The sequence below is a fragment of the Anomaloglossus baeobatrachus genome, chromosome 5, assembly GCF_048569485.1.
Source record: "Anomaloglossus baeobatrachus isolate aAnoBae1 chromosome 5, aAnoBae1.hap1, whole genome shotgun sequence".
NCBI lineage: Eukaryota > Metazoa > Chordata > Amphibia > Anura > Aromobatidae > Anomaloglossus > Anomaloglossus baeobatrachus.
Genome location: NC_134357.1, coordinates 63,674,597 through 63,746,685, shown reverse-complemented (window position 1 = coordinate 63,746,685; position 72,089 = coordinate 63,674,597). Strand labels below are relative to the sequence as shown.

Below are 72,089 nucleotides of genomic sequence, written 5' to 3'. Positions count from 1 at the left end.
ATAATAAATGAAGCGGGGTAATAAATAATAATAATCTTTATATAGCGCCAATATATTCCATAGTGCTTTACATATATCAGCAACACTGTCCTCAATGAGGCTCACAATCTAAATTCCCTATCTGTATGTCTTTGGAGTGTGAGAGGAACCTGGAGAACCCGGAGCAAAGCCACGCAAACACAAGGAGAACATACAAACTCCTTGCAGATGTTGTCCTTGGTGGGATTTGAAAACAGGACCCCAGCGCTGCAAGACTGCAGTGCTAACCACTGAGCCACCGTGCCACTCATGTCTTGCTGCCCGTTGGTGCAATGTCTGACCATAATTCTATTCAGACGGGGCTTTACAGAGCCTAATTTTCAGGATTGGTAGGTGCCCAACGGTTGACCCCCACAAGGAGGAAGTTATCAATCATCTGTCCAATGGATAGGTGATAGCTTCTTAAAATGAGAATAATCATTTAAACTGGACAAAGCCTTTGAAAAAAAAAAAAATTTCCTTTTTAAAGAAGTACAACAGACCTATCAGGTCAAAGTGATCTACCATATTTAATAAATCCGGCAGTATTTATTGTGAAATCTGGTGACAGATCTGCTTTAATCCATCCCTATTGTAAAAGTATGTTGTGGGATTAAAGTTCTTGCCTCTGCAATGTAGCGGGAGAAAGATAAATTCCTGGACTTTCCAGCCTATAAAACAATCCGGCTATGTAGTAAACAGGAAACGGCAATGCCCAGAGGCCAAACGCTGCAGATTACTTAAATCCTGAAATGATCATTTTTCCCCTTAAACTCTTTGCCCACTGGATGCCTTAGTTTCAGTGGAATGTCACCAAAGGTCTTTTGTAACCTCTTTAAGGAATAATATGTTAAAAAAGATACACAAAAACATGTACAAAAATAAGATAAAGTAAAGCTAGCAAATACCCACTCTGACAAAAACCATAAAGTAGTTACCCTGTAATGTGAAACTATTAAAACAATATATATAAAATAAATAAAATAGAAATAAAATAAAGAATTTATTGCCACCGGAAAAAAAGATGTTGTGTGCACATACCTTAGCAGTCAGTTATCTTGAATTATAGTAATGATATATTAGAAAACGGCATAAATAACAATTCCCTATTATATTGTTTTACGTTATATTAAATTACATTAGAGAAATTGTGCTTATGTGATTCTTCTTTAATACTTTCTCAAATATAATCCTGGTTTTTTTTTTTAATATCCAGTTATTAAAAAAAAATAAAGCCCCGATACCCTGCAAAAGGGGCTCATGGTATTATAATTCCTATAATAAAGTTTTTATAGGTTTTTTTTTCTTTATATGTGTTGCTAATTACTACTGTCTCTGAGTCCCCTTAAGGGTTAATTCTTCCTCCTTGAAACTTGGCGGCAAATGCTGGTTACTGGGCAGATTAGGACCCCTGCAGATACATCCCCCTTTTTAGTTTGATCATCTGATTGGAGGAGCAATGAAAGAGAAGGTTGTGGGCAGCTGATATTTAAACTTCCCCCTCTTTTGTGTTTGAGAAGAAAGTTTGTTTACCTGGAACTGAAGAACCCCCATCCAGCCCCCTTTTATCAATTTGTCACATGCTTTTTTTTTTAGAGGGAAGTAACACTCAACTACTGGTTGAGGTAGTTTATGTAGTAAAATGGAAGTTTTCTGAAAGCCCGAGTCATTTCAGGACTTATTGATTACTTCAATTTGTAAAAGTTTATTTTAATATTATTGGTTTTATTTAGTTATTTTATTCATTAATTGTAATATGGTAATCCCTTATTAAAGCACTGCGGCCTAGTTCATCCAGAACTCTTGTCATTATTTACTTTTATAGAGTGTTAGGTTGGCATCTATAATCCCATGCATTGAACTTCTGAAGTGACAATTAGGGTTGAGCGAGTACTTAAGTATTCGTACTCACTATACTCATAACGAGTACTGTCTAATACTCACGTATTCATTCCGAATAGTATGTGCAATGCAAGTCAATGGGGAAAACTCGCCTAAGTAACGAGTAACCCGAATGCCTTACTATTGGCTAGTCGCACGAATAGTACGGCATTCAGGTTACTGTTACTTTGCAAGTTTTTCCCCATTGACTTGCATTGGACATGCTATTCGGAATGAATACACGAGTATAAGGCCAACTTCTCACTTGCGATTTTCTTGCAGTAGTGCAATGCGAGAAATTCTCGCATTGCACTCGGACTCATGTTAATCAATGAGGCAGCTCCCATCTGCTATTTTTTTCTCAGTCCAAATCGGACTGAGAAAAAAATGGCAGCATGTTGTGTCTTGGAGAGTTTCTCGCACGAGTCTCTCCAATGCAAGTCTAAGGCTATGTGTCCACGGTAGAATGTACCTGCGGATTTTTCTGCATGAAAATCCGCGACTTTCGCGGCAAATCCGCACCCGCAGATTTGCCGCGGATTTACCGCGGATTTGCCGCGGATTTTGATGCAGATTTTTTTATTTTTTCCCCATTCTATACCCAAAATCCGCACCAAAATCCGCAAGAATAATTGACATGCTGCAGATTTTTCCGGATCAAAATCCGCGGCAAATCCGCAGCGTGGGCACATAGCCTAAGGCTATGTGCCCACGCTGCGGATTTACCGCAGATTTGCCGCGGATTTACCTCGGATTTCCCGAAAATCTGCAGCAGCGGCACTTCCAAGCCATTTCAATGGCATTTTGGAAATGCTGTGTCCATGCTGCGGATTTTTCCGCTGCGGATTTGCCGCGGATTTTGATGCGGAAAAATCTGCAGCATGTCAATTATTTGTTGCGGATTTTGGTGCGGATTTGGGTATAGAATGGGGAAAAAAAAAATCCGCATCAAAATCCGCGGCAAATCCGCGGTAAATCCGCCGTAAATCCGCGGCAAATCCGCTGGTGCGGATTTGCCGCGAAAGTCGCGGATTTTCATGCAGAAAAATCCGCAGGTACATTCTACCGTGGACACATAGCCTAAGGCTATGTGCCCACGCTGCGGATTTACCGCGGATTTTGCCGCGGATTTGCCGCGGATTTGCCGCGGATTTCCCGAAAATCTGCAGCAGCGGCACTTCCAAGCCATTTCAATGGCATTTTGGAAATGCTGTGTCCATGCTGCGGATTTTTCCGCTGCGGATTTGCCGCGGATTTTGATCCGGAAAAATCTGCAGCATGTCAATTGTTTGGTGCAGATTTGGTGCGGATTTTTGTTTTTGAATGGGGAAAAAAAAAAAAAAATCTGCATCAAAATCCGCGGCAAATCCGCGGTAAATCCGCGGCAAATCCGCGGGTGCGGATTTGTCGCGAAAGTCGCGGATTTTCAGGCAGAAAAATCCGCAGGTACATTCTACCGTGGACACATTATTATTATTATTATTATTATTATTATTTATTATTATAGCGCCATTTATTCCATGGCGCTTTACAAGTGAAAGGGTATACGTACAACAATTTTTTATTAGCTACTGGTAATGTACCACACTGGTGAAATAGTAAAAGCAGCAAGGACGGGGTACAGAGTATTAAAATTTAACTTTTAATAAATCCTATTAAAACGGAAGAGGTATAGCCTTCCTCCACATATGTTATCTTAAAACCAAAACACAAAGATCCCCTTCAGCATGTATAGGGGTACCATCAGGCCCAGGACAACGCCTGTGCAGATAACGACAATAGGTAAGCTGACCCGTGCCAGAAGATACACTGGGACAGCCCGACCCTTTAGGGCCCGAACCAATACGGTATCAAGACAGGTCCAGAGACCCTTAAATGAGATAGAGGAGGATGGAACGATCTCACCACATCAGACGACGATCCAACCCCTATCAAAGATCCTCAAATCCTCCTGGGCGTCCCGGTGGTCCTATTCAGTGGACTTAACACCTGGTCCCCTTAAGGAGATAGAGGTCCTGATGTCCTTGTTCTCCCAACGCGTTTCATATACAAAGATAATCGTCAGGGGAGTATCGAGAGTCAGTCCTTATATCAGAAGGACAGGACAGGACATGCTGTGAAACAAACATATAAACCATCAGATACCTATATCCAGAAGCAAACTCTCCGTACAAACAATAGGAAAAGAGTACTGGCAGGATCTTACCGGACGGCAAACAGCGGGGCTCCTATAATGCTGCGCACCGCTGTATTGCGTCCGCCATCTTTTTAAACCCTGCTCAGCTGCCCACGTGTGGCGCCGCGTCAGTGCCGACCCTCCCACACTTCCGGGTCGCACTGTGGAACGCAGGCCTGAACCGCAAACGTCACACATCAGTGACGTAGCCGGCGCATGCGCAAATCACGCTGCCAGGAAAAGGCAGCGCGCATCATCCACGGCGTCACGCCCCCTCATACCGAACACATTCAATTCACTGGGCGGGCAGAGGAACGTAGCACCAGCACAACAAAATTGTGCCAGCGGCTAATTGGCTCATACGGCCACAGGGTGAGGAGGCCGCACACATCCCTCACCCACTACCAGATGTATGGCTAGAGACCTGGCTCACAGATCACAACATGGTTTCACCTTAAGCACAAAGGAGGAAACCCAAAATCAGAAAAAATAAGAAAAAATACATAATGGAAGATCCCCATATGGCAGAAGGAGGCAAAAAAGGTCCACTTGAAAAACAGGCCTAGTGGGACATGGACTGAACTAGTGGAACATGGATTGAAAAAGGTCTTTTAGGGCAAGGCTTAGTAAGGTTAGAAAGGTGAAACATAGTTACTACCTACACCTCCACCACTACACCTATCTCCGGAATGCAGGCCCTACCTATCAGCGGAGGTTGGCACCCTAGGAGATACGGTGAGAGGCGCCCCCGCTCGTCCGACAACTGACCCTCCTGTCTAATTCTCAGCCTATTCTCACAAAAAGGGTGCAAAGGACAGGATTTCATTGAGACCAGATGGGGTAACCGTTCTCAGCCTGAAGATCCACTCAGCCTCCCGCTGAAGGATCCTCTTGTTCCAGTTCCCCCCCCGCTTAGGAGGAAAAACCATGTCAATGCCCTGAAAGGAAACCCACCCAGGGTCACCATTATGCATTGTGTTAACATGCTTCGCTAGGGGGGTATCATTCTTCAGCCTGAGATCCCTCAGGTGCTCCCCCACCCTCCTCCTCAGCTCCCTCTTTGTCTTTCCTACATATTCAAGACCGCAGCGGCAAGTCACCTTATATATAACACCCTTAGTACGACAATTAATAAAGTGTCGGATCTCATACTCTTTTCCTGTGACATTACTGGAAAATTTCTTTCCTGTTTTTAATGCGTTGCAGGCCACACAACCACTACAACGGAAGCATCCTTTGGTGTTACTCCTAAGCCATCCGCTGCCAGATTCCCTGTTGTCAGTAAAGTGGCTGTGTACCAATCGGTCCTGTAGGGACCTAGCCCTCCTGTAGGTAATGCATGGTTTATTAGAAACAAAAGTCCCAATGTCCACATCCATCATTAGGATAGGCCAATGTTTTTCAAGCACCTTCCTCACCTCCTTCGCCCCGTTGTTATAGGTAGTGATAAACCTGATCACCTCATTGGTTTTGACATCTTCTTTCTCTTTTTTTGGTGGATACAATAATTTAGTTCTCTCAATTCGACCAGTCACCTTGCGAGCCTCATTGATGACCTTACGTGGATAACCCCTTTCTAAAAAACGGGCTTCAAGGTCGTTAGACTGCACGACACAACTCCCTTCACTGGAGCAATTTCTCCTAATCCTAGAAAACTGTCCTCGAGGAATACCCTTTTTTAATGCCAGAGGGTGCCCGCTCTCCCACCTTAATAGCGAGTTGGTCGCTGTAGGTTTACGGTAGGTGCTCGTGGCCATACCCCCCTCTGCAGTTTTTTCTACCAGGACGTCCAAAAAAGGAAGACTAGAGAAATTGCTCTCATAAGTAAAGCGGAGACCAGGGCTATTGGTGTTCAATTCAGCAACAAAAGCAGAGAGTTCAGATTCAGTGCCCTTCCACAAAAGGAACACATCATAAATAAACCTACTCCACAGCACGATCCTGTCCGTGGGTAACGCTGACTCATCCCCGAATACTACAGTCTCCTCCCACCAGCCCAGGAGCAAATTTGCGTACGATGGCGCACAAGGGCTGCCCATCGCAGTGCCCCTGAGCTGGTGGTAAAGCCGGTCCCCAAACAGGAAGATGTTGTGCGTGAGACAAAATTCCAAGATCTGTAATAAAAAAGAGTTGTGTTCCTCAAATTGTCTCCCTCTACTGTTGAGGAAGTATCGTACAGCCTTCAGACCTGCTTCATGTTCGATGGACGAGTATAATGACTCCACATCGATACTCGCTAGTATGACATCATCATCCACCGAGACACCTTCGAGTTTTCTGAGTAAATCAGTGGTGTCTCTAAGGTAAGAGTTTAGAGAGACGACATACGGCCTCAGGAGCCTATCGATATAAATTCCTAGGTTCTGGGTCAAACTGCCCACACCAGACACAATTGGTCTACCCTTAAGCGGATCCAACCCCTTGTGTACCTTCGGTAGACAATAGAAAGTAGGCGTGACCGGGAAACTAGGAAAAAGAAACTCAAACTCCTTTTTGTCAATCAGGCCTTTCTCTTTAGCAGTCACCAAAATGTCCTTCAGTTCATTGGTGAATGACTCAGTAGGATTAACCATGAGCCTGCCGTAACTCCTCCTGTCATCAAGGATGCTAAGACACATCCTCCTGTAACCATCGATGTCCATCACAACAACATTCCCCCCTTTATCTGATTTCTTCACTATCAGATCAGGAGAAAGGTGAAACCATGTTGTGATCTGTGAGCCAGGTCTCTAGCCATACATCTGGTAGTGGGTGAGGGATGTGTGCGGCCTCCTCACCCTGTGGCCGTATGAGCCAATTAGCCGCTGGCACAATTTTGTTGTGCTGGTGCTACGTTCCTCTGCCCGCCCAGTGAATTGAATGTGTTCGGTATGAGGGGGCGTGACGCCGTGGATGATGCGCGCTGCCTTTTCCTGGCAGCGTGATTTGCGCATGCGCCGGCTACGTCACTGATGTGTGACGTTTGCGGTTCAGGCCTGCGTTCCACAGTGCGACCCGGAAGTGTGGGAGGGTCGGCACTGACGCGGCGCCACACGTGGGCAGCTGAGCAGGGTTTAAAAAGATGGCGGACGCAATACAGCGGTGCGCAGCATTATAGGAGCCCCGCTGTTTGCCGTCCGGTAAGATCCTGCCAGTACTCTTTTCCTATTGTTTGTACGGAGAGTTTGCTTCTGGATATAGGTATCTGATGGTTTATATGTTTGTTTCACAGCATGTCCTGTCCTGTCCTTCTGATATAAGGACTGACTCTCGATACTCCCCTGACGATTATCTTTGTATATGAAACGCGTTGGGAGAACAAGGACATCAGGACCTCTATCTCCTTAAGGGGACCAGGTGTTAAGTCCACTGAATAGGACCACCGGGACGCCCAGGAGGATTTGAGGATCTTTGATAGGGGTTGGATCGTCGTCTGATGTGGTGAGATCGTTCCATCCTCCTCTATCTCATTTAAGGGTCTCTGGACCTGTCTTGATACCGTATTGGTTCGGGCCCTAAAGGGTCGGGCTGTCCCAGTGTATCTTCTGGCACGGGTCAGCTTACCTATTGTCGTTATCTGCACAGGCGTTGTCCTGGGCCTGATGGTACCCCTATACATGCTGAAGGGGATCTTTGTGTTTTGGTTTTAAGATAACATATGTGGAGGAAGGCTATACCTCTTCCGTTTTAATAGGATTTATTAAAAGTTAAATTTTAATACTCTGTACCCCGTCCTTGCTGCTTTTACTATTTCACCAGTGTGGTACATTACCAGTAGCTAATAAAATATTTGATTGTTATGGCCGGTTTCCTGGCATCAGGAATTGACACAAATAACTGGTTTTCTGAGGCGAAGGAGGTGTTCTCTGAAAGAGAGCTTGTCCAGAAAAAATATACCCCTACCCTCAATAGTGCCTTTAGTGATTTAACAAAGGTTTATAAAGAACGAACCACCTCTTGGTGGGAAGTTCAGTCCCTGGAGGTATATCTGAAAGATAAAATTGTACCCCGCTATCTGCGGATTTCATTAACACCTGGATACAGGTATAGAGGAACTGAGTTGGCATCTAGATGGGAGAAGGAGGTTACTGACTGTTCTCTAAAGCTTATGACCTTATTGTTGGACGAAGAACGTAAACGGCTGGCGGGCCTTGAGGTGACTCTCAAGGAGCAAATTGATATCACTAAGAGATTTTCTGCGGAGGGTGAGTTTACTGCTAAAGAAACCATTCTGCAGAATACTATAGAGAAATTTCAATACCACCTCAAAGAGAAAAAACACCGTTTTTACGTACGAGACCTTCAGGACTTTAGAGACAATAAGGCATATAGTTTTTTTCTATCCAGACCCCCTAGGCCCAACGAGATTGACAGTACCTCTACGGATACTGAGGCATCTGACATCGAGGGGCGTGGTGGAACACCGAAAGGTAGGGGTAGGAATAAAGGGAAAAATAGAGGTAACAATCGTTTTTTAGAACAAACAGGTTACGCTCTGAGGAACAGACAGAAGCCTGCGGGCACCTCTCTCCCTCCGGTCCAACTCAGGTGATAAATCTTTCAAAAAGGGAACTGACAAGTGGTGAACTGTCGGTCTTGAATAAAGGCCTTACCTTTGTGCCCACCTCTGACTTTAACACATTTGAAGGGATTAAGGATCTTAATCTCATCGTTCGAAAATTAAGGTGGAAAAAACACTTTGTTAGGGAAGATAAAAGGCAGTGTTTGGAGTTGGGTATTCCGGGTGACATTTTGGAGGACGTGAGGTTACTATTTAATATTGGTGAGACTGATCCTAACCTTAGTGGCTTGGGACCCTTCACGGACCTTAAGCTAGGTAGTGAGAAAATGCCCCCGGTTGGTAGTGACGTGGGCTCCATTGACATTTTTTTGAATTTAGTAACCAAGGATCTTGAACAGCTGAATACGGCACATTCCTGTAAATTCAATCTTACAAAACAGGAGATGGCAGGCCTGCTATCCCTTGAAAAATCTCCTGATCTGATAGTGAAGAAATCAGATAAAGGGGGGAATGTTGTTGTGATGGACATCGATGGTTACAGGAGGATGTGTCTTAGCATCCTTGATGACAGGAGGAGTTACGGCAGGCTCATGGTTAATCCTACTGAGTCATTCACCAATGAACTGAAGGACATTTTGGTGACTGCTAAAGAGAAAGGCCTGATTGACAAAAAGGAGTTTGAGTTTCTTTTTCCTAGTTTCCCGGTCACGCCTACTTTCTATTGTCTACCGAAGGTACACAAGGGGTTGGATCCGCTTAAGGGTAGACCAATTGTGTCTGGTGTGGGCAGTTTGACCCAGAACCTAGGAATTTATATCGATAGGCTCCTGAGGCCGTATGTCGTCTCTCTAAACTCTTACCTTAGAGACACCACTGATTTACTCAGAAAACTCGAAGGTGTCTCGGTGGATGATGATGTCATACTAGCGAGTATCGATGTGGAGTCATTATACTCGTCCATCGAACATGAAGCAGGTCTGAAGGCTGTACGATACTTCCTCAACAGTAGAGGGAGACAATTTGAGGAACACAACTCTTTTTTATTACAGATCTTGGAATTTTGTCTCACGCACAACATCTTCCTGTTTGGGGACCGGCTTTACCACCAGCTCAGGGGCACTGCGATGGGCAGCCCTTGTGCGCCATCGTACGCAAATTTGCTCCTGGGCTGGTGGGAGGAGACTGTAGTATTCGGGGATGAGTCAGCGTTACCCACGGACAGGATCGTGCTGTGGAGTAGGTTTATTGATGATGTGTTCCTTTTGTGGAAGGGCACTGAATCTGAACTCTCTGCTTTTGTTGCTGAATTGAACACCAATAGCCCTGGTCTCCGCTTTACTTATGAGAGCAATTTCTCTAGTCTTCCTTTTTTGGACGTCCTGGTAGAAAAAACTGCAGAGGGGGGTATGGCCACGAGCACCTACCGTAAACCTACAGTGACCAACTCGCTATTAAGGTGGGAGAGCGGGCACCCTCTGGCATTAAAAAAGGGTATTCCTCGAGGACAGTTTTCTAGGATTAGGAGAAATTGCTCCAGTGAAGGGAGTTGTGTCGTGCAGTCTAACGACCTTGAAGCCCGTTTTTTAGAAAGGGGTTATCCACGTAAGGTCATCAATGAGGCTCGCAAGGTGACTGGTCGAATTGAGAGAACTAAATTATTGTATCCACCAAAAAAAGAGAAAGAAGATGTCAAAACCAATGAGGTGATCAGGTTTATCACTACCTATAACAACGGGGCGAAGGAGGTGAGGAAGGTGCTTGAAAAACATTGGCCTATCCTAATGATGGATGTGGACATTGGGACTTTTGTTTCTAATAAACCATGCATTACCTACAGGAGGGCTAGGTCCCTACAGGACCGATTGGTACACAGCCACTTTACTGACAACAGGGAATCTGGCAGCGGATGGCTTAGGAGTAACACCAAAGGATGCTTCCGTTGTAGTGGTTGTGTGGCCTGCAACGCATTAAAAACAGGAAAGAAATTTTCCAGTAATGTCACAGGAAAAGAGTATGAGATCCAACACTTTATTAATTGTCGTACTAAGGGTGTTATATATAAGGTGACTTGCCGCTGCGGTCTTGAATATGTAGGAAAGACAAAGAGGGAGCTGAGGAGGAGGGTGGGGGAGCACCTGAGGGATCTCAGGCTGAAGAATGATACCCCCCTAGCGAAGCATGTTAACACAATGCATAATGGTGACCCTGGGTGGGTTTCCTTTCAGGGCATTGACATGGTTTTTCCTCCTAAGCGGGGGGGGAACTGGAACAAGAGGATCCTTCAGCGGGAGGCTGAGTGGATCTTCAGGCTGAGAACGGTTACCCCATCTGGTCTCAATGAAATCCTGTCCTTTGCACCCTTTTTGTGAGAATAGGCTGAGAATTAGACAGGAGGGTCAGTTGTCGGACGAGCGGGGGCGCCTCTCACCGTATCTCCTAGGGTGCCAACCTCCGCTGATAGGTAGGGCCTGCATTCCGGAGATAGGTGTAGTGGTGGAGGTGTAGGTAGTAACTATGTTTCACCTTTCTAACCTTACTAAGCCTTGCCCTAAAAGACCTTTTTCAATCCATGTTCCACTAGTTCAGTCCATGTCCCACTAGGCCTGTTTTTCAAGTGGACCTTTTTTGCCTCCTTCTGCCATATGGGGATCTTCCATTATGTATTTTTTCTTATTTTTTCTGATTTTGGGTTTCCTCCTTTGTGCTTAAGGTGAAACCATGTTGTGATCTGTGAGCCAGGTCTCTAGCCATACATCTGGTAGTGGGTGAGGGATGTGTGCGGCCTCCTCACCCTGTGGCCGTATGAGCCAATTAGCCGCTGGCACAATTTTGTTGTGCTGGTGCTACGTTCCTCTGCCCGCCCAGTGAATTGAATGTGTTCGGTATGAGGGGGCGTGACGCCGTGGATGATGCGCGCTGCCTTTTCCTGGCAGCGTGATTTGCGCATGCGCCGGCTACGTCACTGATGTGTGACGTTTGCGGTTCAGGCCTGCGTTCCACAGTGCGACCCGGAAGTGTGGGAGGGTCGGCACTGACGCGGCGCCACACGTGGGCAGCTGAGCAGGGTTTAAAAAGATGGCGGACGCAATACAGCGGTGCGCAGCATTATAGGAGCCCCGCTGTTTGCCGTCCGGTAAGATCCTGCCAGTACTCTTTTCCTATTGTTTGTACGGAGAGTTTGCTTCTGGATATAGGTATCTGATGGTTTATATGTTTGTTTCACAGCATGTCCTGTCCTGTCCTTCTGATATAAGGACTGACTCTCGATACTCCCCTGACGATTATCTTTGTATATGAAACGCGTTGGGAGAACAAGGACATCAGGACCTCTATCTCCTTAAGGGGACCAGGTGTTAAGTCCACTGAATAGGACCACCGGGACGCCCAGGAGGATTTGAGGATCTTTGATAGGGGTTGGATCGTCGTCTGATGTGGTGAGATCGTTCCATCCTCCTCTATCTCATTTAAGGGTCTCTGGACCTGTCTTGATACCGTATTGGTTCGGGCCCTAAAGGGTCGGGCTGTCCCAGTGTATCTTCTGGCACGGGTCAGCTTACCTATTGTCGTTATCTGCACAGGCGTTGTCCTGGGCCTGATGGTACCCCTATACATGCTGAAGGGGATCTTTGTGTTTTGGTTTTAAGATAACATATGTGGAGGAAGGCTATACCTCTTCCGTTTTAATAGGATTTATTAAAAGTTAAATTTTAATACTCTGTACCCCGTCCTTGCTGCTTTTACTATACGTACAACAATCATTAACAGTACATAACAGACTGGTACAGGAGGAGAGAGGACCCTGCCCGCGAGGGCTTACAGTCTACAGGGAATGGGTGATGGTACAATAGGTGAGGACAGAGCTGGTTGCGCAGTGGTCTACTGGACTGAGGGCTGTTGTAGGTTGTAGGCTTGTTGGAAGAGGTGGGTCTTGAGGTTCCTCTTGAAGCTTTCCACGGTAGGGGAGAGTCTGATGTGCTGAGGTAGAGCGTTCCAGAGTATGGGGGATGCACGGGAGAAATCTTGTACGCGATTGTGGGAAGAGGAGATAAGGGAGGAGCAGAGAAGGAGATCTTGTGAGGATCTGAGGTTGCGTGCAGGTAGGTACCGGGAGACTAGGTCACAGATGTAGGGAGGAGACAGGTTGTGCATGGCTTTGTATGTCATGGTTAATGTTTTGAACTGGAGTCGTTGGGCGATGGGAAGCCAGTGAAGGGATTGGCAGAGTGGCGAGGCTGGGGAGTAGCGAGGGGAGAGGTGGATTAAGCGGGCCGCAGAGTTTAGGATAGATTGGAGGGGTGCAAGAGTGTTGGAAGGGAGGCCAGAGAGCAGGAGGTTGCAGTAGTCGAGGCGGGAGATGATGAGGGCATGCACTAATGTTTTTGCTGATTCTTGGTTAAGGAAAGCACGGATCCGGGAGATGTTTTTGAGTTGTAATCGGCATGAGGTGAAGAGGGCTTGGATGTGTGGCTTGAAGGATAGAGCAGAGTCGAGGGTCACTCCAAGGCAACGAGCTTGTGAGACTGGGGAGAGTAAGCAACCATCGAGTTTGATGGAAAGGCTTGTTGGAGGAGATGAGTGAGGAGGAAAGACAATGAATATAGCCTAAGGGTGCATAAGGAACAACCTAGTGACATGCGTTTTTCACAATAGATTTCATGCATGTAGCAGAGAACAATGTAAATGCTTCTGTACATAACATTACATGAGTAGCAGCTGCTGAGGGTAAAAACTGATTGCACACTGACAGCATACTGAGAGCACACTGATGACTAGTGCACTAAAATCGGTCGACTTTTTTTCCTGCTACTCGACCGATTTTACACGCATAAATGTGATTCCAGCCTTAGACGGTGCTCGTTATGAGTATAGCGAGTATGAATAGATAGGTACTCGCTCAACTCTAGTGACAATAGTTAGTATGGACCATGGAACGGTAGTGTGGTAACTGAATGCTGGCCCACAATCAAGATAGATAGATAGTAAAACCCCTTAGCAATGACTACTGAAAATTGCAGTGAAAAGTGGTCTTTCCCTGGGTGGTCTTCTCAAAAAATATGAAGATTAGCATAATATGTGCCAACAATTTGTAAAAAGACATCTGGTGCGGATAAGCAGTGGTCTTCTCAAAGAGGTGGTCTCCAGGGGAGCTTTCATTATTTATATGCCTGTATATGTATATGTGTATGTATAAATCGAGAAATAGTACATCCAATATTAGAATATATATATATTTTTTTTTATATATATATTTTATATATATATATATATATATATATTATATATATATATATATATATATATATATATATATATATATATATATATGTATATATACAGTGCCTACAAGTAGTCTTCAACCCCCTGCAGATTTAGCAGATTTGATAAGATGCAAATAAGTTAGAGCCAGCAAACTTCAAACAAGAGCAGGATTTATTAACAGATGCATAAATCTTACAAACCAACAAGTTATGCTGCTCAGTTAAATTTTAATAAATTTTCAACATAAAAGTGTGGGTCAATTATTATTCAACCCCTAGGCTTAATATTTTGTGGAATAACCCTTGTTTGCAATTACAGCTAATAATCATCTTTTATAAGACCTGATCAGGCCGGCACAGGTCTCTGGAGTTATCTTGGCCCACTCCTCCATGCAAATCTTCTCCAAGTTATCTAGGTTCTTTGGGTGTCTCATGTGGACTTTAATCTTGAGCTCCTTCCCCAAGTTTTCAATTGGGTTAAGGTCAGGAGACTGACTAGGCCACTGCAACACCTTGATTTTTTCCCTCTTGAACCAGGCCTTGGTTTTCTTGGCTGTGTGCTTTGGGTCGTTGTCTTGTTGGAAGATGAAATGACGACCCATCTTAAGATCCTTGATGGAGGAGCGGAGGTTCTTGGCCAAAATCTCCAGGTAGGCCGTGCTATCCATCTTCCCATGGATGCGGAACAGATGGCCAGGCCCCTTGGCTGAGAAACAGCCCCACAGCATGATGCTGCCACCACCATGCTTGACTGTAGGGATGGTATTCTTGGGGTCATATGCAGTGCCATCCAGTCTCCAAACTGGTTGGCACCAAAGATCTCGATCTTGGTCTCATCAGACCAGAGAACCTTGAACCAGTCTGTCTCAGAGTCCTCCAAGTGATCATGAGCAAACTGTAGACGAGCCTTGACATGACGCTTTGAAAGTAAAGGTACCTTACGGGCTCATCTGGAACGGAGACCATTGCGGTGGAGTACGTTACTTATGGTATTGACTGAAACCAATGTCCCCACTGCCATGAGATCTTCCCGGAGCTCCTTCCTTGTTGTCCTTGGGTTAGCCTTGACTCTTCGGACAAGCCTGGCCTCAGCACGGGTGGAAACTTTCAAAGGCTGTCCAGGCCGTGGAAGGCTAACAGTAGTTCCATAAGCCTTCCACTTCCGGATGATGCTCCCAACAGTGGAGACAGGTAGGCCCAACTCCTTGGAAAGGGTTTTGTACCCCTTGCCAGCCTTGTGACCCTCCACGATCTTGTCTCTGATGGCCTTGGAATACTCCTTTGTCTTTCCCATGTTGACCAAGTATGAGTGCTGTTCACAAGTTTGGGGAGGGTCTTAATTAGTCAGAAAAGGCTGGAAAAAGAGATAATTAATCCAAACATGTGAAGCTCATTGTTCTTTGTGCCTGAAATACTTCTTAATACTTTAGGGGAAACAGAATTCTGGTGGTTTGAGGGGTTGAATAATAAATGACCCTCTGAATAAACTTTTCACAATTTAAAAAAAAAAAAAAAAAAAAGAAATACCATTCTTTTTTGCTGCGGTGCATTTCACACTTCCAGGCTGATCTACAGTCCAAATGTCGCAATGCCAAGTTAATTCCGAATGTGTAAACCTGCAGGGGCCTGAACACTACTTGTAGGCACTGTATATATATATAATATATATATATATATATACTCTCTCGCTCTCTCTCTCTCTGTCTCTCTCTCTCTCTCTCTATATATATATGTATATATATATATATATACTGTATATATGTATATAATATATATACTGCATATACAGTATATATATATATATATATATATATACAGGATGGTCCAAGAGTAACTGGACAGAAAATAATAATAAACTGGATCTGTGAAACTGACTCATTTGCTCTTAGCAACCAATCAGATTCTGACTTTCATTTTCCAAGGAGTCTGTGAAGAATAAAACGTGGAATCTGACTGGTTGCTAAGGGCAACTGAGTCAGTTTTACTTTACACCATGTTTGATAAATCTCCCCCTTCATAACTCTATTACACATACTGTTCATCTACTCTTGGACCACCCTGTGTATATGTATATATATATCTTAGTTACAACACTACATTTTCCCTACTATGTTCCACCTTTTTATTTTCATTAATTTATAAACTTCCAAAATGGACACCATAATAAGTCAGGTCAAATTTAAAGGGGTATTCCCTCTTCTAAGATCCTATCCCAATATGTAGTAGGTGTAATGATAATAATATTAGAAAATGCCTCTAATTAGAAATGTAGTGTAGTTCTCCTGATATACCCATGTCTCTTACTATAATAATAATAAAAATAATAATTTTTATTTCTATAGCGCCAACATATTCTGCAGCGCTTTACAATTCAGAGGGGACATGTACAGACAATATGAGACAATACAAAGCATTGAAGCTTAGGGTATCCATGGATACCTAAGGTGCAATGCCTTTCACATGAGGTAAGAGACATGGCTATATCAGACGCACTATACTACATTCCTAAATAGAGGTATTTGCTAATATTATCATTATTACACCTACTACATATTGGAATAGGATCTTGGAGATGGGAATACTCCTTTAATTGTCCTTTTAGGGTGGTAGGTAATTATTTCATTTGGTAAAATGGCTTGCATGGTCTTTAACGACACATATATACACTAGTTTAGTTCAGCAATACGGCCTAATCACTAGTCTGCAGCACCATGCATAGCCACTGTAAAATAATTCAACTGCAAATATACTAATGATAACAGGTAGATAATGTAAAGTTGGACCTTGCAGATTACAAGGTTTATTAAAACACTCTAGTAGTAAGATATAGTCCATGCTGTCCACAGCAACCAATCACAGTGCAGCTTTCATTTCTAGAGTGGCTTTGGGAAAATGAAAGCTGCACGATGATTAGTTGCTATGGGCAACAAATGTCTTACTGCTAAACTGTTTTGATAAATGTGCCCCAATAGTGTGTTAGGCCATGTGCGCACGCTGCGGATTTACCTGCGGAACTGCCGTGGATTTCGCTGCAGAAATGCTGCAGAAAATGTTTATAATATTTCTGCAGTCCTTCTCTCAAAATCTTTGGGGATAAAAAAAAAAGCTGTGCTCACACAGCGTTTTTTTGTCCCTGCGGATTTATCCACAGAATTTCCGCTGCGGAATTAATGTGCATGTCACTTCTTTTCTGCAGGTCCCTGAGGTCTTGCCATTAATTATTGGTAAAAATCCGCAGGGACCAACCTGTGGCAAAACCGCAGAAATTCCGCACCAATTCCGCACCCAAACCGCAACAAAATGCGGCAAAGCCGTATGCGGATTTCGTTACGGTTTTGGTGCGTTTTTTTACCGCAAGTGCGGGATTCTTTCAAAGGGTCCGTTTTTTCTTTAAGAAAAAGTCATTTTCTAGTGCGCACATAGCCTTAGGCCTCCGTCACACGTCCGTGTTTAAACACGTACATGAAAAAATGGTTCTGGTGTTAGTCCGTGTTTTAGATCACATAGATATCTCTGTATCCATTTTTTTCATTAGTATTTTTCACTAATTGGTCAATGAAAAAAATAAGTGACAAAGCTTCTTCTATACTTTGCAATGTTAAACACCTACAGCCCATGGTGCCATTTGTTGTACGAGTTTTTCACAGACCCGTAGACTTCTATTGGCCCTTGTCATCCATGCTGCGGGAAAAAAATGAATGACACACGTACCAGAATGACAGACATGTGAAGGAGGACTTAGATATAGGCCATCTGTTATGAATTTACATATTAGATATCGATCAAAAATAGATTGGCACCATCTTTTCTGATGCAACTGTTTTAATAAATGAAGACCAAAAACATCTAAACTACATAAGTAATTTAAAGAATTAATTATTAAGGGATGCAAAGTGAGTTTTTAGAGGAGACCCTTATTCAGGCATTTTCAGTACAATAGAAGTCAATCAGCAGACTACAATAATGCCACAAAAACAATTGGACGTTTTATTTGAGAATTTTAGCATTGTTTTCCCTTAAAAAAAACTCTTACATTTTATTAATTTCTTAACGAATTTAAAAAATATGAGGAAGTCGCTTAAAAATGCTTTAAAATACACTAAAAAATAAACATATATTTGTCTTTTTTACAAAAAATACCTAAGGTTGTCTATGCACATGGAGTTTTTGGAGCAGAAACTGAGCAAAAAGCTCTCAATGCTCCTCAAAAACTTGGAATTCTGCTCAGTTCCCGCCCCCAAAAAAACTCAGCAAAAAGACAGTGTGTACATACCCCAAGAAAAACATTAACAAATGATCCAGAAAGCGGTAACAAAGTGTTAACAATAATGATTCAGGAAAAATAAATTCCGAGAAAAAGACGGAATTTCCTGAAGAGGTTTCTTATTGAAAAATATGGGGGTTTTTTGACCGGCAGGAAAAACATCATATGGACATAATCCTCATTTACACCATAAGGGAAAAATGCTTGTGCTCCACTAGATTTGACTTGTGTATAGAAAACAGGGGAGTAGAGGTACATATACTATGTGCAGAAATATTAGGCAAGTTGTATATTAGAGGATTTTTTTTATTATTGATCAACAACTATGTTCTCAATCAACCCAAAAGACTCATAAATATCAAAGCTTAATATTTTTGGAAGTTGGAGTGTTTTTTTTTTTTAGATTTGGCTATCTTAGGAGGATATCTGTTTGTGCAGGTAACTATTACTGTGCAGAATTATTAGGCAACTTAATAAAAACCCAATATATTCCCATCTCACTTGTTTATTTTCACCAGGTAAACCAATATAACTGCACAAAATTTAGAAATAATCATTTCTGACATGCAAAAAAACCCCTAAAAAGAATAGTGACCAATATAGCCACCTTTCTTTATGATGACCTCAACAGCCTATCGTCCATAGATTCTGTCAGTTGCTTGATCTGTTTACGATCAACATTGCGTGCAGCAGCTACCACAGCCTCCCAGACACTGTTCCGAGAAGTGTACTGTTTTCCCTCCCTGTAAATCTCACATTTTATGAGGGTCCACAGGTTTTCTATGGGGTTCAGATCAGGTGACCATAGGGGCCATGACATTATTTTTTCATCTTTTAGACCTTTACTGGCCAGCCACACTGTGGAGTAGTTGGATGCATGTGATGAAGCATAGTCCTTCATGAAAAACATGTTTTTCTTGAACGATACTGACTTCTTCCTGTACCACTGCTTGAAGAAGTTGTTTTCCAGAAACTGGCAGTAGGTCTGGGAGTTGAGCTTCACTCCATCCTCAACCCGAAAAGGTCCCACAAATTCATCTTTGATGATACCAGCCCATACCAGTACCCCACCTCCAGCTTGCTGACACCTGAGTCGGAGTGGAGCTCTCTGCCCTTTATTGATCTAGCCTCTGGCCCATTCATCTGGCCCATCAAGAGTCACTCTCATTTCATCAGTCCATAAAACCTTTGAAAAATCAGTCTTAAGATATTTTTTGGCCATGTCTTGACGTTTTATCTTATGTTTCTTGTTCAAAGGTGGTCGTTTTTCAGCCTTCCTTACCTTGGCCATGTCCCTGAGTATGGCACACCTTGTGCTTTTTGATACTCCAGCAACGTTGCAGCTCTGAAATATGGCCAAACTAGTGGCAAATGGCATCTTGGCAGATTCACGCTTGATTTTCCTCAATTCATGGGCAATTATTTTGCGCCTTTTTTGCCCAACACTCTTCTTGCAACCCTGTTGACTATTTGCCATGAAACACTTGATTGTTCGGTGATCACGCATCAAAAGTTTGGCAATTTCAAGACTGTTGCATCCCTCTGCAAGACATCTCACAATTTTGGACTTTTCAGAGCCCATCAAATCTCTCTTCTGACCCATTTTACCAAAGGAAAGGAAGTTGCCTAATAATTAAGCACATCTTATATAGGGTGTTGATGTCATTACACCACACCCCTCCTCATTATAGAGATGCACATCACCTGATTTACTTAATTGGTAGTTGGCTCTCAAGCCTATACAGCTTGGAGTAAGACAACATGTATAAAAAGTATCATGTGATAGAAATTCTCATTTGTCTAATAATTCTGCACACAGTGTAGTTACAGAGGATGAAAAATGCCCTAGGTCCATCTATTTCAACCTTCCTCCACCAATTATACATTTTGTCATTAAATCATTTATAACCAACAATGTTGTGTGTACTGAGGAAATGATCTAGCTCTATCTTTAAAAGCTGTTATAGTATCTGCCATTACTACCTCTTGTGGTAGGGCATTCCATAATCTGACTGCTCGAACTGTAAAGAACCCTTTCCTGTTTAGCTGCCGGAATCACCTTTTTTCCACTGGAAGGGAATGCCCATGGTCCTTAGTGTTGTCTTTGGAAGGAATAAGTCATGTGCCAGTCCTTTATTTTGACTATCCAGGTATTTATAGTTGGTGAGGCTAAAATATGTCCGATGTATTATTAGCACCTGGTAAGTTTTACGTTAATGGAGGAAAGTGGACATATTACGAGAAAATGTCTAACTACTAGCAACATGCACCAAAATTGATCACACAGTGAGTGTCAGGGCAATATGTATGTTGCATATTCACACTGCCTCGGCTAACTATGAGATAGCATTAATAACTGGTCATCTTTAAAAGGGTTATCCACATTTGGGATAATTTTTGTTTTCTTTGTACTTAAATATATTTACTTGGGGATAAAAATAATATTTGTAATTTGGTCTCATTTAGGCTATGTGCGCACGTTGCGTCGGAGTACCTGCAGTTTATTCTGCACGTTTTCCTTCCCTTGGTTTTTGACCAAATGGCTTTTGACCATTTTTCAGCGCTAAAAACGCATGCGTATTTACTGCGTTTTTAGTGCGTTTTCAGCGCTTTTTACCTGCGTTTTCACCTGCGTTTCTGCAGATGCGTTTTGTAGATCAAGACACTGAGAAATAAAGTTGGAATAGTCAAAAAGAATGAAAAAAGAGAATAAAAAGGATAAAATTAACTTTTAATAAAACTATATGGAAAATATCAATTTTAATGAAATAATAGTGGTTATGCACATTTTAACAGAAAAATAGGTAAAGTTTATTATTTTTTAGCATTTAAATCTTCGGTTATTGTGTGTGTGTAAAGGAACATTATAACCCTTTAATTTTATGCCAGAAAAGCATGCGTTTTTGAAGCCAAAAACGCAGTGGAAAAGCAGGTAAAAAGCATGGAAAGTTGCTTTTGGTTGCGTTTTGCCATTTCTCATTGACTCCAATGTTAAGGAAACGCTGCAGAAATGGCAAAAACAACTGACATGCTGCTTCTTTTTCTGCATGGTTTTTGACCACAAATATGCAAATTAAACGCTGCAGAAAAAAAAGCAAAGTGCAGACAGGATTCCTTCTTTTCCCATAGACTTTGCTGGAAAACAAAAACGCATGCGTTTTGGCACAAAAACGCTGCAGCTAAAAACGCTGCAGAAACGCGGGAAAAAACGCAACGTGCGAACATAGCCTTAAAGTTTTGCACCATTTGATTTTTACAGGCTCTTTGTTTTCCTGCATATTTAATTTGGTCTGTGGTTATCATCAGTTGAGAGGAGCTTAGAAATAGACATATAAGAGTTACAAACTCCCCGCCAAACCGTCATTGCCGGCTGACCGATAGATTCTCAGTTAACTCATTCTGCAGCTAGCAATAGACTGGATAACATGGAGGCTTAAGAAGGCAAATAGTGCAAAGGTTTTTATAAAACCCAAAAGAAAAAATGATTTTGAGCCCTAAATACATTCATTTTGGTAAATAAAAAAAAATAGCCTCAGAGGCACAATATAGATGAAAACTTGTGCATAATAAATAATCATGAAATAAATATGCTCAGTCCAAACGAGCAAATTTCTATTTTGCCACCATCTTTTCTCCTGAATTAAAAAACAAAAAGGAGATAATACGATATTATTATAAGAATGATAAAATTATACGTTTATATTAAGGTAATTTATTATTCAGCCAACTAATGGTCTGTACTAGTGATAAGCAACTATTACCATGGAAATCAATGGGGAACTCGAGCATTTTTCAGGAAAAATGCCGATGTCTCACTAAGTTCCATTATACTCATCACTCGAGTTGAGGCTGTCCGACCATCCGACTGCTGGTCCTGAGTACCGAGCACCTGAGTATGGTAGTGCTCGCTCATCACGAATTACGAGTACTGATCACCCGAGCATGGTAGTGCTCGCTCATCACGAATTACGAGTACTGATCACCCAAGCATAGTAGTACTCGCTCATCACTAATTACGAGTGCTGATCACCCGAGCATGGTTGTGCTCGCTCATCACTAATTACGAGTACTGATCACCCGAGCATGGTAGTGCTCGCTCATTACTAGTTACAAGTGCTGATCACCCGAGCATGGTAGTGCTCGCTCATCACTAATTATGAGTGCTGATCACCCGAGCATGGTAGTGCTCACTCATCACTAATTATGAGTGCTGAGCACCTGAGCATGGTAGTGCTCGCTCATCACTAATTAGGAGTGCTGATCACCCAAGCTTGGTAGTGGCCACTCATCACTTGTCTGTACCCCTTCTCCTATGAGTGTATAACATGTTGTTTATAATCTGTTATGCTAAGAAATAAACTGCAAAAGTAAAACCATCATTATATATTTTAAATAATACTGTATAACGTTACTATAAAAAAGTCACTTAATGTTACCAAGTACAAGTAACCAGATTTAGATTATATTATTTACAGTCCTGCACAACAAAATAATTACCATATAAGCTATATTTTAAATTCTGTTACAGGAATGTCAGCATCTCTCCCATTCATCTGAATGGAACTTAAAAAAATACATATACAGCGCCTTGCAAAAGTTTTCGGCCCCCTTGAATTTTTCAACCTTTTCCGACATTTCAGGCTTCAAACATAAAGATAAAAATTTTAATGTTATGGTGAAGGATCAAGAACAAGTGGGGCACAATTGTGAAGTTTAACGAAATTTCTTGCTTATTTAAAACTTTTAAAAAAAATAAACTGAAAATTGTGGCGTGCAATATTATTCATCCCCTTTAAGTTAATACTTTGTAGCGCCACCTTTTGCTGCGATTACAGCTGCAAGTCACTTGGGGTATGTGTCTATTAGTTTTGCACATCGAGAGACTGAAATTCCTGCCTATTCTTCCTTTGCAAATAGCTCGAGCTGAGTGAGGTTGGATGGAGAGCGTTTGTGAACAGCAATTTTCAGCTCTTTCCACAGATTCTCGATTGGGTTCAGGTCTGGACTTTGACTTGGCCATTCTAACACCTGGATACGTTTATTTGTGAACCATTCTATTGTAGATTTTGCTTTATGTTTTGGATCATTGTCTTGTTGGAAAACAAATCTCCATCCGAGTCCCAGGTCTTTTGCAGACTCCAACAGATTTTCTTCAAGAATGGTCCTGTATTTGGCTCCATCCATCTTCCCATCAATTTTAACCATCTTCCCTGTCCCTGCTGAAAAAAAACAGTCCCAAACCATGATGCTGCCACCACCATGTTTGACAGTGGGGATGGTGTGTTCAGGGTGATGAGCTGTGTTGCTTTTACGCCAAACATATCGTTTGGCATTGTGCCCAAATAGTTAAATTTTCGTTTCATCTGACCAGGGCACCTTCTTCCAAATGTTTGGTGTCTCCCAGGTGGCTTGTGGCAAACTTTAAACAACATTTTTTATAGATATCTTTGAGAAATGGCTTTCTTCTTGCCACTCTTCCATAAAGGCCATATTTATACAGTGCATGACTGATTGTTGTTCTATGGACAGACTCTCCCACCTTAGTTGTAGATCTCTGCAGTTCATCCAGAGTGATCATGGGCCTCTTGGCTGCATCTCTGTTCAGTCTTCTCCTTGTTTGAGATGAAAGTTTGGATGGATGGACGGCCGGGTCTTGGTAGATTTCCAGTGGTATGATACTCCTTCCATTTCAATATGATCACTTGCACAGTGCTCCTTGGGATGTTTAAAGTTTTGGAAATCTTTTTGTAACCAAATCCTGCTTTAAACTTCTCTACAACAGTATCACGGACCTGCCTGTTGTGTTCCTTGGTCTTCATGATGCTATGTGTGCTGTAAACAGAACACCAAGACTATCACAGAGCAGGTGCATTTATACGGTCACTTGATGACACACAGGTGGCTTATATTTATCATCATCAGTCATTTAGGACAACATTGGATCATTCAGAGATCCACAATGAATGTTTGGAGTGAGTTTGCTGCACTGAAAGTAAAGGGGATGAATAATATTGCACGCCCCACTTTTCAGCTATTTATTTTTTAAAAAAGCTTAAAATAAGCAATAAATTTCATTCAACTTTAAAATTGTGTCCCACTTGTCGTTGATTCTTCACCATAACACTAAAATTTTTATCTTTATGTTTGAATCCTGAAATGTGGGAAAAGGTTGAAAAATTCAAGGGGGCTAAATACTTTTGCAAGGCACTGTAGTTCTATCATTCTACCTGCACATTGTCTAAATTTTGATCTTTGACAATAATGATCAAATTTTATACTAATGAGATCCTTGAGTGCCATTATACTTTTTATTCCTATTCTTTGGGTTATAAATCCTACTGTCGATCATTAGCATATAGATAGGGGGCATTGTATCCTACTAGGTATTTGTATACTGAACTAGTATGTAGTCGGTTCTCCCTTATACACGGCTGTGTGCTTCAAGCATTTTTTATTACTATTTACTAATATTTGTATGTCATTTTGTACATGCACTTTTTATCTATGTGTTTCTCATGTCCTATAAGAGTAGAGTTAGGCTACGTTCCCTTCATGAGTATTTGCTGTGTTTTTGATGCTGCTGAATATTTTCAATGCATATAGAAATGCAGAATATTACAGTTGTAGCAAAGTTGATGGGATTTATAGAAATATCTTGCCCACTGTTCTTTTTCTTTTATATTGTGTAAATTGACCTGCGGTGCGTGTTTGAAATCCGCAACATCTCCTTTTCTCTTGCAGTAATTATGAGTTTTATTTGCGGATTTTCCCCCCCAAAGTTCCATTGGATACAGAAAACCCATAGGTATAAAAACGAATATGTGTTTTTAGTGCATTTCCACATCAGAAATGCACTAAAAGTGTGTGAAATACGCATATGACTTTATCAATGTTTTGTTAATAAAACTAAGTAATGTTAAGTTTCTAAAACACAACCAGTTTTATTTAAAACATATCCTATGAAAAGATATAGCCCTGAGGAAAAGATATAAGATATAACCGAAAAGATATATAACACCCCCCTGAGGAAGTCACGTGTACGAAACACACGTTGGGCTTTATAGGCGAACTGGGAGTGCATATTTACATCTGGTCACGTACAGGTATGCCGTTTGGATTCACCAAATTTATTAAGACACAATCGCTATTAGTATTGCAGGAGTTTGGACGCTAATGGTTTATTGGCAGGCAGCGGCTCTGGTGGGTCAATTTGGTGTATGATTCTGTTCACTATACTATGGGTGTATTGACACCCTGGTTACCAATATAATACCAGGGATCTCTAGCAACGATTTTTGTGTAGCTGTGGTGTTGCCATTCTTTTGAGTGCTTTAGGGTGATTACTCTGCACACCCTCCCAGTAGCCTTTTTGTGGTGTGTGCTTTTTGCATTGCAGGCTCCATAATTGTATTTATTATTTGTATTTTTAATCTAGTTCTTAATTAAAATTATTTTTTTAAAAAATAAAAAAATTATTCTTATACAAAATAAGTTTTCTTGAAGTCATTTTTTCTTCTGGATTTTTTTATTCTGTAGGAAGTATTTTGAATTTATTTAAAACATAACCTATGAAAAGATATAAACTGCAGCAGAAAAAAAATAATAAAAAAAGTAAAAAAAAAACCTCAAAAATTCATGTGCAAAATAGGTTTGTTGCAATATTGATGTAAATGAAAACAGAAGGGCCCCATTGACTATTACGGGCTCTGTTTTGTGTTGGTTATTAGAATAGAAGAAAAATCACAGCATGCAGAACTTTTTCTTACGTTCTACAAATTAACAATAAACACAACCCTTATCGATCCCGTAATAATCAATGAGGCTTCTTTTTACATCAGTTAAGGCCCCGTCACACACAGAGATACAGTCATATGAAAAAGTTTGGGCACCCCTATTAATGTTAACCTTTTTTCTTTATAACAATTTGGGTTTTTGCAACAGCTATTTCAGTTTCATATATCTAATAACTGATGGACTGAGTAATATTTCGGGATTGAAATGAAGTTTATTGTACTAACAGAAAATGTGCAATCCGCATTTAAACAAAATTTGACCAGTGCAAAAGTATGGGCACCTCAACATAAAAGTGACATTAATATTTTGTAGAACCTCCTTTTGCAAAAATACAAATCAAGAAAGTTCAAGTTCAAATCAAGAAATATGACCGGTGCAAAAGTATGGGCACCCTTATCAATTTCTTGATTTGAACACTCCTAACTACTTTTTACTGACTTACTAAACCACTAAATTGGTTTTGTAACCTCATTGAGCTTTGAACTTCATAGGCAGGTGTATCCAATCATGAGAAAAGGTATTTAAGGTGGCCACTTCCAAGTTGTTCTCCTATTTGAGTCTCCTATGAAGAGTGGCATCATGGGCTCCTCAAAACAACTCTCAAATGATCTGAAAACAAAGATTATTCAGCATACTTGTTCAGGGGAAGGATACAAAAAGTTGTCTCAGAGATTTAAACTGTCAGTTTCCACTGTGAGGAACATAGTAAGGAAATGGAAGAACACAGGTACAGTTCTTGTTAAGCCCAGAAGTGGCAGGCCAAGAAAAATATCAGAAAGGCAGAGAAGAAGAATGGTGAGAACAGTCAAGGACAATCCACAGACCACCTCCAAAGACCTGCAGCTTTATCTTGCTGCAGATGGTGTCAATGTGCATCGGTCAACAATACAGCGCACGTTGCACAAGGAGAAGCTGTATAGGAGAGTGATGCGAAAGAAGACGTTTCTGCAAGCACGCCACAAACAGAGTCGCATGAGGTATGCAAAAGCACATTTGGACAAGCCAGTTACATTTTGGAAGGTCCTGTGGACTGATGAAACAAAGATTGAGTTGTTTGGTCATACAAAAAGGCGTTATGCATGGAGGCAAAAAACCACGGCATTCCAAGAAAAGCACTTGCTACCCACAGTAAAATTTGGTGGAGGTTCCATCATGCTTTGGGGCTGTGTGGCCAATGCCGGCACCGGGAATCTTGTTAAAGTTGATGGTCGCATGGATTCAACTCAGTATCAGCAGATTCTTGACAATAATGTGCAAGAATCAGTGACGAAGTTGAAGTTACGCAGGGGATGGATATTTCAGCAAGACAATGATCCAAAACACCGCTCCAAATCTACTCAGGCATTCATGCAGAGGAACAATTACAATGTTCTGGAATGGCCATCCCAGTCCCCAGACCTGAATATCATTAAACATCTGTGGGATGATTTGAAGCGGGATGTCCATGCTCGGCGACCATCAGACTTAACTGAACTGGAATTGTTTTGTAAACAGAAATGGTCAAATATACATTCATCCAGGGTCCAGGAACTCATTAAAAGCTACAGGAAGCGACTAGAGGCTGTTATTTTTGCAAAAGGAGGTTCTACAAAATATTAATGTCACTTTTATGTTGAGGTGCCCATACTTTTGCACTGGTCAAATTTTGTTTAAATGCGGATTGCACATTTTCTGTTAGTACAATAAACCGCATTTAAATCCAGAAATATTACTCAGTCCATCAGTTATTAGATATATGAAACTGAAATAGCTGTTGCAAAAAACCCAATTTGTTATAAAGAAAAAAGGTTAACATTAATAGGGGTGCCCAAACTTTTTCACATGACTGTAAATCTTTGGCAGATCTGTGGTTGCAGTGAAATCATGGACATATCGTTCCATTTGTACACAGCCACAAACCTGGCACTGATTGTCCACAATTTCACTGCAACCACAGATCTGCCGCAGATTTATTTGTCTCTGTGTGTGACCGGGCTTTTATGCAATGGATCAATTTTATACATGAATTCTATTTTGCTGTTCATCTTTACGAGGCAGATAATGGGAAACGTGAACATAGCATTATACTATATGCACAAAGATTGAAGATGACATTCAGAATATTTTTAGATCAATAGGTTGCAGATTTTGTGGACATGCACCTATAGTTATTATTATTAATTCTTTTTAAAGCGCCATTGATTCCATGGTGCTGTAAATGTATAAAGGGGTTATAAACAAAATATGAATATAGATTAAAGTGATCAAACTAGCAATGACAGACTGGTACTGGTGGGAGTGAAGCCTGCTCTCACGGGATTACTTTTTACAGGATAATGGAGAGGAGACAGTAGGTTGGGGGTTATGACAGCGCTGGTGGTGGTGAAGTATTACTATAGATAAAAACAAAGTGGATGCTGGAAAAAATACTTATATATGGTATATCTATGTATACGTATTTATGTACAAAACCCCCCTCTATGAAAAATAGTTATGTAAATATTGGTGTTTATATGTACAATGGCATGTAAAAATTTGGACACCCATGGTCAAAATTACTGTTATTCTGAAAAATTAAGCAAGTTGAAGATTACGGTAAATGATCTCTAAAAGGCATAAAGTTAAAGATGACACATTTTCTTTGTATTTTAGGCTAAAAAAAATATATATATATTTTCATCTTTTATATTTTCAAATTAACAAAAAAAGTTAAAATGGGCTGATGCAAAAGTTTTGACACCCTGCATTGTCAGTACCTAGTAGCAACCCATTCGGCAAATATCATAGCTTGTAAATGGAAAGAGTCTTTCAATTCTTGTTTGAGGGATTTTCATCCACTCTTCCTTGGAAAAGTCTTCCAGTTTTGTAACATTCCTGGCTCGTCTTGCATGCACTGCTCTTTGGAGGTCTAGCCACAGATTTTCAATGATGTTCAGATCAGTAGACTGTGAGAGCCATTGTAAAACCTTTGTAGATAATGGTGATGAAACCGGTCTTTGAGCGCTAATGATGGATCAGATTCTAAATGTTCTTTTGAAGATTAGGCTTTATTGTTAAAAAGATAAAGCTCTTGTTATCACTTCACAACGCGTTTCAGCAAGATCCCCTTGCTTTCCTCAGGTGAGGAAAGCAAGGGGATCTTGCTGAAACGCGTTGTGAAGTGATAACAAGAGCTTTATCTTTTTAACAATAAAGCCTAATCTTCAAAAGAACATTTAGAATCTGATCCATCATTAGCGCTCAAAGACCGGTTTCATCACCATTATCTACATTGCCTACTCCTGAAGGGGAATCCGGCAAAGAGCTGCTGAGGATCACAGAATCTATCAGTTCACTTTGAATAATCCAGCGGGAGGACGGAGAGCCGACCTGAGAGCTCCAGGATCAAAGGAGTCGGTGAACCAGGAGCCATCAGCGGTAAACCTCCAGCTCCATCCAGCTAAAAGGATCGGATAACACCAGTTACCACAGCCCCTCAAAACCAGAGGAATTACACGCTCATCACCGAGGTTGTGCGAGGGCGCACAACCATAGCAGGTGAGCAGCTTCTAACTACACTAATCTAACACAAATACATCGGGTGCTCTTAGATTGCGCTATTGATTTATTTTATTGTAAAACCTTTAGCTTGCACCTTTTGAGGTTGTCTATTGTTGATTTTGACGTGTGTTTTAAGATCGTTATCCATTTGTAGAAGCCATCCTCTTTTCAACTTCAGCTTTTTTACAGATGGTGTTATGTTTGCATCAAGAATTTGATGTAATTTCATTGAATCCATTCTTCCCTCTACCAGTGAATGTCCCCAGTGCCATTAACTGCAACACAATCCCAAAGCATGATTGATTCACCCCCATGCTTAATGGTTGTCAAGATGTTCTTTTCCTGAAAGTCTGTGCCATTTTTTTCTCCACACATACCTTTGATCATTGTAGCCAAAGAGTTCTATTTGAACCTCATTGGTCAACAGGACTTGTTTCCAAAATGAACCAGGCTTGCTAAGATGTTTTTTTGCATACTTCTGAATTTTATGGTGAGGACGCAGGAGAGATTTTCTTCTGATGACTCTTCCATGAAGGCCATATTTGTGCAGGTGTCTCTGAACAGTAGAACAATGTACCACTACTCCAGAGTCTGATAAATCTTCATGATTGCCCTCCACTGTTCCTGGTAACTTCAAATTCTTAATTACATTTCGAACTGAGGACAAAGCAACTTGAAAATACATTGTGGGCATCCACCATTTTCATTTTCAGAGTGCTAGGCAGCTGCTTAGAAGAACCCATGGCTGCTGTTTTTTTGGCACAAAGTTAGAGGAGGCTGGGTTTTTATAAAGCTGAGAAATTTGCATCACCTGTCCTTACCTAACAATGATGGTGAACAAGTCATGACCCTAACAGGCTAATTAAAGGTCTAAAACCTTAGTCAAAGTTATCTGAGCACACAAATCTCCATGTGCCTTCAAACCCTTGCATCCGCCCATTTTTCTTATTTAATTTTTAAAATGTAAAAGATGAAAAAATATATATACAATGCAGACCAGAAGTTTGGACACACCTTCTCATTCAAAGAGTTTTCTTTATTTTCATGACTCTGAAAATTGTAGATTCACATTGAAGGCATCCAAACTATGAATTAAAACATGTGGTATGAAATACTTAACAAAAAAGTATGAAACAACTGAAAATATGTCTTATATTCTAGGTTCTTCAAAGTAGCCACCTTTTGCTTTGACTACTGCTTTGCACACTCTTGGCATTCTCTTGATGAGCTTCAGAAGTTAGTCACCGGAAATGGTCTTCCAACAGTCTTGAAGGAGTTCCCAGAGATGCTCAGCACTTGTTGTCCCTTTTGCCTTCACTCTGCGGTCTAGCTCACCTCAAACCATCTCGATTGTGTTCAGGTCTGGTGTAGCACCCCATCACTCTCCTTCTTACACAAATAGCCCTTACATAGCATGGAGGTGTGTTTGGGGTCATTGTCCTGTTGAAAAATAAATGATGGCCCAACTAAACGCAAACCGGATGGAATAGCATGCCGCTGCAAGATGCTGTGGTAGGCATGCTGGTTCTGTCTGCCTTCAATTTTGAATAAACCCCCAACAGTGTCACCAGCAAAACACCCCCACACCGTCACACCTCCTCCTCCATGCTTCACGGTAGGAAACCGGCATGTAGAGTCCATCCATTCACCTTTTCTGCGTCGCACAAAGACACGGTGGTTGGATCGAAAGATCTCAAATTTGGACTCATCAGACCAAAGCACAGATTTCCACTGGTCTAATGTCCATTCCTTGTGTTCTTTAGCCCAAACAAGTTTCTTCTGCTTGTTGCCTGTCCTTAGCAGTGGTTTCTAGCAGCTATTTTACCATGGAGGCCTGCTGAACAAAGTCTCCTCTTAACAGTTGTTCTAGAGATGTGTCTGCTGCTAGAACTCTGTGTGGCATTGACCTGGTCTCTAATCTGAGCTGCAGTTAACCTGCGATTTCTGAGGCTCGTGACTCGGATAAACTTATCCTTCGCAACAGAGGTGACTCTTGGTCTTCCTTTTCTGGGGCAGCCCTCATGTGAGCCAGTTTCTTTGTAGCGTTTGATGGTTTTGCCACTGCACTTGGAGACACTTTCAAAGTTTTCCCCAATTTTTCAGACTGAATGATCTTCATTTCTTAAAGTAATGATGGCTACTTGTTTTTCTTTACTTAGCTGCTTTTTTCTTGCCATAATACAAATTCTAACAGTCTATTCAGTATTTCTATCAGCTGTGTATCCACCAGACTTCTGCACAACACAACTGATGGTCCCAACCCCATTTTTAAGGCAAGAAATCCCACTTATTAAACCTGACAGGGCACACCTGTGAAGTGAAAATCATTTCCGGTGACTACCTCTTGAAGTTGATCAAGAGAATGCCAAAAGTGTGCAAAGCAGTAATCAAAGCAAAAGGTGGTTACTTTGAGGAACCTAGAATATAAGACATATTTTCAGTTGTTTCACACTTTTTTGTTAATTATTCCACATGTGTTAATTCATAGTTTTGATGCCTTCAATGTGAATCTACAATTTTCAGAGTCATGAAAATAAAGAAAACTCTTTGAATGAGAAGGGTGTCCAAACTTTTGGTCTGCACTGTATATTTTTTTCCTAAAATAAAAAGGAAATGTGTTTATGTATATAATAAATACACATAAGTAGAAGACTATCCACAGAAAGATCACTTTTCAATGCAAAGTCATAGTCATCACTAAGGGGGTTCACTATCTATTTCATCTATTTCATCTATCTATCTGCCTATCTAACTATCCTTGTATCTATAGATGAATAGACAGATAGATTACCCTTAGTAATAGTATATAGTAATACCTCTTATCTATATAAATAATTGCTGTGGAAATTGAAGACCCCACACAGAAAGACCACCTTTCAATGCAATTTACAGTAGTCATCACTAAGGGGTTTTACTATCTATCTATCTATCTATCTATCTATTTAAAAATATGAAGAGGAAACATTCTTCTGATGCAAGCTTCTGTGATAGGACCGAAACGTCACCACATGGGTTAAGAAAGTATATGTTTTTTTATTTATTCATGGATTGCAGCCTTTTCATATTTTTATATATCTGACAGATTATGGTATTGTTAGTCCAGGAGGCTAGCACCGTAGGTTTTTTTATTTGCATTATTTTGCATATTATACTGCCTCATTTTTTTTTCTATCTATCTATCTATCCTTCTATATATCCTTCTATCTATCTATCTATCTCTCCTTCTATATATCCTTCTATATATCTATCTAAAAATAAGAAGAGGAAGCACTCTTCTAAAGCAAGGTTCTGTGATAGGAGTGAAACGTCACCACATGGGTTAAGAAAGTCCACGTTTTTTATTTATTCTCGGAGTGCTGCTTTTTCATATTTTTATATATCTGATGGATTATGCAATTGTTAATCCAGGAGGCTAGCACCGCAATTTTTTTTTTGCATGTTATACTGCTTCATTTTTTCTATCTATCCATCTATCTATCTATCTATCTATCTATCTATCTATCCATCTATCTATCTATCTGTCTATCTATCTATCCATCCATCTATCTATTTATCTATCTATCCTTCTATTTATCTATCTATCTATCTATCCTTCTATCTTTCGATATATCATTCTATCTATCTAGATATTCTTTTATATATCCTTCTATCTATTTATCTTTCTATCTATCCTTCTATCTATCCCTCTATCTGTCTATTTATCCTTCTATCTATCCCTCTATCTGTCTATTTATCCTTCTATCTTTCTATATATCCATCTATCTATTTATCTATGTATCCTTCTATGTATCCTTCTGTCTATCCTTCTATCTATCTATCCTTCTATCTTTCTATATATCATTCTATCTATCTAGATATTCTTTTATATATCCTTCTATCTATTTATCTTTCTATCTATCCTTCTATCTATCCCTATATCTGTCTATCTATCCTTCTATCTATCTTTCTATATATCCATCTATCTATTTATCTATGTATCCTTCTATGTATCCTTCTGTCTATCTATCCTTCTAGCCATCCTATCTATCTATCTATCTATCTATCTATCTATCTATCTATCTATCTATCTATCTATCTATCCTATTTTCTATCTATCTTATCTATTGATCAATCTATCCATCTATCTAGCCTTCGATCTAGCCTTCTATCTTTCTTTCTATCTATCTATCTATCTATCTATCTCCATAGATAGATAGATAGATAGTAAAACCCCTTATCAATGGCTGCAGAAAATTGCAGTGAAAAGTGGTCTTTCCCTGGGTAGTCTTCTCAAAAAAAGATGAAGATTAGGCATAATACATGTTTAAAAATCTATAACAGAAAATCTGGCGTGGATAAGCAGTGGTCTTCTCAAAGAGGTGGTCTTTAGGGGAGATTTCATTATCTATCTATCTAGTTGAGAAATAGTAAATCTAAATTTAGACTTATTTATCAGCCGTTTCAATGACATCACTGCGACGTTTCCCTTCCCATTTGTCACCATTTATCTTTGTTAATTTAATAACCTTCCAAAATGGAGCCCGTAGTCGGTCAGGGCAGCGTCCATCTTAATTTTGGGGCGGTAGGTAATTATCTCATGTACTGAGGTGTTTTGCGTTGTCTTTAACTCATGCTTTATAAATCACTAGAAACACAGTCAACATCGTAAAATAATAATAATAAAAAAAGACTTTATTAAAAAAAAACTAAACAGCAGAGTAATGATGCAATTCATGAAAACATCAAGTCATGATGAATTCAAAGTCAACCAACACATATAGACAAAAAACTTCATTGACATAACAGAGTAAAAGTCAATGCAGCTTGTGCTAATATGTAGTGTTCAGTTTGAGGTGTTTCACATAGAGATGTGGCAGAGAAATTGCATTTATTGTCTTATTTTGCCTCATGAGATCAGGGGGAATTTTCCTCAGGGTTTTTTTTGCATATACAGGAAGAAGCACTTGATGAAAAATAGTCCCAGCACTGTACACTGTTGTGTGCCATGTGTATTCACTTAAACTTGATGATACTGCACAAAAACAATGGCTGTAGGCAGCAGAGAATCTCCTGCAGCCGGTGAGGAATGAATCCCTGCGTGTTGCGTGGCCGTGGACATGACATGGAGAATCTGACACAGAACACACATTGGCTCTATGCAACAATGATTCTAGGGGAGAGCGGCCTCATCACACAGATGAGGTGGAGCGCGGATCCCTCCGCCGTCTCTGCTTGGGAGTCCATTTTAGGTCTACCGAAACCAGGACAATCCCCGGATGTAAGTGTCATGGCCGCCAACGGTGACTCGGGCAGCATATGAAGAGGGGGAAAAAAACGAGGTAATTTTTATTTGCAGCCTTGGCGCGGGCATTGGGAGACGGCGCTTCTCGCGGGAGAGAGCGGGGATTTTTTTTGCTTGCAATGGGTGAGGAGGAAAGTTCGGTTGACTTTGTAACATTGGACGTGGGCGGAGGGGGGGAATGGCGGACCGGGGGGGTGAGCGGTTGTATAAAGTTAGCGAAAGTTGGGAAACTTAGCGCCGGCGGAGAGCGGGGAGGAGAGGGGGGACCCCGGGCAGCGGCCGCGCGGATGACGCCCCACGAAATGGCCGCACTCCTTTATGTGCGAGCAGTCACATGAGGGGTGGCGGTGTCCCTCCGCCGTGCCTGCTCCCCTCTGCTGTGTGAGCGCCAGTGTGTGCACCATGGCGCCGGGGCTCGGGCTGCTCCCCTCAGCGTGCATGGTGCCTGCAGACATGGCTGTGGTGGTGCACACTGAGCCTTGTGCAATGGATGTGCCCCCTGCAGCCCCTGCATCCATGCTTCTGCCTCAGCAGGCTGGGAGAGCATTTTACCATTATCCTCACATGCATTTCACTATTTATGTATATATGCTTTATAACAGGAGCAGCTTTATGTATTTCCAGACCCCAAATGGTCTAATAGCCAATTTGGGGTGAGTTTGCATAAATTGGGGTGTAGGGGCGCCTTTTGTTTACCCCATACCCCTATTCTTAGATGAAAAGTCCCATCCTTGGTCATTGCAGCGCAAGTGCTTTAGGATTGCACCAAGTGCCCCCCTTTATGATCTGTTGTGTTTTTGGGGTGTCTAGCGCCCATTTGCATCCATTGCTTCGAAATTACCCAGTTTTTCATGTCTCCATGCCCCCTTTATGATAATGCTACATTTGTTGTGTTTTTTGTTTCCGTTGTGTATAGTTCTTGTTGGCATCTATTGCTTCAAAATTAACCATTTTTTTTGGCTCCTGATGCCACCCCCCTTCAGTCATATTTTTGGTGCTGGGCATTATTGCTTTGAAATTAGCACATTTTTTGAGCCCCCCGAGTGCCCCCCCCCCCCCCCATTATGATAAATGTTACATTCGCTGGCGTTTTTGGTACCCGTTGACATCCATTGCTTCAAAATGAACAACTTGTTCGGCTCCCCATGACCACCTTTATGATAAATGCTACACTAGTTGTGTATTTGGTACCCGTTGGGTATAATTATTGTTGTTGGAATCTATTGCTTCAAAAGTAACCAATGTTAAGGCTCCTCATGCTCCCTCCCCCACCCCGATTCACAGTCGTCATGTTTTCGGTGCTAGGCATTTGTTGGATGTCATTGGTATCCATTGCTTTGAAATTGCCATATTTTTCAGCTCCCCTTGTGCCCCCTCCATTATGATAAATGTTACATTTGTTGGAGTTTTTGGTACCCGTTGAGTTTCATTGGCATCCATTGCTTCAAAATTACCCAGTTTTTCATCTCTCCATGCCCCCCTTTATGATAATACTACATTCGTTGTGTTTTTGGTACCCGTTGAGTATAATTATTGTCGTTGTCATCTATTGCTTCAAAATTAACCAGTTTTTTGGCTCCCCATGCCCCCCCCCCCCCACCCCTTAAGTCACGTTTTTGGTGCTGGGCATCATTGGTATCCATTGCTTTGAAATTGCCATATTTTTTAGCTCCCCCGAGTGTCCCCCCCCCCATTATGATAAATATTACATTTGTTGGGAGTTTTTGGTACCTGTTGAGTACAATTGGCATCCATTGCTTCAAAATTACCCAGTTTTTCTTCTCTCCATGTCCCCCTTTATGATAACTGCTAAATTCGTTGTGTTCTTGGTTTACGTTGAGTCGTTGGCGTCCATTTCTTCAAAATTACCAAGTTTTTCAGCTTTCCAAGCCCCCAGCTCCACCCCCATCCTCCCATCTCCACCCCTATGATAAAATTCACATGCATCGTGGTTTTAGTAATGAAAATTTGTTGGACAACATTGGTATCCATTGCTTTGAGTTTTCCACGTTTTTCCGCTCCCCGAGTGCCTCCAGTGATAACTATGACATTCGTTGTGTTTTTGGAACCTGTCGAGTATAACTGTTTGATTTGTTGCGTGTTGGGGTGTCTGTTTCCCATTGGCAGCTATTGATTAAAAATTGCTCAATTTTTCCACTTTTCTTATGAGAAAAGCCAAGTAAATCGTGTTTTTGGTCCCGGGGTCTTATAGGACTCCCATTCAATAGAATTAAATCCATCACTTGGAAGTTGCCCACAAGTGCCCCCCTTTTATGATAAACGCTACATTCTTTGTGTTTTTGGTATCCGTTGAGTATACTTGTCGTTGTTTTCATCCATTGCTTCAAAATTAACCAGTTTTTCTGCTCCCCAAGCCCCCCTTTACAATAAAACTCAGTCATCAAGTTTTTGTTGCTGTGCATCCGGTGGATGTTGGTGTCCATTGCTTTGAAATTGCCGCATTTTCCAACTCCCCAAATGCCCCACTCTGTGATAAATGCCACAACTGTTGTGTTTTTTGTTACCCGTTGAATATAATTGCCATCGTTGACATCCATTGCTTCAAAATTAACCAGTTTTGTGGCTCACCATGCCCCCCCTTCACAGTTGGCCTTTTTCTTTTTTTTTGGTGCTGTGCATTTGTTGGACGTGATTGGTATCCATGAAGCATTTTCCAACTCTTCAAATGCCACCCTTTATGATAAATGCTATATTCGTTGTGTTTTTGCTATCTGTTGAGTATAATTGTTGTCGTTGGCATCCATTGCCTCAAAGTTAACCACTTTTTCGACTCCCCATGCCCACCTCCCCATTATTATAAAAATCACAGGCAACATGTTTTTGGTGCTGGGAATTTGTTAGACGTTATTAGTATATTGCCACATTTTCTGCTCCCCCAAGTGCCCCCCATATAATAAATGCTACATTCATTGTGTTTTTGGTACAGGCCAATTGAAGGGAATCCATTGAGTATAATTGACCTCATTGGCATCCATTGCTTCAAAATTAACCTGTTTTTACTCCTAGTGTCCTTGTTGGACATCATTGGCATCCATGGCTTTGAAATTCGTTGTGGTTTTGGTACCTTTTGAGTATAATTATTGTCGTTGGCATCCATTGCAGTTTTTCAGCTCCCCGTTTTAGTGCTGGGAATTTGTAGGACATAATTGGCATCCGTTGCTTTGAAATTGCTACATTTTTCGTGGGTTCAGGGGAGTCTCCTCTCCCCCCCTTATGATAAATCTCACATTCATTGTGTTTTTGGTACTGGGAAATTGGAGGGAACCCGTTGAGTATAATTGTCGTCATTGGCATTCATTGATTCTCAGTTAACCTTTTGTTACTTCTCCCCTCGTCCTTGTAGGATGACAATGTTGGGCATTTGTTGGGTGACATTGGAGTCCATTGCTTTGAAATTGCTGCATTTTTCAGCTCCCCAAGTGCCCCCCGCTTGTGATTGAGTATTATGGATGCCATTGCCTCTCGTCATTAGCATTTCTCTAGTTTTCCTCTACTTAAAACACAAAATTGTGGAGTGGTTGAACAATGGCATGGAGGGAAAGGGGCGGGGATCACAGCAGCCAAGGCACCGTTTAGACTTTTTTTGTTGGGCGGGAGGGTTAACTTGCAATATTGTGGTAGTTATTTGCCAGTCTCCCCCTCTTGCAAAAGAGAAACACCTGTAATATTGGGGCATTTTGGTTGCTGATCATCCCTCTCCACCTTCAAGGTAGCAGATTGTGATAGAGATGAGAAGTCTTTTACATTTGTTTTCCAAAAAAAAAGTAAAGAATACAGTAAGACATTGGAAAAAGTTATAATTTATTGGAAATTTGAATGCATTTTTGCACATGAGGGTGGAGGGTTGGCTTTTAGGGGAAACAGAAGATAAGGTGGCCATAGACCTTGAGAATGCAGGAGGCGGCTGGAGAGGGGCCGGGTTTGGCTGCCTGACTAGGATAAATAGCTGGAAGCAAGAAAGTCAACATTTACAGGTTGTTCAAAGTGCACTTAGTGCAGGGCCGGCCGGGTTTAGTGCACTAATGACCAGGCATTTTCTGGTGGGAAGTCACTGCAGCGTTTGCCTTGGAAAAATTTAACCTGTTAATGTAGTAACTGAAGGATTGAGTAGAATTCTCCTTCCTGCCAGCAAAGTGCACCTGTAAAATTGCTGTGTGTATTGTACCAGATCCAATCACAATTGCATTGCAGAATTTTACCAAAAGTGAGTTACCAAATCAGATGCATGCGTCATGTATTGATTGTTGATACAGACGGAAGTAAAAAGCGTGTCTTTTCTCTATTTTTTTTTATTTTTAAGCAGAGTATATATCTATTGGGTAGCATCACAGATCCTGAACAAGCAAGATGTGTGTGTGTGTGTGTGCGTGTGTGTGTGTGTGTGTGTGTGTGTGTGTGTGTGTGTATATATATATATATATATATATATATATATATATATGTATATGTATATGTGTATGTATGTGTGTATTTTGTAACTTAGTTTTAGTGAAATATGAGAGAAGATTTCAATTGGTGGTCAAGTCAATGAAACGATGCGTCCGTGTGATTTGCGCTGTTTCATTAGATTCATGTTGCATCATTTTTATTTCTGTTGAATGTAAAAGTCAAAAGTAAATTACTTTTAGAGATTTTAGTTTTAAATGTTTTACTAAAAATTAATCTATTAAATGTTACATTTTAAATATATGCAATAAATCCTAACGGTGCAAGAAATTTATTTTATATAAATATTAAATCTAATTCCTAAAAGTGTGGGAAAAATAAATTAACAATCTAATTGCAACTCACAGCAGCCTAATGAGTGGACAGTTTTCTTAGAGGAAATTTCACTGACATTTACCAACATAAACAATAGTAATAAGTAGGGAATGAAGACCATTTCTATACATATCACAATAAGCTATAAAAGCCAAAAATATAATGGCACTGAGCATTTTGCATCGAGATGAGTTGCGTGCATATTATTATTTGTATAATATAAGATTTAAAGTGGATCTGTCATGAAGTTTCACAATACAAAGCACATCCATAGATCTCTTTGACCTAATGAGCCTGGTGTGCTTACTTTGAGAATCCATGTTTGTATAAGCCTTATTGAAAGTTTTCTTGCCTATATTTTTATTTTTTTTTTTACATGAGCAGCTCTAATGCTCATCTATGTCAGGATTAAACAGCCATTTTGACAAGGATTTTCACAGTGAGTAAAACAGCTTCATCAGGTTTAACCCTAGAACGCACACCTGGGGCCTCGCAGGCCTGCTAGGTCACTTGTTTTCTATGGTAGATTTCTATGGTTGCGCGTTCTAGGGTTAAGATACTCATTTAATATTGTACAAAGTGAAATCTGTTAAGGGGGTCTTCTTCAAGTTGAACAACCGTGTAATATGAGATGGAGCTGGAGCCATGCCCGTTGTTAGGTCACATCTGGTAAAATGAAAAATTTGCAAGTAAAGGCTTGAAATTGTATAGAATCCTATTTTTATTTTTTTAATAAATATGTAATGGTAAAAAAGGCATAAGAAAACCAGAGGGATAAAAATTGTATTTTTTTTTTTTACAATATTAATTGGAAAAACTACGTTTCCCATGGTGACCTCATCAGGGTAACGCCCAGCCTTGTGCTAGTCAGCATATGTATAAGAGAGTGCCCTATTACATGACTCTTGTGCTGGAATTTACAAGACGAATCTTCTATTTTATTTGTCAATGTAATCTCCAAGTAAATATATCTATATACAGTATGTGTATATAATTTTATTTATTTTTTTTAGTAACTAGTATTTTTTTATTTTTAAGAATTCATTATTTTTTTTTTGTAAACCATGTTGCCTTATTCTGTTATGCAGCATAGACTGATTTCTTTACAATTTCATGTAAAATTTTTCTTGCTGTCTTTTTTTTAACACAACAGTACTGGGTGTTGCTGGGCTGTCAGTGGCTTTGCCTGGGCATAAACATTGCTCACTGCAAAAATTTGCATTTGCTCGTTGATGTTGATCTAAGTGCTTCCTTGGATGGTGAATAATTTTGCACTGTGCCTTCTAGAATCTCCGGCCTTTCTGTGATAAATGCTTCAATGCTTCAACCTTTTTTGCTTAGTGTACATGTGTATATATACTACAGGAGTAGGCTACCAACTCAACTTATAAAGGAAGATATATGTGTGTGTGTGTGTGTGTGTGTGTGTGTGTGTGTGTGTGTGTGTGTGTGTGTGTGTGTGTTGAAAAAGAGATATGTATATTTATATTTCAACTTTAGTATTAAAAATAAAAAAAATATATATTTATTTTTCAACTTCATTAATATCTATATTAATAATTTATATATTAATGAAGTTGAAAAATAAATATCTATTTATGTTTTAACTTTATTAAAAAAAAAAAAATATAATATATATATATATATATATATATATATATATATATGTATATATATATATTATATTATATATATTTTTTATATATATATATATAATATATTTAATAATAAAGTTAAAATATAAATATACATATTTATTTTTCAACTTCATTAATAAATTATATTATATAATATATATGTTTTGTTTATAATAAAGCTGAAACATAAATATATATATTTTTCAACTTCATTAAAAAGGGATATTCTATAATATCCCTCTTTAATGAAGTTGAAAAATATGTATATTTATGTTTCAGCTTTATTATAAACAAAACATATATATATATATTAGTTGAAAAATAAATATGTATATTTGTTTCAACTTTGTTATAAAAAAATAGATGTATAGATATATATATATATATATATATATATATATATATATATATCTATATATATCTATATATCTCTTCCATTATAATAAGGATGAAAAATAAATGTATAATATACATATTTATTTTTAAACTTTATTAAAGAGGAACATACAATATATTTAAAATAATAAAAGCATTTCTTCATTAATAAAGTTGAGTTGGTCGCCTACTGCTGCACTATTTTTCTATCTGATCATGGTTATTTTTATTTTTTATTGGCTTTTATGGTCTGAGCTTTAAATTATCAATGCAAGCTTTTGAAGTCACCAGTTAATTTAATAAGTAAGGGTGGGAACATCCTCTTCTTTTTTTTTTTTTTTTTTTTTTTTTTTTTTTTTAAATACGGCCTAATTGTTTAATGTTTCTCACCAACAGGTTTTGAAATATAAAAGAATCATCTTGATTCATTTGCTTTTCTAGGTTTTTTGTTTTTTTTGTTTTTTTACAAAAAGGCAGGTCCATTTTTTGTTAGCAATCGTTCCCTGTAGGAATTAATTGAAAAGTTAAATTATATTTATGAAAAAATCTAAAAATAGTACATTTTAGAAGATGTTTAATGTTTAGATGTTTAGATTTTATTACTAAGATTATTTATTTAGCTATTTCTATTTTGCACATCTGCTCTGCATTATTTAATAATGGCATATATTTTCTCAGCAATTACATTTTTTTTCCTCTTTATTTTAGAATGCGAATAAATTACAACATTACATTAATGTCATTGCATTACAAAATGCATCTCCGCTGATGCACTTGCTGGATTGGGGAGAAATTTATGTAAATGTTATGTCATCGCTCTATTAAAATTTCTGCTTAAGTGTTAATGGATAAAAGCTTATTTCATTTGGGCTGTAATAGTAAAAAAAAAAAAAAAAAAGTTCTAGAAATGTATTAATAGGGAGATGGAGTTTTTATTTTATTATATATAAAAATAAATTTTAAATATTGTAAAATTATAGAATTGTATTATCTTTGTCAGATAATTGATCTTCATATTTTGATAGTTTTCATTTCTTTCTGTTTAGGTTCTCGTTTCTTACCCAGAAATATAACTGTGGAATTATATAGAGCATGATGCTTTCTTAGGTAAGATATGTTTTATCTTTACAGACATTACTTACTTTAACATTTTACTTTTTAATTATGTTATGGTAATTGTTTAGCCTTTCAGTTTTTTACATTTTGAAAATAATAAACTTTATATAATTATTATTATTAGTGCATCTGATAAATTATTATAGATTTATAGTATATTACTATTTTAATTTAATTTTGTTTTTCTTTCCAAAGGTCATTTGAATGACAGAATTTGCATCACATTTCTAAAAGGATCATCTCTTATAATGAGATCACCCAGTAAAGACTTTTTTATGGACAATGAAGGACCTGCATCATCAAAAGATGCTCCATGGGACTTCAGTGGGGACGCTTTTGCTTCTTGCGAACCAAACAGTCTGTCCTCATCGTTTTCTCTAAATGAAAGGTTCATGCATGGAATGGATGAAAACTTTACACAAGAAGAAGGCGCTTTATGCGACATGGCCGAAATGTCATCCAAGTCGCCATGCAAAAAACAGACAGCCAGGAAATCGTTTGCTAAAGGAAACCTAAATGACCTCGATGAAGAAATGGCTGACATTAAAATAGAACCAAACCTAGACGATGATTCTGCCAATATGGCCGCAAAGGTTCTTCACTTCTTCTGCCAGAAATGCAAAAATGGAATCCGATACAGCCCCAATGATCTTCAAAAACACTTTCTCATATGTCACAATGGAGAGCTGCCTCTCTATCCCTGCGAGATGTGTAATTTCACTGCAAACGATTTTCAGGAATTTAAACAACATAGAAAAACTCACCGGAGTGCTCTAGTAAAATGTGAAATATGTAACAATAACTTTTTATATACCTTGCTGGGCTTAACGAAACATTTCACAGTTATGCACTGTGTTAATGGCCACTTCAACTGTTCAAAATGCAGATTTTCGACCAGAGATGTCGGAACGTTTGTTCAACACATTCACAGGCACAACGGAATAGAGTTTGCATGTCAAAAATGCAATCACATCAGCTACTCAAAAATTGAGTTTCAGAGACATCTTCAGGGACACAGTACCATGCTGCCATTTAGCTGTCAGTACTGCAATTACAGCGCAATGCGGAAAGATTTTATAGTAAAACACATCCTAGCGAGGCACAGGGAACAAATTCATACAAGGGAGGATATTGGACAGGACAATTCCAAGGCACAAATGGTACAGACAAATCCTGGACTAATAAAGCCTGTCATGAAAAAATTTCCACCTGAAAGTCAAGATAATTCACCCTGGAGGCATGATGGCAATAACCCTCTTCTTGAAAAGATTGGAGAAAGCAATGATAACACTACTAGGCCTCAACAAAAATTTGCAGACAAGAAGCAACCACCAAACGTTCCCAGATTTAACGCTGAAGTTGCACCAACTGTAAAAGATGGAAATCCTTCCGTAACCACAATACAGTGTAATAAAGAGGATTCAATCAGTCAAGGGAACATGGGTCTTTTGCAAAATGCCGTCCATGGCCCCACTGTACTGATGGTGAAAAACAACAAAATTACAGTTCCAGCAAATTACACTGCAACCTTTGTGGGCTACAAGATGGTCAATGGGAAGCAAAACCTTGTCATTAAATTACTGCCAACAAATAAGCAGGCTGCTAATACTACACAGCCGTCACCTCAGTCATCAAACAGTTTGCCACGTTTCTCTCAGGGCTCTATGCATGCATCATATGGAGCGTCTCCTAACACTAAAGATAACCGTTCAACGCCATCATACAGACCGCCTTCCATTCCAGCTTCTTCACCTGCGGCTCCAGTAGACAAACAGGCAGGGTCATTGCGAAATTTAACAACGGCTCTTGGTTCACTTATGGCAAGAAAAAATGAATCTATGGCTAAGCTGACTCCTCCAGCTAGCCGGCAACAATATCATGAGCCATTACATAAAAATGTGAATATTGTTAATAAGGCTAATTCATCCTCTGCTTCTGATTTTCCGAAGATTAAAGAAGAACCTGCAGAATACAACATTAATGAGCAGCAGTTTTTCGACACTGATCACACCTATGAATCATCTGGTGATAGGATGCATCCATCCCCTGCAGCAGCTCGTCTAAGTATAGACCCAACAACTGGCTTCTTGGTCAGACCTCAACAAAATAATGAAGTTGCTGGGCCAAAACCTAAGACTTTTTATGCAGGCAAAAACTTTAACACAATGTTGCGTGCTTCAACACCAAGTGGTCTTGGGATTTTCCCCGGTACAAGTCCCAACTATATTGCTAAAAATGACTTTCCTGTAAGAAATGCTCAAATGAATGACAGAATGCCAAGACCAGCAGAGGCTAATAAGCCTGAAAATATAGCATTCATGCCAAGGATTACTTCAGTATTTTCTTTACAAAATCGACCATCGGATCCAAAACCTGTTGCAAAAAATACTTACCTGCACAACATGCTGCAGGACAATAAAAGGGTAAATGATAAAATTGGCACGGTGAACTCCCAAAGCCCACATCCCGTCGGTAATGCATTTGCCTTTCCAAAGCAACCGTTGTCAAGCCCAGTACAACCATTGTCGAGTCCAGCTCAACCATTGTCAAGCCCAATTCCAAAATTTGACAACCGTCAACAAAATGGTAATACACCTTCATCTGTATTCTTAAAACAGGAACCAGTATCTCCTGGATCCAGTATTAGATCTTCTCAACCCACAAGAGTGAGTGAGCTTCTGAAAACGCACTCTGATGCAATAGTTAACCAGCAACTGGCAAAAGACAAAATGATCTGCATGGCAAAACCTACAAGTGGTCCAGTACCTTTCCAGCTGTATCATAATCCACAGGTTTCCGGAATGCCGCAAGCAAACCCTGTTTTGTATCCCTCTGGTTCTAATAGATTTATGCTGCCGATTGTACCAACTAACCAATCCGGTTTGAAAATTATTTCAAGTCAGACAAATGCACCCAGTACTGCAACGTTTTCCACTGGCAACAGGTTTAATACTCCAGTCATGGTCAACACAAAACCTGGCATGGTACTAACTATCGCTAACGGACCTTTTGGTACTATACGAAATGTGTCCAATGGAAACCAACAGATGATCAGCACAGTAAACAATATAGGCAAAATGGCACTTCCCAGATTGCAGCGCCCTACTGTACCTCATGGCTTTAGACCAATAGTGAGTACGTCCTCAAATAATATTCCCGCCAACATTGTTTCTAGTTCTGCTGTAGGAGGAAAGCTTCCAATAAACCTAAATGTCCTTCAATATTGTTTAAATTCTGATGGTTCCAGAACACAAGCCCAGAGTTTAGAAGCTAATAAACATCCTGACTCACTTCAGAAACAGCCAGTGTATGCCATTTTGCCTGATGGAAAACAGGCAGTACTTCTGAACTATGTCTTACCAAAAAATATGCCTATAAACGCCCAGAAACCTGTTCAGTTGAACAGAACTGGCCAGAAACTCCTACCAAAGAAACCAGATGATGGGCAGCAGCAGCCCGCTTTCTTAAAGAATAAAAATGAAATGAATGTACCTCCATCGACATCAGTTAAAGAGGAAGACATTAGTGCAATCCATGAATATGGTGGTAAATCACCTGCTGCGAACAAAGTCAGCAATTCCAATTCTTTGCAGGGTAGGCCAATAGAAAACAAGCTTTGTCTGAGATCCATGTCCAGCGCTGCTCAAGCAGATGAATCTTTTCATTCCGCAAGTGATGATAATTCAGTTTCACAACCTTCTTCTTCTGGAAATTCAAAGATGTCTAGATTGAGATATAAGCAAAGTAACTTGAATCCTTCAAGCTCTAAAAGCAAAGTGTGTAAACGTAAAGCTTCAGACTCTGCCAGCTACGAAGCGGATTCTGAATTTAAGACAAAGAAAAGAGTGGTTGATGTCTTGGTGGATGTGCCCCGAAAGCAAATGCTGCACAGAAAATGCAAGGCTAAGTCGTATGCAAGTGAAGTCGATGTGGAGAGTATTCCAGAGGATCCTTTACCAACCATTTCTAAAGAAATTGTAAGAACATTAAGACTTTATCCTCTCAGTGCTAATCAACCTGTCAAGTATCCACGACGGGATCAGCCAGTCGTCGTCTTGAACCATCCAGATGTCGATGTTCCCGAAGTTGTTAACCTAATGAGAACCATCTCAAAATTCAACGGACATGTTCTAAAAGTGTCACTGTCCAAAAGAACACTTGAAGCTCTCTTAGAGGCCCAAATGTTGAGTTCTATTGATGGTCTAAGCGGAAGGCGTCATCGGCGGGGAAAACCTTTGAGCCCCGTAAAGGAGAGATTTGTGCTCAAGTTGACCTTAAAAAAAACTAGTAAGAACAATTACAAAATTGTGAAAAATACACCTGCGAACAAGCTTCAGGCTAAATTCAACTGCTGGTTTTGTGGCCGGATATTTGACAATCAGGACGAATGGGTTGGACATGGCCAAAGACATCTAATGGAAGCCACAAAAGATTGGAACACGTTGTTTTAGCAGTTTTACGTTTGACTTTAAAACTACTGTTGCGGTTTCTTTCTTTTCCAATAAGAATCATTCATATGTCCTATACTCCATATTTGCCACTCGAGAATCCAGTTCAGTATGTTGCTGTTCACTTATTGCAAATATTCCTTTTTTTTTTTTTTCCTCCCCATCTATTTCTGTTTTAAGAATTTTTTTTTGTTGTTTTTGTATTTTTTAATTACTTAAAAAAAAATAATTACGCTGTGATTTGTACAGTAAACAATCAACAGATTTTTCTGTCCTTTTTCGGCATGTATAGTATTGAGCAAATGGAAAGGACATGGGCGAGTTTAAGTACGTGATTGACTAAATCCACTGTTTGTAGATCTAACGGTGCACAACTTGTTTACAAAGCCATGTATAAATGTTTGAAATCTGCAATTGTGGTACATATTCAGTCAGGTGTGTACTGTACATTCTTACAGCATTGTCTTATAATGTCCAATGTACAAGTTCCTTTTTTTTTTTGCAAAATTGTGTATCAGTACTACCTGGACAAAAAAGCCTTTTGAAAATGACAAAGCATTCTAAATTTTTCACTTTTTTTTTTCTTTCACACAAAATCGGGTAATCTAATGACTTATCTTTTTGTTTTTTTCTTTTTCGATTTGTAAATAGAAAAAGCATGATTTGCCAAGAAATTGATATGCTTACATTGCTAATTTTTCATGGATATTAAAAGTGAATTATTGTGAATGGCTGTATATATGCATCTGTTTTGTTTGTTCGGGGGGGTTTTTTGCCAACCTATTGTGCAAATACAATTTTTTTTTTTTTTCAGTTTGTCTATTAAAAGATTATCATGTTTTTAGTCTTCAAGAAAATGGAAGTGTATTTTCAATGGTTTGATTTATTTAGTTTTAAAATGTAGCATTCAGTATTTTTCTTTGGCATGTAATGATTATCATAGTACGTAAAACTGGGTACTCCAACTTTAATGCAGAAACTAAAAGATGCAACAAAACTAACTGCAAAAGAATCGTTATATGGTACATAAGAATTCTACATTGCATTACTGCTAGTTTTACTATACATATAATTGAAAGATTTGTATCAAACCTTTTGATCAAATTATTACTTTTTTTTTTTTTTTTGTAATTGGTCGTTAGCTTTTTTTTTTTTTCCTTCCATTGTACATTATAGGGTGTGGCTGCTTTTTGGTTTAGCCATACAATTCTCACCTCCCAAGATTTTTTTCTTAACTAGGGCATAACTAGTTCCTTAATTTTATAGGTGTAGGCTCAGGAGAGGCAAGTCTGTTTATATGAGCTAGCTCACACCACCATAAAAATCGGACATGTGCTATCCCAACAAAATATATATAATATATAATATATATATATATATATATATATATATATATATATATATATATATATATATATATATATATATATATATATATATATATATATATATATATATATATATATATATATATATATGTGTATGTGTTGTATTTTATTTTATTCTTTTTTTTTAAATCAGATGGCTTAGTGACCCATGTTATTCAAAATGAGGCAGTGCAGATGACAGATTATTTTATTTATTTATTTATTTATTTATTTATCCCCCCCCCTCCCATTGACCACCTGTGTGATAAAAAAATTGTAGCATACTGAGATTTCCTCTGAAATTGGATTAGACTCACCCATACAAGGCTATGGTTCGAGAAAAGAATGGTATGCCACACCATGTCGTCTGATTTTACAATTCTGTAACATACAAAACCATAAATGGTCCTGCCAATGATTAACTGCCACTGTAAAAATATAGATTGTATGATAAGTAAAAAACTAAGTTGTCCCACATTTCTGGATGAAAATTGGGCCTTTTTTTTTTTTTTAATCTTTTTAATATGCTGTCATTTGAACTTAGCCTCAGGTCAGACGAGCTTATGAAAAAAAATAGTTTCCATTCTCCTCCAGAAAGGTCAAATTTTTTTTTTTTTTCTTTCTCACTTGTCATCCACTTGCTGTCCGTATTTTTACTCAGCAGCTATTAATCATGGACCATTTACAGTTTCCCACTTTACAGAATTGTAAATATGTGATGTTATACTGAAGGTCCGTATGGCATTCGGTTTATTTTTCATCACACTACTTATTTCAGTCAAATCGTAGCATGCTAATAAATATATATAATATATATTCGTACAGACCAAAAGTTTGGACACACCTTCTCATTCAGAGAGTTTTCTGTATTTTCAGGAATCTAAAAATTGTAGATTCACATTGAAGGCATCAAAACTATGAATTAACACATGTGGAATGAAATACTTAAAGTGTGAAACAACTGAAAATATGTCTTATATTCTAGGTTCTTCAAAGTAGCCACCTTTTGCTTTGATTACTGCTTTGCACACTCTTGGCATTCTCTTGATGAGCTTCAAGAGGTAGTCACCGGAAATGGTCTTCCAACAGTCTTGAAGAAGTTCCCAGAGATGCTTAGCACTTGTTGGCCCTTTTGTCTTCACTCTGCGGTCCAGCTCACCCCCAAACCATCTCGATTGGGTTCAGGTCTGGTGACTGTGGAGACCAGGTCATCTGGCGTAGCACTCCATCACTCTCCTTCTTAGTCAAATAGCCCTTACACTGCCTGGAGGTGTGTTTTGGGGGTCATTGTCCTGTTTGAAAAATAAATGATGGTCCAACTAAACGCAAACCGGATGGAATAGCACGCCGCTGCAAGATGCTGTGGTTGGCATGCTGGTTCAGTATGCCTTCAATTTTGAATAAATCCCCAACAGTGTCACCAGCAAAGCATACCCACACCATCACACCTCCTCCATGCTTCACGGTGGGAACCAGCCATGTAGAGTCCATCCGTTCACCATTTCTACAAAGACACGGTGGTTGGATCCAAAGATCTCAAATTTGGACTCATCAGACCAAAGCACAGATTTCCATTGGTCTAATGTCCATTCCTTGTGTTCTTTAGCCCAAACAAGTCTCTTCTGCTTGTTGCCTGTCCTTAGCAGTGGTTTCCTAGCAGCTATTTTACCATGAAGGCCTGCTGCACAAAGTCTCCTCTTAACAGTTGTTCTAGAGATGAGAAGGTGTGTCCAAACTTTTGGTCTGTACTGATCATACCACATCTCCTGGGTACGGGAGGACACGAGTATGCAGACATTACAACAAGGGATTCCAAAGTGTTTTGAGCTAAAACATTTTTTATAAACAGGCAGGGAAATGGTTTACCTTACAGAAAGGAGAGCATAGAATTAGCTGTGATCCCTTCTGTGAGAAAACATTTTCCTGTCTGTTTATGAAAAAATATTTTACCTCAAAGAATAATTTGCTATCCCGTGTTGTATTCTGTATACTCATTTGCATCCTCCCCGGCACAGGAGATGTATGATCAGACCATGTCTTTGTACGGTCAGACAGTGCCATTACACAGTACATAGCAGGGGCACATTTATAAGATTATCTCAGCACAAGAACTTTGATCTACAAATAATAATCCACAATTAGATGTCTATTTGTGTAACTTATTATTCCAAAATTTATTGGTTAAAATGAACTTTGTGCATAGAAAAACTCCTCTAACGTGGTGTATTTGACAAACACTTTTTTTTTTTTTTCCGGCACATCTAAAACCACTAATAGACATGACGGGCTCCTAATTTTGAGACAGAATTGTGATGCATTTTGTTAGTAAATTTCTCCCCAAATATTTTTTTGCTTTTTACTGTTGCATCTTTACTGAATACCTTTTTTAATTTTAAGTAAGAAATTGTAAGCTGTTCATTGCCAATTTTAGGGAAAGCCCACAGAGTGCCTTTAATTAAGACTGACATTTTGCCCTTAGTGGTAAAGAAAGCCGTGCTGGAGTAAAATGTGCCAAATTCATTAATAGGAGTGCACTTCTTTAATAAATTTGGCACATCTTTCAATTTCTGTGCTCCACTGTCAGAATATTTGTTGTACTTTATTCCACTCTGGGGTGTAAATGATCTAAATGAAAGCTGCAGTACTGGCAAAATAAAGAGTATCGAAAAAAATGCCAAAAAATACAATATTTTTGTACAACTTTGAGTTGTGAAAAAACAGATATTTCAAGCAGGGTTTTTTTTTGCCAAAATTGTGGCGAAAGCTTGGGTGATTTAGGTTATGTGCGCACGTTGCGTCGAGGTAGTTGCAGTTCAAAAAGCATCCTCTGGCGATAAGGACAATGCTTTTGGCTTTAAAAATGTATGTAAAACGCAAAGAAAGTAGCCTATGCGCACCTTGCGGTTTTCATGCGATGCTTTTAGAAACGCTGCAGTTTTTGTATTAAATTGAATGGATGGGAAACGCAGCCTAAGTGGCAAAAACAATTGACATGCTGCTTCTTTAAACGCTGAGTTTTTGCCCAAATTTATGCAAATTAATTGGAGCGTTTTGAACAGCAAAGTGCTCACAAGAAAGCTCAATGTCCCATTTACTTTACTTGAAAAGCATAACACAAGCATTTTGGCAGGAAAACGCTGCAGTTGAAAAAGCAGTGGAAAAGCAGGTAAAAAAGCAAAGTGCGCACATAGCCTTAATCTCTGTTTGTTATACCTTTTGCCTAATTTAGGAGAATTATGTGTATTTCACATATATTTGCAAGCCATTAATTCTGCAAATTAGCAAGCTCATTGACTCAGGCAAAACAATTGCTTCATCTCTGTTTTTAGGTGAAATGTAAGCAATTTTGTTAAGCAGTGGAATGCTATAATCTGTAACATTAAATTAAAACACCTCAAAGTAATAAATAGCATAACATAACACTATGGCAAAGTTAGTTGATGCTAAATGCTGACCTAATGTGCCAAAGGAAAATAAATCCCTTCTTTTAAATACGTATTTAATTAAAATATTACTATAGTAAAGATTTTTTTTTTATTGTGTTTAAAAATAATTTTATTTAATAGGCTGTTCAGTGGCTTTAGACGAAGCTAGAACCATTCAAGCGATAATCTACAGAACTTGCATATCAGAATTTTTATGAATAACACATTGCATTATTAAATACTGGATAACTTGGTACAATATAGCTTCTAAATAGTCAGCGGATTTAACCTGGGTAATTGTGCCAGGCTTTAGTGTCATACCCCACATTAAAAGTGGTATTATTTTAGCTAATTTCTAAATTAAGGCCAGACAATTTTATTGACTATTTATTTTTTGTAAGATATTGATGAATGCAAATTAATGTCTTTGATTATAACGTTGAAGTTCAGAGTGACTGGTTAAAGTCCAACAATTTTTGTACGACAATGTCTTGTGTGGAGTAAGGGCTTGTGCGCACGCTGCTTATTGCACTGCAGTGTAAATGCATGCATCCTCTGCACAATCTATGTAGATTGTGCATGATACGTGTGCACGTTGCTTTTTTTGAACGCAGCGATTTGGATGCCAAAATTTGGACCCAAATTCGCGCGTACAAAAAAGCAGCATGTCAATTAATTAATGCGCTTTGGATGCTGCTCCCACTCTGCCTATTGTGGGGGCAGCATCCTGAGCGCATGAATTCGGCATTTATTCTGCTGAGAAACACTGCATCCATTATGCAGTTTCTGCAGCGATTTGAAGCGCACATGTGCTGTCAAATCGCTCCAGAAATTTCAGCAAGTATGTGCGAATGTAGCCTAAAGATACATGCCCCCCCTCCCCATTCATTTTGGAACATTTTAAACCCCTTAACACCATAGGGTCATTCCATGTCACGTGAACCAATGATTTTTACCTCTATCTTTTTAATTCTTTTGAGATTTTGGTATTTGGTAATAGTGTCAGTGAATGCAAAACGTGAAGAAAAAAAAAATTCTAGGTTTTTTTTTTAATGATTTTCAAAGTTCGAAAAGTGTGAATTTCGGTGTTGCCTGCTTTTTATATTTCTCCTCATAACGCAGGCTAGAAAAAAGATAGATAAAATAAACATCATTCTACTCAGAAACTATACAGGCCTTCACCAGATATTTCAAGAGTATCTTTGTCAATATTTTACCCGTGAAAACGCAAAATTGTAAAACGAATTTCCGAAAAAAAACTGTTTAATTTTAAAAATTTCAAAAAATGCACATGTGCCTGCTATGTTCCTGGCCACATCTGTTGGGATCGCAATGGGATCATATTTAAAAATATGGAAGTAAGTCAGAGCTTCAGAGCTTCCATGTGGACGCCATGCCTGGACACGGTCACTTTAGAACAAACCGTTCTCTACACAGGCATCAAGGGAGTTGGTGTGCTACAATATTGTTGTGTTTAAAGTTTGAGTAAATTTATATTAATAGTTTTAATGCTTTTCTTAAGGGCTAATACACACAGCACTATTCTGAATGATCATTGTTCAGAACTCCCCCATTCATTTCAGTGGGGTAAACGCATGCAGTGTTTTTTGAAACACTCAGAGTGAGTAAATCACTGCTTGCACAACTGTTAAATGCTGCGTTTATTGCAGTGATCTATCACTATTTATATGAAAAAAAGCTGCCATAGTTTTCACTAGTGATTAAAGAAAACTAATGCAGATCTAGTAAAAATTGGGTAGAAAAATGCTGCCAAAACCACAGCGTTTAGCCGCAGACAGAAAAAGCTATGTGTCCACTTTGCTTTTTACCTGCTTTTTTGCTGCTTTTTCAACTGCAGCGTTTAATGCCAAAATGGATGTGTTCTGCTTTTCAAGCAAAGTCTATGGGAATTTGGGTTTCTTGTGCACACTATGCTGTTTAAAATGCTGCCTTTTTGTGGCAGAAATTTAGGCAAAAACTCTGCTTTTCAAAGAAGCAACATGTCAATTGTTTTTGCCATTTGCGTTTTGAACTGCAAAGCAGAGTTTTTGCCCATTTTCTGCCACAAAAAGGCAGCATTTTGAACAGCATAGTGTGCACAAGAAACCCAAATTCCCATAGACTATGCTTGAAAGCAGAACACATCCTTTTTAGCATTAAACGCTGCAGTTGAAAAAGCAGGTAAAAAGCAACGTGGACACAGCCTAAGGCTATGTGCGCACGTGGCGTCGGAGTACCTGCAGTTTATTCTGCACGTTTTCCTTCCCTTGGTTTTTGACCAAATGGCTTTTGACCATTTTTTAGCTCTAAAAACGCATGCGTTTTTACCGCGTTTTTAGTGCGTTTTTAGCGCTTTTTACCTGCGTTTTCACCTGCGTTTCTGCAGATGCGTTTTGTAGATCAAGACACTGAGAAATAAAGTTGAAATAGTCAAAAAGAATGAAAAAAGAAAAAAAGTATAAAATTAACTTTTAATAAAACTATATGGGAAATTATCAATTTTAATGAAAAAATAGTGGTTATGCACATTTTATCAGAAAAATAGGGGAAGTTTATAATTTTTTAACATTTAAATTTTCGGTTATTGTGTGTGTGTAAAGGAACATTAGAACCCATTAATTTTTGTCCATAAAAGCATGTGTTTTTGGAGCCAAAAACGCAGTGGAAAAGCAGGTAAAAAGCATGAAAAACGCAGGAATTGTGATTTTGGTTGCGTTTTGCCATTTCTCATTGACTCCAATGTTAAGGAAACGCTGCAGAAATGGCAAAAACAACTGACATGCTGCTTCTTTTTAAGCATGGTTTTTGACCACAAATATGCAAATTAAACGCTGCAGAAAAAAAAGCAAAGTGCAGACAGGATTTCTTCTTTTCCCATAGACTTTGCTGGCAATCAAAAAGCATGCGTTTTAGCGCAAAAACGCTGCTGCTAAAAACGCTGCAGAAAAGCGGAAAAAAACGTAACGTGCGAACATAGCCTAATACTCACTTTATAGTGACATACTGTATTTTTCGGACTATAAGACGCACTTTTTTTCCCCCCCAAATGTTGGGGGTGCGTCTTATGGTCTGAATATAGGGCTGCGGCTGGGAATCAGGGTGCTGCGGGTGGAGCGGGCCATTGGGGGCACGAGAAGGCTGCAGCAGCGCCTGCCGTGACCACGTGGGCCCGCTCATTACATATGCACTCCCATCCTCCCGACCATCATCTCTCAGCACAGAAGCCGGCGCTGACAGGTGGGCGGGATGATGGGCGGGCGGTGCGCGCATAATTAACAGTCGGCTGTGATCACCCCTGGCAACTACAGCCTGGAGTAATCATGTGCTGCTGTATTCACTGCCCCCCCGCTCATCATTATCAGCGCGGGGGCAGTGAATAAGTACGGAATACACACCGGCCACTTCCGTGCAGCATCGCAATCTCCTCCAGTCTGCCAGTCACCTGATCTGTGTAGAGAGCGGTGAGCACAGCGATGACGTCATCGCTGTGCGCGCCGCTAGTCACGCAGATCAGCTGGCCGGCAGACAGGAGGATAAGCGATGCTGCAGGGAAGTGGCCGGTGACAGCTCCATATAGATCAGCGGCGCTTCTGCCGCCACAGACAGGGGGAGGAGCGATGCTGCATTGAGCGAGGAAAGGTGATTATAAACATTTATTGTTTTTTGTGTGATACAGGATATATGCCATATAGCAGGATGAGGGTATTGAGCAGGATGGGGGCCATATAGCAGGATGGGGTATATAGCAGGATGAAGGCATATACCAGGATGGGGTACCTTAGCAGAGAATTTGGGGGCATTACACCCATAACAGTGTCAGCAGCAGATCCTTGCCCCATAACAATGTGTCATGACCACATTTTTTGCTTTAAAATTTTATTTTCCTCCTCTAAAATCAGAGTGCGTCTTATAGTCCGAAAAATTCGATAGTTTTATCTCAAGTGTACTGTAAATCTTTATTTTTATTACCCATCTTCCTTAATATTATCAGTATTTTTCTCACACAGCAATGGCTGCTACTTTTCAAAGAACAGCATCTTATAGTATATGCTGTTGTAATCCTTTTGAAAAAACTGGACACAACAAGAATAAAAAAAATCTTAGGCCTGTACAAGATTGGATGTTTCATATAAATCCATCAAGCAATGCAGGCATGAAAATTTGTGACAGTTGTAGAAAGCAACATGCAAAAGAGAAAAATACTTTGCAGGCAAACATTTTCGAAGAACCTGTTACTTCCAACACAGAGGATTTTATAAATCCTGATTTAACAACACAGTATTTGAATAAATCACTATCTAACATCGAAGAATCGCCCATTGCAAAAAACAAACATTATCCAGGATATTGCTAACAAAAATTAGAAAAAGTTACAAAAAAAAATTAAATCCTTAATCTGGCAGGTGAAACAGTAGAGGGTGAAGGAAAAAAAATGACACTGATTCAGAGATCATTCTGCAGCTTAAAGCTAAATTTAAATCTACCCATAGCAGAAGTGAACAGTTCATGATACTGACTACACTACCGAAAAGTTGGTCCCAAGTTGAATCTCTGCACAAATATAACCAAGAACACAAGTAACACACGCAATTTTTCACAAACATACATTTTTCTTCCTAATTGCGCAACAAAATTTTTGAATTTAATTTCTCCAAAACAAAATATAAAGAAACAGTCTTGTGACAAATCAAATGAGAGCCGCTACAGTTCTGAGAAAAATGATGCCACCTCCCACTTCTTTAATTTTACTTCTAGCCTGAGATATGATAAAAAAAAATGTAAAGCCATACCAGGCCAAAATTCACACTTTTTTAAAACTTTAAAAGCCTGTAAAAAAATTAACTGAAAGAAAAAAGTTAAACTTTTAATTTGTAATTAACTAGTTGTACTTCATAAAAAAAAAAAAAAACGTCAGGTAAAAAAAATTATTCATATTTCGATCACGTGACCTGTAATGACCCCATAAGACGAACATACCCGTCATGATTACTTCTAACTTAAAAGGATATTTTCATTTTTTTGAAGGTGGGATTGTCAGAAAATGAATGGAGCCTTGGAGTGCACTCAACTACTGATCCATTCAAGGATTTCAAGTCCTGTTCTTGGGAATGGTGTGGCTCACAGTGGTTTCAGGCCATGTGCGCATGTTGCGTTCAGTACCTTGCAGAAATGAACGCATCCTCTGGCAGAATTTGTCATTGTCAGATTTGGTTTGACCACATAAGCGCAGGAAATACGCAAGGAAATACGAAATAGCTTTTTTGCCGCATTTTAACCGCGTTTTACATGCATTTTCAGTGCTTAAATTGAGATGCGTTTTCAATACAAATACACAAGTAAATAAAGTTTGAACGTTCAAACAGTAGGAAAAAATTGAAGAAAAAAAAAAGTAATACATTTTAAATCAAACACTATAATGATAATTTACCAAAAATGAATAATGAGATTTAATAATTATGTTCAAAATAAAGTAAAAGCATTGTTTTACTTATTTTTTAAAGTCGGAATGGATGTGAGGGCAAATGTAAACCTCTTGACCTCACTATAATGCCAAAAACGCATGCTTTTCTTTTGTCAAAAAAGCATATGTTTAGCATCAAAAAAGCATGTAAAACGCTAGAAAATTCTTTTAGGATGTGTTTTGATAATTCTCATTGAAGTCAATGTTAGTAAAATGCTGCCAAAATGGCAAAAACTATTGACCTGTTGCTTCTTCAAACGCAGAGTTTTTGACAAATTTTAGGCAACTAAAACGCTGCGTTTTTAAAAGCATCGTGCGCACAATAAATCCCTATTTTCCATAGACTGCCTGGAAATCAAAACGCATGCAATTTTGCGTTAAAACGCTGCAGCTCAAAACGCTGCAGAAATGCATGAAAAAAACGCAACGTGCGCACATAGCCTCATAGTGTTTAAGGTAGACTTAAGTCCATAGAGTTCAACCCATGACCTAATATAACATGTTGATCCAGAGGAAGGCAAAACACCCCATGGGGCAGACAGTAAGTGCCACATTAGGGGAAAAAATTCCTTCCCGACTCCACATACGGCAATCGGACTAGTTCCCTGGATCAACGCCCAGTCACAGAATCTAGTGCATATAGATAGTAATATTCTATTTCTCAAGAAAGGAATCCAAGCCTCTCAAATTTTGTTAGTGAATCAACCATTACAACATTATGTGGCAGAGAGTTCCATTATTATTATTATTATTATTTATTATTATAGCGCCATTTATTCCATGGCGCTTTACAAGTGAAAGAGGGTATACATACAACAATCATTAACAGTACAAGACAGACTGGTATAGGAGGAGAGAGGACCCTGCCCGCGAGGGCTCAGTCTACAGGGAATGGGTGATGGTACAATAGGTGAGGACAGAGCTGGTTGCGCAGTGGTCTACTGGGCTGAGGGCTATTGTAGGTTGTAGGTTGTAGGCTTGTTGGAAGAGGTGGGTCTTGAGGTTCCTCTTGAAGCTTTCCACGGTAGTGGAGAGTCTGATGTGCTGCGGTAGAGCGTTCCAGAGTATGGGGGATGCACGGGAGAAATCTTGTACACGATTGTGGGAAGAGGAGATAATTACTGATCAACCAGTTCTCACTTATTTTATAGATTGTTGATAATTTACTCCAGGTGGGAGGAATATCCTTTTAATAATTCTTGATTGATAAATCATGGTAATCGCACAGGCACTGCTTCAGTACCCAAGCTGCCAGCTGAAAGGGGCCAACTGATAGAATTAGCTGGACTCAAGATAAATCTTCTAGGGATCAGTGCGAACACTAATCCTTGGGATGCATGTTGTGTATCATTGCATCTGTAATGATAGATCATTATCCCTCACAGTTAACAAAACCAAACCGCAAAAAACAATTCCAGAATTTTACGATTTTAATTCGTCCTGTCTCCCCAAAAAACGAAATTATCAAAAACTCATAGTATCAATAAAAACTAGAGCTTGAAACAAGTGTTTGTACAGCTCTGTAACCAAAATATGGCCACCTTCCCTCGCCAACAGGTTTGTTGTTGGTGTTTTGTTTTTTTTTTATAACTTTCCTGTGCAAAAGTAGAAAAAAATAAATTTGGAATTGTATGGACTCACAGTAAAGTAAATGTGAAATATACCACACGATGAAAACTAAAAATTAAAATAATTCCTGGTGTATGTGTTTTTCTGTTCATCTCTCCCAAAATGATGTGAGCCAAAAAAACATATGTATCCTAAAATTACACCTTGTACTGCAAAAAAACAAGCGCTCGCGGCACAGTCTCAAAATGTGTGATCTTTTTCATGGTAAAACATAAAAAAACTGTATAAAAAAAAATAAATTTTTATGTGATGACATAAAAAAACAAACAACTAAACCTAAAAAATGTATATAAACCTTTGCCATGTAGTAGTCTTTACAGCTCACTTTAACCCCTTCACGACATGTGACATATTTATGGCATATGTTGTGTCTCTGTCTTTGATGTGGGCTCGGACACCAAGCCCACATCTTTCCCTGCACATGTCGGTTAATCTGATCAGCCATCAAGTGCCTCTAACACCTGGGGGTGGATCTAAGATCCGTCCACCTTTTGTTAACCAGTTAAATCTCGCTTTCAATCTCTGACAGTGGGACTTAACACACACTGGCAGGGAGCATGTCATTCACTGCACCCATCAATGAGATCCCTGGGCGCCAAAGGGTTGTCATGACAATCGGGGGGGTCAGCTGAAGACCCTTATATTACGATGCTCCTGTGAACTCAGGCTGCGAGGCAGCATTCATAGGAGATTAGAAAAACAGAGACCAAGTAGAGCGGACCTCATATTTGTTGTAATATACATGGACCCCATAGAATACATTCAAAAACTTGTGAACAAGAAGGGGTATTTATCATGGTTTTTTTTTAAAGTAAAACTACTGTACCACAGTTGTGAAAAAGTATACAGTTTTTATTACAAAAAGTGCAAATATCAAAAATCACATGTGATGACAGTTAGTAGTTAGACATACATAGTTAAAATCCAATTAGATGAGACAGAGAGAGAAAAAGGTCCCAGGGAGGGAGACAGACTACCCCTTAACTAAACTGGTAAGAAAGTAGTATTACTATATCCCGGGGGGGGGCATATAAGTAACCAAAGGATATCAATAGTATACCCCCTGGGCTAGTGGAATGGTGGAATGTCCATACATTAAACAGTAACCAACAGGATAAGGTCCAGATCAGGGCCTGAATACACCAGTATGTAACACCACCAGAATAATCTCAGAGGAAAAAAAAACCAAACCAAAAAAAAAAAACCGGGTTCACATGTGAGGCTGACAGACTCCCTTTCTGGGTGCTATACATACCACAGGTAGGTCCTTCAGGTGCCATTTTACCCACCACTATATGACTTTTTTTTTTTTTTTGCCTCTGAGATTATTCTGGTGTATTCAGGCCCTGATCTGGACCTTATCCTGTTGGTTACTGTTTAATGTATGGACATTCCATCACTCCACTAGCCCAGGGGGTATACTATTGATATCTTTTGGTTACTTATATGCCCCCCCCCCCCGGGATATGGTAATACTACTTTCTTACCAGTTTAGTTAAGTGGTAGCCTGTCTCCCTCCCTGGGACCTTTTTCTCTCTCTGTCTCATCTAATTGGATTTTAACTATGTATGTCTAACTACTAACTGTCATCACATGTGATTTTTGATATTTGCACTTTTTGTAATAATAAAAACTATACTTTTTCACAACTGTGGTACAGTAGTTTTACTTTAAAAAAAACATGATAAATACCCCTTCTTGTTCACAAGTTTTTGTATTCATAGGAGATTTGTGATTTGTGCTATACAGAGCAATGCTGATGCACTGCAATGTATAGTACGAGTGATAGGCCAGAATCACACTTGCTAGTGCCTCGCGTGTAACTCGCGCGAGTCTCTCATGGTAGAACCCGATATGGCCGCACACTATGCATACAGGAGCGTCTGAGCTGCATAGAGATACATGCAACCGACCCGCTCCTGTCAGGGGAGTGTGCGGCCATGCCGGGTTCTACCATGAGAGACTCGCGCGAGTTACAGGCCAGGCACTAGCAAGTGTGATTCTGGCCATAGGATGATTGCAGCTTCAAGTCCCCTAACGGAACTGGTTTAATTAAAAAAAAAATTAAAATTAACCCATTTCTTGCCAAATTAGCAATTTTAATTTTTTTTTATTAAATTACAGATTTGTAATGATTTGGGTCCTAATGTATCAAACAACATTTGCCAAATTTTGAAAAAATTTGGAAAAAAACTTGAAAATAGGTGTTTTGAAAGCTCTCTGGGTGGAAGAATATTCAATTAAAAATGACAATGACATGATTTCCTGTTTTGAAAACATTCATTTTACAAACACAACACAAAAAATTGGACCTAATTATAAAATCTTAGTTGCTCGAAGCAAAAGATTAGGCGTTCCAAAAAAATGACATTGGTAAATAATGGGTTAAAAGTATGAAATAAAAAAATTAATTGCCCCATTTTGCGCCATTAAAAATAAAAAAATCACATTTGGTATAGCTAAGTTCAGAAATGTATGATCTATCAAAATATAAAGTAAATTGATTGGTAAAGGGCGTAACGAGAAAAAAGATCAAAATGCCAGAATTGTTTTTTGTTTTTTTTTTGTCGCCACAGCATTGTCATAAAATACAAATAAGGCCCAGTGCCCACACTGTGTAGTTTTGATGTGTATTTTCAGAAATCTGCCGCAAAATCTGCGTGTCCATTGTGAAGCCAGCAAAGTCTATGAGAATTCAGAAGTGCTGTGCCCACGTTGCTTATTTTTCACTTGCATATTTGGTGCAGAAAAAAAAATCTGCACCAAATATGCAAGGGAAAAATACTTAACGTGGGCACAGCACTTCTGAATTCTCATAAACTTTGCTGGCTTCACAATGGACACGCAGATTTTGCGGCAGATTTCTGAAAATACGCATCAAAATCCGCAGCGCGGGCACAAGGCCTAAGAGGCGATCAAAACGTATCTATCCCAAAATGGTATCAGTAAAAACCTCAGCTCAGGGCGTAATAAATAAGCCCTCACACAGCCCCATATCCAGAAAAATAAAAATGTACAGGCCGCTTTACATGCAACGACATCGCTAACGAGATGTCGTTGGGGGTCACGGAATTCGTGACGCACATCCGGCCTCGTTAGCGATGTTGTTGCGTGTGAAACGCACAAACGACTGGTAACGATCAAAATTACCTGATCGTTGACGTGTCGTTCCTTTCCCGATTATCGTTGCTGTTGCAGGACGCAGGTTGTTTGTTGCTCATGCGGCAGCACACATCGCTCCGTGTGACACCGCAGGAGCGAGGAACATCACCTTACCTGCGGCCGCCCGCAATGAGGAAGGAAGGAGGTGGGCGGAATGTTCGGCCCTCTCATCTCCGCCCCTCCGCTTCTATTGGGCGGCCGCTTAGTGACGCCGCTGTGACGCCGAACGAACCGCCCCTGTAGAAAGGCGGTTCTCCGGCCACAGCGACGTCGTTAGGCAGTTAAGTATGTGTGACGGGGACTAACGATATTGTGCACCACAGGCAGCGATTTGCCAGTGACGCACAAACGACGAGGGCGGGTATGATCGGCAGTGACATCGCTAGCGATGCCGCTGTGCGTAAAGTGGCCTTTACAGGTCTTGGAAATTGCCGCTGAAGGCTGAAAAGTTGTTTTTTTTTTCCACCTCTTGTTTGTTATCTACAGTCATGGCCAAAAGTTTTGAGAATGCTACAAATATTAATTTTTTACAAAGTCTACTGCTTAAGGTTTTCTAATGGCAATTTGCATATACTCCAGAATGTCATAAAGAGTGATCAGCTTAACAGCAATTACTTGCAAAATCAATATTGGCTAAGAAAATGAACTTTAACCCCCAAAACACATTTCAACATCATTGCATTCCTGCCTTAAAAGGAGTAGCTAACATTGTTTTAGTGATTGTTCCATTAACACAGGTGTGGGTGTTGATGAGGACAGGGCTGGCGATCAATCAGTCATGATTAAGTAAGAATGACACCACTGGACACTTTAAAAGGAGGCTGGTGCTTGGTATCATTGTTTCTCTTCAGTTAACCATAGTTATCTCTAAAGAAACACGTGCAGCCATCATTGCTCTGCACAAAAATGGCCTAACAGGGAAGAGTATCGCAGCAACAAAGATTGCACCTCAGTCAACAATCTATCGCATCATCAAGAACTTCAAGGAGAGAGCTTCCGTTGTTGCCAAAAAGGCTCCAGGGCGCCCAAGAAGGACCAGCAAACGCCAGGACCATATCTTAAAACTGTTTCAGCTGCGGGATCGGACTACCAGCAGTGCCGAGCTAGCTCAGCAATGGCAGCAGGCTGGTGGGAGTGCTTCTGCACGCACTTTGAGGCGGAGACTGCTTGAGCAAGGCCTGGTTTCAAGGAGGGCAGCAAAGAAGCCACTTCTCTCCAGAAAAAACATCAGGGACCGACTGATATTCTGCAAAAGGTACAGGGAGTGGACTGCTGAGGACTGGGGTAAAGTCATTTTCTCAGATGAATCCCCTTTTCGATTGTTTGGAACATCTGGAAAACAGCTTATTAGGAGAAGAAGAGGTGAGCGCTACCACCAGTCTTGTCTCATGCCAACTGTTAAGCATTCTGAAACGATTCATGTGTGGGGTTGCTTCTCAGCCAAGGGAATCGGTTCACTCACAGTCTTGTCTAAAAACACAGCCATGAATAAAAAATGGTACCAGAATGTCCTCCAAGAGCAACTTCTCCCAACTGTCCAAGAGCAGTTTGGCGCCCAACAATGCCTTTTCCAGCATGATGGAGCACCTTGCCATAAAGCAAAGGTGATCACTAAATGGCTCATGGAACAAAACATAGAGATTTTGGGTCTATGGCCTTGAAACTCCCCAGATCTTAATCCCATTGAGAACTTGTGGGCAATCAAGAGACGGGTGGACAAACAAAAACCAACAAATTCTGGCAAAATGCAAGCATTGCTTATGCAAGAATGGACAGCTATCAGTCAGGATTTGGTCCAGAAGTTGATTGAGAGCATACCAGGGAGAATTGCAGAGGTCCTGAAGAAGAAGGGTCAACACTGCAAATATTGACTTGCTGAATTAACTCATTCTGTCAATATAACCTTTTGGTACTCATAATATGATTGCAATTATATTTCTGTATGTGATGTAAACATCAGACAAACACAATTAAAAACCAGAGGGCAACAGATCATGTGAAAATATCATTTTGGTGTCATTTTCAAAACTTTTGGCCATGACTGTATGTATTCATACTGACCTGCAGAATCATAATGCCAGGTCAGTTTTACCATGTACTGAACAAGGTATTAAAAAAGTAAACAATTGTGGAATTGCACTTTTTGCAATTTCACCGCACTTGGAATTTTTCCCATTTTCCAGTACATTTTATGATAAAATAAATTATGTCAATCAAAAGTACAACTCGTCCCGAAAAAAAACCAGGTCCTCGTATGGCTATATTGATGAAAAAATAAAAAAACATTATGGCTCTTGGAAGAAGGAAAAGAAAAAATTAAAGCTCAGAAAAACGGAAAATGGCCACAGCAAAAGGAGTTAACTCTACTTTTACAAACTCCTTTGCATGGCACAAATGGTTAGTGAATATGTCACAGATGTGTAGACGCAAATAGATTGACAAACGTGGGCCAATGTTTCGGGAAGTATTAAAGCTGTTCTTGTATTGCTGGTATTAATGATTGTGAATCATATTTACCAAACTTTTAATTACTACTTGAAATACCTTAAGTTTACGGCTATAACCACAGCTTTTATGACTGTAGTATTTGAATAATTTGCAGTATCTCATTTACTCAGATAAGGCCCAGACTTGCCTTGGCAACATTACAATAGTCTATGTTCTTGTTTATATTATAGGTGAAAAATAAATTAGTTTATATTCTGTAATTTACCACTTTTTGTTTGACTAATTTTACACAGTTGAGCAAAACGTAAGGCCATGTGCGCACGTTGCGTTCAGTTACTTGCAGAAATGAACGCATCCTCTGGTAGAATTTGTCAATGTCAAATTTGGTTTTGAACACAAAAACGCCGGAAATACGCATGCGTTTTTCTAGCGGTTTTGCCGCGTTTTGACCGCGTTTTACATGCATTTTTTGTGCTTAAAGTCAGATGCGTTTTCAATACAAATACACTACTAAATAAAGTTTAAACATTCAAACACTATGAAAAAAATGGAAAAAAGGTAAAAAAAAATCATGCTTTAAATCATACACAAGATAGCTAATTTTAATTTAAAGATTATTGTGATTTAATATTTATGTATAAAATAACGTTAAATTATTGTTTGACTCTTTTTTTTAAAGTTGGGCTGGATGGGAGGGCAAAAGGAAATGACCTCACTATAATGCCAAAAACGCATGCGTTTAGCATCAAAAATGTATGTAAAACGCTAGGAATTTGATTTAGGCTGCATTTTGATATTTCTCATTGACTTCAATGATAGCAAAACGCTGCCAAAATGGCAAAAACAATTGACATGTTGCTTCTTCAAACGTAGAGATTTTGACAAATTTTTTACAGCAAAAACGCAGCGTTTTTTTAGAGCATCGTGCGCACAAGAAAACCCTATTTCCTTTACACTTTGCCTGGAAAGCAAAACGCATGCATTTTTGCATTAAAACGCTGCAGTTCAAAACGTTGCGGAAACGCATGAAAAAAAGCAAAGTGCGCACATGCTAAATACTAACTTTTACCAGATGCATTAACATTTTCAAGAATATTTCATTGCTGCTATATTCCTGCTGTTTGTAATTTTTGCTGTGATATTAAACACAAATAGCAATAGTGGGGGCTCTCTACATCTGAAATACATATTATTGCCTTTTCTAGTTTATAAAAAAAAAAACAAGAAAAGGAAATAAATTCACACCTAAAATGTTCCATCAAGGGATCTAAATCAGAAATGATGGTCAAATAATTCAACATTTCATGTGACTGAACAATAAAAGCCATAACACTAAATTTCTAATAGTTCCAAAATATTAAATATTAAAAATGTAGCCAAAAGGAAAGTTGCAAGGGTAAAGGCTGCAGGCAGAGACTGGAATGGGGGAGAATATCTCTGTACTTAAAGATCTGATGGAACACGCCACGAATTTGGGTGGAGTCCGAAAGAACTGAAAACCTTTTTAAGTGCCTCCATGTGAAATCTGAGACCGAGGTACAGTAAAGGCTTTATAACGCAGCTGGAATGCAGGGGCATGAGGTCTAAAAAGTAAAAAGAAATCATTTCTACTATTTCTTACATTTTTTGTATTTTTAGTTTTAGGTTTTAATTATGCTTATTGATTTGTTTATTAATGTGGCAATTTGTTACTAAATACAATTAAAATGTCGTTTTTTGTTTTTTTTTTTAACAAATTGAAATTCACAAGTTGTACAGTATATTAAGTGTTTAGTGAAGTCAAATTTGACTTGGCAAATCTCTAAATAACCTGGTTAAAGGAAATCTGATAATTTTATGGTGTGATTTTTTTTTTTTTTTTTTAGCCTGTTATATAAATGTTTTTCTTTTAAAAACTCAACCTTGGAAAGCTACTTCACCAAACAACAGCTAGGCTGTTATAAAAAAAGTAAAGCAAAATGAAAATAAATGAATAAAAATAATGCAGTTCTTAAGGTAAAAATATAAACTTTGTCTAAAAAGGTGTTTCTATGTATATGATGAATGCCAAAGATGAGCACTTAATGTAAAATCCCCAAAATGTCAGATTTCCTGTTCAATTGTATGAATGGCATATTTGGGTGCTATATACTGTAAAGATTTCATGAGCCTTGCCTGGATTAATTTTCTACTTTTTAATTATTTTTTTTAATGAATTCAACATATTACCTTTATTATTTTGTAATTGGGTATAAATGGAAAATTAAGTGCTTTAAACCCCCCCTCCCCTCCATCTACTTTTGGAAATGTTGCACATACATTGTATATATGTACATGAGTAAATCTATGTATGCATGCTGTCAATATGGAAGAAAAAAGTAAATTGAAACAATCAATAACCCCTTTGGCAGCACAGCCAGCTTTGGCCTATACAACAGACTTTTTTGGTCATGTTCTAGGACCATAACTTTATTTTTGCAGCAACAGTCATATGACTTTTTTTAGACTAGTTATATTTATCATTGGAATCTTTAGGCTGTGTTCACACAGGGCTTTTTTGGCAAGCTTTTTCCTGACCAAAACCTAATCTTGTGGCAGGAAATCTCCTTTCAGTCATCTGCGTTTTTGGTGCGTTTTTTCTAAAGAAAAAATTAAGAGGTATCAATGAAAAAAATGTTGGAAAAAACGCTGCAAAGAATTGACATGCTCATTCTTTGACATCTGCAGCAAAAATGCAGGTATTTAACAGAACAGTCAGGAAATAAATCTGCAGTGTGTGTGTGTGTGTGTGTGTGTGTGTGTGTGTGCGTGTGTGTGCGTGTGTGTGATTTCAGAAATCTCAGACTTTGTTGGGACTGTAAAAAGCAGTGTTTTATTAGCATGGATTTGCATAAAACCAAGTCAAATCTGCAGCTAAAAATCGCTGCAAGAACCCTTATAGTGTTCCTAAAACTTAATTGTTTATTAAACTTTTTTGTGAAGGAATATCACAATTTTTCAAGGTTTTTTTTTCCCCCGTGTTTTTTTAAATTTTATGCAGTATGGCTTTTTTTTGCACAGTCATTTTTATTCTTTAGGTCAGTATGAATATAGTGATAACAACAAATTTGTAATAGTTTCATTATTTTGTACAATACACACTTGTAAAAAAAAAAAAAATCACGTTTTGCTCGCCATGTGCAAAGAGTCATAAGTTTTCCATTTGTGTGTCAGCGTAGTTGTACAAGGGTGTATTTTTTTTATTTATTTTTTTGTGTGTGGCAAGCGGTAGGTTTTATTGGTACCATGCTTTCTTACTTGTGACCTATTTGTTTATTACATTCTAAAAGAATAAATTTAGAATTAAATTCTGGAAAAAAAACAACAACAAACCACTGTTGATGTTGTGGTCAAGTACCCTTGCAAGTCATCTTGCACGCAGACCACGCTGATGTTAACAATTTCAAATGAACTGTGGGGGCACTTGGGTGCATCTCACCATCTTAAATGTGCTTGAAATTGTTTTGAAGTCATCCGATTCTTAGGCTACATGCGCACGCTGCTTCTTTTTCGTGTTCACAAACTGCAGCCAAAACTGCAGCCAAAACTGCACCTTGTCAGAGAGAGCCTCGAAATGTCACAAAAAATGTAGGTGCTTTTTTGGTGCGTTTTTGCTGCTTTTTTGGTGCATTTTTGGCTGCAGTTTTGTCAACAATTGTTTCATGTATTTTTCAGTTCCAACAAGCCCATAAAGCTTGTTGAATTGAAAAAAAAATAAATTAGAAATAAATAAATAATTAAAAAAAAACGGCGTGCGGTCCCCCCCAATTTTAATGCCAGCCAGATAAAGCCATACGGCTGAAGGCTGGTATTCTCAGGATGGGGAGCTCCACGTTATGGTGAGCCCCCCAGCCTAACTATCAGTCAGCAGCCGCCCAGAATGGCCGCATTCATTAGATGCGGCTGTTCTGGGACAGTACCCGGCTTTTCCCGATTTGCCCTGGTGCGTTAGCAAATCGGGGTAATAAGGAGTTATTGGCAGCCCATAGCTGCCAATAAGTCCTAGATTAATCATGTCAGGTGTCTCCCCGAGATACCTTCCATGATTAATCTGTAAGTTACAGTAAATAAACACCCACCTGAAAAAATCCTTTATTAGAAATAAAAAACACTAACAAATTCCCTCATTCTCCCATTTAATAAGCCCAACAAAGCCCTCCATGTCCGGCGTAATTCAGGATGGTCCAGCGTCGCTTCCAGCTCTGCTGCATGGAGGTGACTGGAGAAGCAGCAGACACCGCCGCTCCGGTCAGCTCCACGCAGAAACTGAAGACAGCCGCGCGATCAGCTGAGCTGTCACTGAGGTTACCCGCGGCCACCGCTTAATCCAGCGGTAGCCGCGAGTAACCTCAGTGACAGCTCAGCTGATCGCGCTACTGCGTGGAGCTGACAGGAGCGTGGAGGACGGGACTATCAGCGGCGGCGGTGGCAGCGAGAGGGGTCCATCATCTCCCCTGTGCGTGCACGCTGGGGACAGCGGTACTTCGGGGAACACGTGGAGGACGGGACTTTCAGCAGCGGCAGCGAGAGGGGGATGGACATTGGCAGCTGAAAACATTGATTTCTCCCTCTCGCTGCCGCCGCTGATAGTCCTGTCCTCCACATCATCTCCCCTGTGCGTGCACGCTGGGGACAGCGGTACTTCGGGGAACACGTGAAGGACGGGACTATCAGCGGCGGCAGCTAGAGGGAAAAATCAATGTTTTCAGCTGCCAATGTCCATCCCCCTCCCGCTGATAGTCCCATCCTCCACGTGTTCCCCGAAGTACCGCTGTCCCCAGCGTGCACGCACAGGGGAGATGATGTGGAGGACGGGACTATCAGCGGCGGCAGCGAGAGGGGGATGGACATTGGCAGCTGAAAACATTGATTTTTCCCTCTCGCTGTCGCCGCTGCTGATAGTCCCCGTCCTCCACATCATCTCCCCTGGGGACAGCAGTACTTCGGGGAACACGTGGAGGACGGGACGGGACCACTTGCCTGACCTCACTTCCTGACAAATCACCTGCGTTTTTGGTACCAAAAACGCAGGTAAAAGACAGGTAAAATGCACCACTTTTGATTAGCATGCATTTTTCCTGCGTTTTTGATGCCCTCATTGATTTCAATGGGTGACAAATGTTGACAAAAACGCAGGAAGAATGAACATGCTGCATTTTTTTTGTCAGAAACTTTTCACAAAAAAAACGCTGACAAATAAACTGCAATGTGCGCATGACAAATCTGATTTCTCATAGACTTTGCTGGGAAGTCAGATGTCAGAAAGTTCTGCTGACAAAACTGCAGCCAAAAAAGCAGCAAAAAAGCAGCAAAAAAAGCAGCGTGCGCATGTAGGCTTAAGGACATTGTTCACAATGAAGCGGTAATCAGTGTGTGATGTGGCAAAAGGATGTCCACTTCTTTGCCTTTCTGTGTCGCTACCAGTTATTCTGTATCTCTGTTGCAACCTAATGGTAACACTCTGAGCTCAGTGGCCACTTCCGTCTGAGAACATGCTGCTTGAAGCCTCGCAATGGCGGAGTATTGTTGATCAATTAGTTGTCGTCTTAGTCTCATGATATCAAAATGTGAAGGGGATGATGAAGAGGACTGTTTACATACCAATTCTAATTGAAGCCTGAAATTTATTGGGCGATTCATGGATCAAACACCTGATGTGAGTTTTGCCATTTAGATCCTTGTTAGAGTACAGCAAATTGTGCAAAACGTACTGAACATTGAACAGTTGGACATGTGGATTCAGAAGTTTAGAGGTCACATTAAGGTCAGCTGAAAAGGTTAAGTATGTATTAGCATCATCCTGAAATTTGACCTGCTAAATATCCCTAACGTTTTGTAAATGTGTGTGTGTGTGTGTGTATATATATATATTAATAATAATTAGGGATGATCGAATACTTCGATTATTCGGCTTTACGAATATTTTCCGAATACTTCGTCGCTATTCGACTATTCGATGCACAATGTAAGTCTATGGGCGTGTGTGACGGGTGATGCATCGTGAAACTCGCGGGAGATACAAGCAAAGCCATCGCAAGTGTGACACTGGCCTAACTCTGAGGACTAGTTTTTCCAGCAGGACAATGCACCATACCCCAAATCTAGGTCAATCAATGTGTGGATGAAGGTCCACCACATCAAAACCCTGTCATGGTCAGCCCAATCTCCAGACCTGAACCCCATTGAAAACCTCTGGAATGTAATCAAGAGGAAGATGGATAGTCATAAGCCATGAAAGCTGTGATTAAAAATCAAATCATGGTTATTCCACAAAATATTGATTTCTGAACTCTTCCTGAGCTAAAACACTATTATTGTTGTTTCTAAATGATTATGAACTTGTTTTCTTTGCATTATTTGAGGTCTGAAAGCAATGCATTTTTTGTTTTTTTGACCATTTCTCATTTTCAGAAAATAAGTACAAAATGTATTGCTTGACATGTCAGTAGTTTATAGAATAAAAAACAATTATACATTTTACTCAAAAATATACCTATAAAGAGAAAAATTCTGAAAAACTGAAAATTTTGCAGTGGTCTCTTAATTTTTGCCAGAGCTGTATACTTTTTTTTTATTTTTATAAATACATCACCAGGCAAAGCAAATAAGTTGGTTTTATAGTACAGGTCGTCGAGAACTCAGTGATGGCAAATATTTATTGTATTTTTTTTCTTTTTTACAAACCATTTTTTATTATTAAAACTTATTTGATTATGTTTTACTTTTTTTTTCATTTTTTTTTTTTACACTTTAGTTTTTTTTCATTCTTTTACAATACTTCCTGGTTCCATAAGAGGACTTGACTAGGCATTGGTAATACTCTATAGTACTTATGCACTGCAGTGGACTATCTAAACTGTCAGTATTTCACTGACCATTAGCCCATCAGTCCCCCTACCCCTGGTGGGATGTGATCGGCTGAGGGATATGGAAGACATAGAGGTCATTGGTAGGCCTCTTTGTTGCCATAGCAACCATTGGCACTCCACGATCGGACTGCAGAAGTGCAGATGGCCGGTAAAAGGAGCGTTCTCTCTTTGCCAAACTCTTGACTCTCTCTCACTCTTGAGAGGTTAACATGCTGGGATCAGAGACTTAGGCCGGTTTCACACATCCGGCTTTTTGCCGTTTTGCCGGATGCGGCACTGTCCCGTACAGTTAATACAGTACAGTGACAGCGCTGTAACTTCCGGGTCACATGCGCCGGTCACATGACAGCATGTGACCAGCGCTTGTTGCGCTGTCATTGTACTGTATTAACTGTACGGGACAGTGCCGCATCCGGCAAAACGGCAAAAAGCCGGATGTGTGAAACCGGCCTTATCAGACTTCAGCACTTGCTGTGTATGATAGACTGCACCTGCGGTTAATTGTATGACACCATGCCATCTCCCTGATGTAGCTGTATGTCGAAGGGCAGGAAATCACCTGCAGTCTGGAGATACAGTTGGGTAATTTTTTTGGACGGGTTAATCACCCGACCAAATGGAAGTTTTCAAAAGTATATGCAGAATTTGCAATGTTGTGTT

General features: G+C 39.5%; 1 protein-coding gene across 1 annotated transcript; it reads left to right on the top strand.

Annotated features, from left to right (window-relative positions):
• The first annotated feature begins 34,625 nt into the window (after positions 1–34,625).
• Positions 34,626–47,872, top strand: ZNF518A (zinc finger protein 518A). The gene is made up of 3 exons (XM_075348554.1): positions 34,626–34,729; positions 42,533–42,593; positions 42,798–47,872. The coding sequence occupies exon 3, from the start codon at positions 42,851–42,853 to the stop codon at positions 47,051–47,053; it is 4,203 nt and encodes a 1,400-aa protein (XP_075204669.1). The 5' UTR covers positions 34,626–34,729; positions 42,533–42,593; positions 42,798–42,850; the 3' UTR covers positions 47,054–47,872.
• Positions 47,873–72,089: the final 24,217 nt, after the last annotated feature.

Coding starts and splice junctions, on each gene's coding strand:
- ZNF518A (XM_075348554.1), top strand. CDS start 42,851: ATGAGATCACCCAGTAAAGACTTTTTTATGGACAATGAAGGACCTGCA.